Raw genomic sequence first — 72,089 nt, forward strand, 5'->3', positions numbered from 1 at the left:
CAGACAGCCCGACCTAACTATAGGTCACTAAACATAACCACATCTGATCTACCAGGATACTGATCCAACCGATCGTACTAGCATGTAACCATCCTATCTACCAGGATACCAAGCTATCATATCACAATAGTAACTATCCCAAATAACAAATCAAAGGGCCTGCCTTGGTGCCTTAGACCCTTGAGAATAGTGAGGATAACTCACCTTGAAATGCTGAACTGAAGAGGTAAGATGAAATCCTCTACTCACGACCACGAACTCCACCACCTAACACTTGATGAAACCATATCTGTAAGTGCCCAAATTACCAGAATACCATTGGAAGTCAAACTGGTCAACTCTTGGTCAAAGTCAAAGTCCTGGTCAAAGTCAACCTTTCTGGTTGACCCTACTCGCCGATTCAACCTAGTGACTCGCCAAGTTCATGAACTCGGAAACCCCACAATTCGCGACTCGACTCGCCGAGTCACCCCATGACTCGTCGAGCCCTTCAATCCGAGTCCTAGCCTGTCCAACTCACTGAGTTCACTCAACTCTCTGATCCGCATTATAACCAGATGGATTAGGTTTTGCGACCCAACTCGTCGAGTCCAAGAATAGACTCGCCGAGTTCATTTAAGTCATCCTCATTCAGACGATTTCAGTCCATTCCACTGCTTCCAACTCATAGATTTGGACTCCTAAGGCTAGTTTTACACGTAAAGTTTCCAACTTTACGTACATGCAAGGTGATTTTGGCTCAAAACAAGCTAGAGAGAAGGTTCAAGACAAGAATGCTCACAACAAGCTAAAGGGTTGATACTTTATGCTTCCATGGACTCAAACAAGTCTAGATCTGAAGTTGCAACCCCAGATCTAGACCCAAAACCCGAAATAGATTCCAATCATGCTAAATAGCCCCAAATCTCATTCATGAATAGATCTAGAAGAGAAAAGCTCAAGGTAGCAACTTGTTACCTCAGAAATGTGCCCAAGATGATATAGATTCTGGATCTACACGAACTCCTTGATGCTAGCCTCTTGATCTCCAAGTTTCCTTCACTATAATCCTCTTCCAAAGCTTCAAACCACTCAATAATGGAGGTTTACACGATTTAGGGTTTACTGACTCTCAAGGGGGTAACAAAGAGGCTAAGGTGAGAACATAAGATCCTTTAAATAGGGTGCAAACCCTAAAATTTAGGGTTTTCTCTTCCCAGCACTGACTCGTCGAGTCCCGCCACCGACTCGACGAGTCGGATCACTTAACACTTGCCCAACACCCGCTCCGACTCGACGAGTTAAGACACCTACTCGTCGAGTCTACTCCTATATTTACATATAGCACCCCGAACTTATATTCTTGAACTTGGGATGTTACAACCCACCTTCATGAAACTTAACATTTTTGGGCATAATGGGCCTAAAATAAATTTGTTTACCTTTAGTGGGCGTTATTGGGCCATAACTAATCCAATTAACCCTAGTAAGCCATAAATCCATTCTTTTATGCCATTTTGGGCCGTGAACTACCCTAAAGGCCCAATGGGCCGAAAAGTAGTTATTGGGCCTCATAATTTCGAACCAAGGCTAGAAATGGGCCAAGCTAATCTACCTCCCTTCTCTTTATCCCATTTTCGGCCCAAGTAAAAAAAAAAGAAAGAGATTAATGAAGGATTCTCTTAAACATGACACCTAAGTATTATATGAAGGTAATCTATGCATTACCTCTCATATCTTCATGCCAAACCCTTCATGTAATGACCAAGGATCCTACTTCTCCTATTCTTCTTAACTCTCGGTTATGAGATCCAAAAACCATCACCACACTCATTCTTGTATACAAAAATCTCTTAAATAAGCTCCCAAGAACTCCTACATTTTTCTCTAAATTTTCGAGAATTAGAGTATACTTCAAGAGGTTCTCATCTAGATCATCACTCTTTGGTAAGTTGTTATCATACTTAAGTCTTTGATTTTCATCCTTAAGCTAAGAAAACTCTCTTATGAAGCTTCATTTCGTGATCTAACACCTTAGAAACTTCATAAGCTCGAAAACTACTTCAAGGTGTTGCTAGGACCAAAAATCTCTTCATCTCTTCTTCAAAACCGAAACAGAAAAGCAAAGGTGAGTTCATACCCCCTTGTTTTTGGTTTTTACATGATTTTGGGGGAGAATACAAGTAAAATGTGTAGATCTATGTGTTATATGCATGTCTTGTGTGATTTCTTAGTTTATTTTGTAAAAATGTGTTAGATCTTAACAAATCTCGACATCATAAGTAACATGGAATTAAGATCTATGAACTAAGACACCTTACACATCATATTATCAAGTTAAAAGTGTTTATATGTTGAAGATATAAAAATTTAAGGCAAAAACCTTGTTAAGGGTCAAAGTTGTCAAGAAAACAAAAGATAAGGGCAAAAAGTGACATTTATGTTTTTATAAGGACCAAACAGGTCCTACTTGTATAAAAATGGATTTTTATGATAAACATGCTTTCCAAAGGGGCAAAAATGTAAATTTTAGCTTAATGGGCCAAACATTTGGGCCTCACGGTTTTGGGCCCAAATTTGCGAAAAAAATGAAAGTTTTGGGATTAAAAATGTTATTTGACCAAAGTTTGAGTCATAAATGTAAATAAACCAAATTTAGGGGTGAAAATAACATTTATTTCTAAATGGGACCAAAAATGTAACTTTTATCAAAATTGGGCCGAAAGTGTTAATTTTTACAAACAAGGGGCTGAAAATGCACTTTCCTGCAAAACTGGGCTATAAATGTCAAAATATAAAATTTGGACCAAAACCGTGAATTTCTAAACATTTGGGACGGAATTACAAATTTTTATAAGTTATGGACTAAAGTGTTATTTTTACAAAACTTTGGGCTTTGATTGAAAATTTGAGGCTTATTGGCCAAGAACGTCGTTTTTACAAAAAGATGACTTTTTATAATCAATTTGGCAAACTTTGAACTAAAACAAACAACGAAACAATAACGAATGAACGAAATACGTCGATAACAATTTTATTGGGCCGAATATCCACATTACATGGCCAATGGGCCTTAAGGGCCCATTCAAGTGTATATTGAGCCCAATATTTTCCATGACATGTTTATTGGGCCTTGCGACCCATTTACATGTTAATTTGGGCCTGAGTTATGGGTCACATGTTTGTTGGGCCTTGGTGGTCCAATTACATGCCTATTGGGCCCAAATTACTCTCTTACATGTTATTGGGCATTTGTGGTCCATTTACATGCTAATTGGGCTTGGACTGAAATTCACATGCTTAGTAGATCGTAACTATACCTTTACATAATTATTGAACTTCGTATACTTATATATGTACCTTTGGATTTGATAACATACAACATACACGTAAACATTAAACATAGTATGAAAGGTTGAGAATCTAGTGAGACGTGTCGGTTGGCACCTTTGAGTGTACAATCGTAGCCTATAGTTATAACCAGAGTTTCCTGGAGGGAGAGCGAGAGTTTGTGTATAGATCTATACGGGGTGACCCCCCACGCCTTAGCTGTTCGCTACAGCTAGACTAGGCCAGTCTAGGGCGACAAACCTTACCTACAACAAAATTGGCGCCTGAAAACGTCAAGACAGGCGAATTAGTCATTATCAAGCATGGTTGTAACGGCTCACTTAGAGACTAACTTCATCAAAGATTTCAGTATATTTATACAAATTTAGACGATACTAAAAACATACATACATCGATACTTGGTCATAGGATTTTATGATTACGATACTTTTATATGCAGAAAATATCGGATTTTATGGGATAAATACATTTATACATTACCTTCCACTTACAACAGAAAAATACAGGGTTTCTATTTGGATTACTCTTTTTGTTTATTTATACATTTTAAAAGTAGTAAACACACATGCATTAATACTTGATTTTGACACATTATTTTCAAACCACTTTACAGAAAATATCGGATTTTCTGGTGCTTTACGAACTATACAAAACTTTTCAATCAAACATGCTTATGAACTCACCAACATAATATATGTTGACGTTTTCAAAATAACTTGTATTCTCAGGGACTCGTTAGGCAGAAGAATCATCAAGAATATGGGATTTTGTTTTGTGTACTGTTAAACATCATTCGGTGAATGTTTTGGTCATGTAATTTAAAAGATTGTACTTGATGTAAACAATGGCAGTTGTATTAAATAATGCATGGTGATGATGATGTTATGTTTCATTTATATTCACTGTAATGATATTTCAAGATGAAGTCACGCACAAGCCCCCGGACGTTTCCGCCGTCTGGTTCGGGGGTGTGACAGAGGGATTTAAAAGAGATGTAGATCACTAGTGTAAATGAATGAAAGTTCTGTTTATGCTTATGTTTCTGTATTGACGATGACATCCCAAATGTTTTAAAATGGATAAAAATACATTTCTTCGGAAATGCTTTGATAACGTATTTATCATGTTTTTCTGGGAACAAATTCCGCAACTCTTTATTTAAAATGTTACTCTGATTTTTAAACAAAGCATAAACAAAATCGGTCTTTTCTGGCCATGAAAATGGGGATGTCACAGCCAAATTCAACAAGCTACAACAAGAGGTAATCTTCTAACTTACTTTTATGATTCATATGTAGGCTTTATGCTTTGGATAATTTTTGTTGCATTTATAACTAGAGAAAACTTAGATCCAAAGCTATTAGGGTTGTATGTGCACCATAGGAGTGTTATAGTACATAAAACCCAACAATCTGGCATAGAGAAACACACACACACACACACATAAAAAAGAGAGAGAGAGAGAGAGAGAGAGAGAGAGAGAGATAGGCCCCAAATTTTGTCTATGTTTTTCTTAAACTGGTTAAAACAAGTAAAGGGGACTAAATGGACAGGTCACTAAACAGTTTGTTCCCTGAAAATGCACGAAAAAAACTTTAAGGACCAAAAGGGGAAATTCAAAATACATAGTAGGGTTAATGTGTCATTTTTCCTTCCAAATATGTTTATTTCTGATCGGGATGTTAAGTTTGTGAATCACTTTTTCAGTTCAGCATCCTCACCATCCACAAATTTATGGTCAGACCAAAGTTGGCGACAATCCCAAACAATGGGATCTCACTCTTCGACATGTAGAATTTGTCTACAATCTTTTAATTAACCGTTCTACGGGAAAGGCTCATTTGAGATTATATATGACAAGAACCCAATCACCCCACTTGACATAGCTCATATAACTATTATTGATCAATTTAGTGGTGAATGTAACAAGCAGTAAAGTCATACTAAGTTGCTTTACCAATCGGTTCACATGCGAATTGAGAAGTATAATAAAAAGTATGTCGATCGTGTCAATAAATATTGCAATCTATTTTCTTATCATGAAGGTGATCTTATGTGGATTCATTTGAGGCAAAAGAGGTTTCACAACATATGATTTAGCTCTAACCAAAAGTTGATTGTCCTTTGGTGTTTTGAAGAAAATCAATGACAATGATTACAAGATCGAGTTGTTGGGTCCTTATAAAGTTTAATCTAGGTTTAGTGTTGCAGACTTGTCACCTTTCATTGGGGATTTTGATGATGAAGTAGACTCAGGGACGAGTTTTCAAGAAGGAGAGGACGATGCAATTGGTACAAGTGTTAATGAATGACTTTATAATGGCTGCACTACTAAGAATGGATGTGTGATTACATCGGCAACAAATATGTCGAAGTGATTTGGCATCTCGGAATACAATGAAATTCGTACACAACATGTAAAATGGGTCGATTAACAAAACCCATAGCTTCGTTAAGGTGTGGGGGTTTTTGTCGGCCATTTAGGGTTGTTTAGTTAAAACTCTATTATTCTTTTTTTTTTTTGAAAAGTTTATTTTTTTAAAGTTGATTTAATTAATTGATTAGTAATTTTATCCTAATCAATTCTGACATCTTAAGCTTAATTAAAGAATTTTATCTTTTCCTCCTTATATGTATTTTGTTTCCTTTGTTTTGGGGATAATTTTTCGATTATCAATTAAGAATCCATTTGAATTTATCTTTTTGAGATCTTGTTTAAGGGCATGAAAGATAACATAAACTTGAAATGCTTTGTAATCTTGGCCATTATTTTTTGCATTGATTTTTTAATTACAACTACAAGGCATCTCTCTGATTTTGAGGACTCTGTACGAAAAATGAAAATGGGCCCTTAAATATAAATTTTTCTATATATAAGCAAAACTCGTTAATATTACAATATGTCGAAAAATGTTAAAATAATCAAAACAAAATAACGATAATATGATATATAACTTACATAGTTACATAGACTGTAAGGCTCTCTTTACATTCTTAGAAGAATAGTTGGTCATCAACTCTTGGTAATCAATATTTTATAATATATTGTTCTCAATGACTACCATGATGTAATATTAACAACAATATGAAAATCATAAGCATTGTTTTGATCAAATAAGTAATTTCCATAGAATTGTAAAGGAAGTACAACAACTAAAAGGAACTATAAATTAGGGGAATTAGTCAAATCACTCAAAACAGAAATCAAATTTCGCAATGCACTAATATGAAGTCATAAATTCAGTCATTTAGAATACGTATATTGTAATGTGTGTTATGTTTTTTAATCAACGACAACAATCAAAATATAAAAACGAGAGGTAATCAGATTCAGATGTCAGGAAAAGTGGAATACTTATTTAATTATAGTATTCTAAATATAAAAACGAGAGGTAATCAGATTCAGATGTCAGGAAAAGTGGAATACTTATTAGTTATAGTCAACAATCAAAAGGAAAGTGGAAGTGTAATCAGAAATAAATAAGAGAGGCAGACAGAGTTCAGGGAAATCAAAAAACTAAGAACAAGAAACGTCGTTTGAGCTTTGCAGTTGTCGTAAATTTGTAGTTTTAGAATTGACACAAAAGGTGAGCTCTTGCTTGCCACAAAATTACATTAGCCCATTATTAGCCCAAATGGAAATTTTAATTTTAAGCCAAACTTTTAAAACGTGAGTTATTGCAATTTTTAGTTTTTGAGTGAGCTTTTGGAATTTGAACAAAACATGAGTTCTTGTCTTTGGATTACTGGATTGCCTTATAGTAGACTATCTAGTGAATCATACATAAAATTGGCCCCTCCAAGATATGGGCATGTGCAACGGCCCACGTCGCAGACCCTCAAAGATACTGGTGACTGCAGATACATATACATTCTATTCTACTTGTAAACTACACGTTCCCACACAAAAACTTGAATCCACAACCATAGCCATTAATTATCCATACATTCCGTCCACCAAGACTTGAATCCACAATCATAGCCATTAACTGTCCATTGATGATCAGAGTTCCCGTAGTTTGACTATGTATTTTTCTTCAGTTTTAAAATCCTCCCGCTATTCTATTGAAATATAGTTGAAAACTTGAAATAAATTATTAGCTTTTATTTAACAAAAAAGAAGGTAGCACGCATCAGAGTTGGGTGATAGAATTTTGAACATTAATGTCCTTAAACTACTATAAATTTAGCATTCTTGCGTTCCAAATTAAAAAAAATACAACACAAACTTAGAATGCCTCAATCAGAAACCTCTTTAACATTTGTAGTCCGGAGACATGTACCGGAACTGATTGCTCCGGCAGTATCCACTCCTCGAGAACTGAAGCCTCTCTCAGACATTGATGATAAGGAAGGGATGCGTCATCAAGTCTCGTCGATTGACATGTATGAAAGGGATCCGAAAATGGGACATATAAATCCGGCGACTATTATCAGGGATGCGTTGGCGAAGGTGCTTGTGTTCTATTACCCATTTGCTGGCCGCCTAAAAGAAGGTCCGACAAGGAAGCTAATGGTAGACTGCACCGGTGAAGGTGTGTTGTTTATTGAGGCGGAGGCAGATGTTACTTTGAAGCAGTTTGGGGAGGCTCTTCATCCGCCATTCCCTTGTTTAGAAGAGCTCCTTTATGATGTTCCTGGCTCCAGTGGCATCATTGACTCGCCATTGCTACTGATTCAGGTGAAGCTTTAAACATATTGCTTGGTTTTTAGTTTCTATATGAAAACAAGAAAGTGAAAACAAAACTAATATTAATAATAATAATAATAATAATAATAATAATAATAATAATAAATGACTCTTGTAGGAAAAGTCCATATTGTACCATGTCTATTAATCAGGTTACTGCATAACCTATATATAAATATTAATAGTGTATAAATATTTATAAACAGTTTAAATATTTATAAATGAGTTATATATATATATATATATATATATATATATATATATATATATATTAATTTGTTTAATCTATATATCTTTTATGATAAATATAGATGACATTGAGTCAGGTTGAGTTGGGTTTTCGGATTTGACATTTTTCACTAAAGGGGTTAATAATTTAAAACCCATATCTTTAATCGGGTTGAAATTTCTTAACTCAATCGAACCTAATAAATAACTTGTAGACATAAATTCGACATGTTTTATTTTAAAATATAAATATAAAAAAAATGCTTACTCAATAACTTGATTATAAACTCAAATAATTGTGCAAAGTAATTAACAGTTAATTGATCAAAATACATTAAAAATGTCTAACTTGTTAGCAAATCGATGATAATTTGGGGGTCATGACAATTAAATTCATATAGGAGAATTCAACAACAATTCAAATTTATTTAGTTAAACATGTTAAAAAAATTCACCCGTTTAATTAAAAAGAAACCTAAACTGTTAATTATGAGTTGAGATTGGGAATGATGGATGAGTAGGATCATCTTTTGCTTACAAGAAATTGAACCTATAGCCAAGACAAATTGATATACTCAACAATGACAAGTCCTCTTCTAGATTTCCTCTTTCATATATATTGTGATGAAGATAAAATGCTGATTAGTTGAGGTTTCAAATCCCATGTTGGGACAATGATGTATTTTACGAAGCTGGGGAGGGAGTAGGGGCTGCCGGGCTATAATGTTGATAAGATAAGCCCAGTGCCTGCTTAGCCCACATCTATTAATTGATAGTGATTTGAGCCCCTCCTATTATTAAAAAAAGAAAAAGAAAAAAAAAACAATTATTATTATATACATATAAATACATTGAGTCACTTATTTAAAACTTAGCCAATCAGTCACCATTGACTCACTTATGACAATTGAGAATTATGAAGCCCACTTCTATTCATAACCACCGCCTCCTCCCTATCTATTTTCTTTTAATCGGCTGATAATCAATATTCAGTCAATTTGAGTGTAGCAACTAGCAAGAATACCCCGTTTTAATTTTTTTTATTAATTGATGATAAGAGATGTGCAACTACTTTTATTCGTATGTTACTTTTCAATTAACAAATTGTTTTCGGCGAGACTTTTACATCAACGAGATTTCAATTTCTCTCATTAAAAAGGTAAATTTTAATTTTTATTGCATACTTTATTTACTGTTATTTATAAATAATAATTTAATTATGGTATTATAATTTAGTTTATTTTAATTATAAATTCGTAGGATAAATTATGAGTAAGAAAAAGATCATCAAATTGTGGCACACAATTACATTAAATTAGTGGTAATATTAAAGAAGATGTTTATAGTACACACCACAACCCGATAAAAACAATGACATTGAAGTGTCCAATAATATTAAACATGAAAACAATGATATGTCATATTTACAAGACATAATTAGATTACTTGTGATCTAGAAGAATGACCTATTACTTTATTTGGATATAACATTATATTTTAGTATTATATTACCATGTGAGATTATCAACCCTATTTGTTCTTAAATTCTAGTTCCACCCTTGTTTACGGATAGATTAATATAAATTTTTTTTATATTTTAAAAGTATTGAATATATTTTTAATAATTACTTTCGCACCCTCTGCATCTAAGAGGATTATATAATAAGGGCTAGTTTTAAAATGAGATTTTGATATAAAATTATTTAAGTTTGGCAAATTTTGTTGGTTTTACTTCTACGATGATTTAATGTTTTTTTATGTTTAAAACCAAAAGGTTATCTTTGACTTCAAAACTAAATGTTTGCTAATTACATGAAGGTTTGACCCCATGCAAGACTAATTATGTTATTTTTTTGTTTTGTTTTGTTGGTGTTTTGATTGAAAAAAAAAATTCGATTTTAGTTTTTGTTTTTACAGATGAAATGGTTATTTTATAGATTTTTAGATCTAACATAGTAAAAATCAGAAAGTTTGGGGTCTGTTTTTTGTAATTTTCCCATTTTTTTAATGTTTTTTAGTAAATTTTTTCTTTAAGTTTCAGTTATGTAAGAAAATTATGCATGTTATACTTCCAATATTGATGTACTGTGTCTCTTAATAAAGTTATAAAAAGTTATATTTGCATTATTATTATTTTATAAACACCATAATATTTATAAATTTCAATCAAACTTCTATAGATTTCGCTAAACTTATTTGAACCCGCGTAAATTACATGGGAGGATTTTTACTAGATTATATAAATTCAACAAATCCAAATATCTAGAACTATGTGTTTTGATTATATTAATAGTTTAATAGTAGGCCCATGTCCGCTACGAACGAAGTATTATATTATTTCCTTTGTCCCAAATTAATGGTCTATGTTTTATTTTTTGTTTGTCTCAAAATAATTGTCAACTTCTAAAAATAAATATCATTTTTACAAAAATATCATTCATTGTTAGTTAAACTACAATGAAGTTAAATGCAACTATCATAGAATTAAATGCAACAAAAAGGTATAATTATCATTTCATTTAATAAAATTAATGTTAATTAATGTTTTTTTAATCTGTGTGCTTTTTGTCTGTGGACAATAATTTTGGGACTGAGAGAGTAATAGTTTTATCGATCATATATAGTAGTAATAAATAATTAATTTTATCTAATAGATTTTAAAAGTTAAAAACAATTAAAGATGAAATCCATCTTATCTATACTTTAGGAAAATAAATACTCCATCCGTCCCAAAATTATAGTTCATCTTTCTTTTTTGGTTTGTCCCAAAATAATAGTCAATTTCTAAAAATAAATAACATTTTTACCAAAATATTTCATCATTATTACTTAACCAACTAAGTATTTAATAAAACATTAAATGCAAAGTAAGGACAAAACTATCATTTTATTATATAAAGTTAGTGGTAATTAATGTTTTCTCAATATGTATGTTTTTTGTCTATGGACAATAATTTTGGGACGAAGGGAGTATAGTGTAATGTTGTAAATAAAATACGTGTACAATGTAGAAAATGATTTAATAATATTTTTTACATATATAATATATTACGTCATTGTTGTATAACATTTTTTCGAGTTTAGTTCTCCGTTAAATTTATCATCTAAAAAAACTTACAACCAAATGGTAACTCTAACCATATTTCCCACTTTTTGTTAACTTTTGTCACTAAATATAACTTATCATTAGACCAGACGGAACTGGTACGGGAAGGAGGGGCGGGGCCTTTCCCGCTCCGATGAACACCGCATTGGGGGTGCAGGAAGTGTTGTGCGGGGAGGAGGTGGGGGGAGGGTTTGCTGCGTTCTATTTCCGATGGGGATTAAATATATTTTATTTTTTATTTTTTTTATTTTTATTTATTTATTTTTTTGAAAACAGCCGTTAAAAAACGGTAAAATTTGATTTTTTTTTCTTTTTTTTATTTCCAACGGCTATATGATTTAAAATGTAATTTTTTTTGCCCTCTACAATCTCTATAAATACCCATAATTATTTACCTTCAACCAAACCCCAACATCTATTTTCTTACCCCAACCTCCGATAGAAGGAAAAAAACTCATGTTTCGAGTTTAAGCACCCCTACTTGAAACATTTTTGCTATCGATTCATCATTGTTAGACGTCACTTATATGTATTTATATGGTCTTTGTATTTGTGTTATGCACAACCCAATGTATAGCAGCCCGTATTTGTATACCTAGCCCATTTGATGTACGTGTATGATTTGTATACCATTTAATGAAATCAGTGGTTTTGATGGGGAAAATATAGATTGTTACATGGTATCAGATACCCAAGCCGATCTTTTCTTCATCGTATTCTTCCTCTTCTCACACATCCTTCCAGCATCTTGTTCTTGATTCTTCTCTTTCCATACACGTACCATGCCTCCTAAAGAAGACTCCACCTCCACCAACCCTACTCCCACATATAAAATATACGGTATTACAAACATCCAATCATATGTGCCTTTCATCTTAGACATTAACAGACTCAATTATGATTCCTGGAAGGAACTTTTTAAGACATATTGCCTTGGTTATGTTGTGTTCGATCATCTTGAACCTTCTGACGATCTCACCAAAGATGCCTCATGGGACACAGTAGATAACGTGGTCAAACAGTGGTTGTATGCCACTCTCTTATAGACCGTTCTTCAGTCTATCATCAAACCAGATTCTACCGCTGCAGACATTTGGAGTGCTCTTGAAGACTGATTCCATGAAAATAAGGAATCCCAAGCCATTGAATTTGAAGATGAACTTCGAAATATGACTCTTGGTAACTTTACCATTCTCGAGTATTGTACCAAGATCAAGGCCATATCTGATCTCCTCTCTAACATCGGATCTCCTGTACCTGCTAGAAACCTCGTCTCGTATGCTCTAAATGGCCTGTCATCTAAGTATTCTCACATTATCCCTACGATTCGGTACTCCAAACCCTTCCCTACATTTTTGGAGATGCGTTCAATGTTGGCTCTTGAGGAACACAACATCTTGAAAGAAGAGAAACGGGTCCTTCAATCATCTCATGGCGACACCTCCTCATCACCTATTGTTCTTGCTACCGAGCATCAATCTAGGCCCACAAACAACACCACCAATCATTCTCGCAGCAATAGTGGCCCTCGTGGTGGCGGTCGTCAGAATCGTGGTAGTGGACGGGGAGGTCACGGTGGCAGAGGAGGTCGGGGTCGCTCATTCAACCATGGTAATGGCGCTGGTAATTTCTTCGGCGGCTTGGGAACTTCAGTTCCTTGGCATGTGTATTTCCCAGTCCAGCGAGGTCTTCTTCCCACTCCTACCTCCTTAGCTAACTGGCCAGCAGCCCATTGGACCAACCAGGCCAGTCCACATGCATCTCCTCCTCAGCTATCTTGGGCTCAGTCTCCGCCAGCCCCACAACAGGCCATGATATGCGCTGGACAACCTTTCACCAATACTTTTGCATGGCCCAATTAATCTTATGCTCTATCGGATCAGGCCACTAGTTTACCACAAGCGTTTTCAACAATGACTCTTCAAGATCTAGGCAACGCAGATTGGTACATGGACACCGGGGCCACTGCCCACCTTCATGCCGATCCAAGTATCCTCAAGTCTTTTAGTAATAATTTCAATAATTCTAATTTCTCTGTTTTAGTCAGTAATGGATCTCGCATTCCCGTTCTTAAAACGGGTCACACCACTTTTGGCTATAACCCGTTTTGCCCTCTTAACTTAAAACATGTTCTCATTACCCCCTAAATTATCAAAAACCTTATTTTTGTTCGCCAATTTACTCGTGATAATAAATGCTCTATTGAATTTGATGAATTTGGTTTTTCTGTGAAAGATTTTCTGACCAAACAAGTTCTCTTCCGATGTGACAGCACCGGTGATCTCTATCCCGTTACATGTCTAACTCCTCAAAGTTTTGTTAGTTTCAGGTCGTCCACATGGCACCAACGACTCGGTTATCCTAGGCAACAAGTTTTCAAGCATTTATTATATAAAAATTTCATTTCTTGTAATAAGAAGGATTTCCATTTACTTTGCCATGCTTGTCAACTTGGCAAGCACATTCGTCTGTTTTTTTCCTTATCTACAACTGAAGCTTTATTTCCCTTTCAAGTTGTTCATTCTGATGTTTGGACTTCCCCTTTGGAAAGTCATAGTGGTATTAAATATTATGTCATCTTTCTTGATCAATTTTCTCATTTTTTGTGGGTGTATCATTTACGTAACAAATCTGAAGACTTTTCCAAGTTTGTCATATTTCATGCTTATGTTAAAAATGAATTTAACTCTGATATACAAACTTTGCACAACTCATGGAATACACATGTGTTTCTCATGCCCTTACACTTCCCACCAAAACGGAAAATCCGAACGCATGCTCCGCACCATCAATAACACCATCCGCACTCTTCTTTTCCAAGCTCACATACCCCCTACCTATTGGGTTGAAGCTCTTCATATGGCTACTTACCTCCTCAATATTCTTCCATCCACCACACTTCAAAACGACTCCCCATACCACAAACTTTTCCAAAAATTTCCCAAATATAACCACATTTGTGTTTTCGGGTGTCTATGTTTCCCTCATACCAACAATACCAACAAACTCCAACCTCACTCCATTCCATGCATTTTTCTTGGTTACCCCACCAATCATAAAGGCTACTGTTGCCTTAATCTTCAAACAAATCAAATAATCATTTCCCGTCATGTAACCTTTGATAAAACCATCTTTCCTTTCGGTTCCATGACTCCAAATCAATCCCCCAATTATGATTTCCTTTACATTAATGGCACCCGTAACATGTTTAATCACCCTTCACATCGAGCTCAACCACTTGTTTCTCAACCTACCGTCAACTCCTCTTCCGCTACAACTACTTCCGTTCTCGGCTTTCATCACGCCGAGCAACAGTCCTCACCCTTGTCCATTGCTGATGATGGACCTCCTTCCCACTCTCTACATGTCTCTTCTCCTCCTCATGTCTCTGCCTCCTCTATGTCGGGTCCTCCTCGTAATACTGAAAATCCTTACATACAATCCACTCACTCTCGAATTCCTTCCTCTCGGTCTCGACCTCCGGTCAATCCCGCTCCTACAAGCACTCATTCTATGGTCACTCCTAAACGTCACGGTATTATCAAACCCATAAATAAACTCAACCTTCATGTCGAGTCATCCTCCTCACCCATACCGTGTTCTTATTCCGATGCTTTTCAAGATCCTAACTGGTTAAATGCTATGAAAGATGAATTTAATGCTCTTATTTCTAACAAGACTTGGGATCTTATGCCTCGGCCCCCTAATGCTAATGTGATTAATTGTATTTGGTTATTTAAGCAGAAGCATAATGCAGATGGATCTTTAGCAAGGTACAAGGCGTGACTTGTGGCGAATGGTCGTAGTCAACGACCTGGTATTGACTGTGATGAGACTTTTAGCCCGGTTGTTAAACCGGCTACCATATGCACTGTTCTTAGCTTGGCCATTTCTCATCATTGGCCGGTTCATCAGATGGATGTGAAGAATGATTTTCTTCACGGGCATCTTCATGAGACCGTTTACATGCATCAACCCTCAGGGTTTCGCGATCCATCTACTCCTAATCATGTCTGTTTACTGAAGAAGAACTTATATGGCCTCAAACAGGCCCCTCGCACGTGGTACCACCGGTTTGCTCAGTTTCTCACCGATCGTGGTTTTACTAAGAGTAAATCTGATACTTCTCTTTTTATTTACAGACAGGGTGACCATATAGCGTACTTGCTTATATATGTGGATGATATTGTCTTAACTGCTTCATCCACTGGTCTTCTTCAGCACCTTATTGCTTCTCTTCGTTCAGAGTTCTCCATAACATACTTAGGGGCTCTGAACTATTTTCTTGCTGTTTCGTTCACCCGTGAAAACCATGGCATGTTCTTATCTCAACAAAAATATGCCACATAGATTCTTGACCGAGCCGGTATGCTTCATTGCAAACCTGCCTGGACCCCGACGGATACATCCGCCAAGTTTGATGGTACTGGCCTCCCTGTTTCGGATCCGACTTTATATCGTAGTTTGGCTGGTGCGCTTCAGTACTTGATGTTTACTCGCCTAGATATTACTAATGTTGTTCAGCAGGTTTGTCTCTTTATGCATGATCCTCGGGAGCCTCACTTTGCGGCTCTTAAGCATATCTTACGATATCTTCAGGGCACATTGGATCACGGTCTTCAATTATAAGTTTCTCCATCTCGGGGTCTTATTACTTATTCTGATGCAGATTGGGCTGGTTTTCTGTATACACGACGCTCCACTTCCGGTTATTGTGTGTTTCTTGGTCAAAATTTTCTCTCATGATCGTCCAAACGATAAGGCACGATTTCTCGCTCTAGTGCCGAAGCCGAGTATCGGGGTGTTGCGAATGCTGTTGCCGAGACATGTTGGCTTCGCAATCTATTCCGCGAGTTACTTTATCCCCCTCTCACTGATACCTTAGTTTACTGTGATAATGTTAGTGCGGTTTACTTTTCCACGAACCCGGTTCAACATCAACGCACTAAACATATAAAGATTGATATTCATTTTCTTCGTGATCAGGTTGCTATGGGTCAGATTCGTGTTCTTCATATCCCATCCTCATCCCAATATGCTGACATTCTTACCAAAGGTTTACCATCTGCATTGTTTCTTGATTTCAGATCTAGTCTGAACGTCCGATCTCGCTCTCTCGTTCAGACTACGGGGGGATGTTAGATGTCACTTATATGTATTTATATGGTCTTTGTATTTGTGTTATGTACACCCCAATGTATAGCAGCCCGTATTTGTATACCTAGCCCATTTGATGTACGTGTATGATTTATATACCGTTTAATGAAATCAGTGGTTTTGATGGGGAAAATATAGATTGTTACAATCATCACAAGGAGTTTATCGTCCCCAACTTGATGCTCCCATTCAATCTCCACTACAATTTCAATACCAAAATGTTAGACAATATTACCGACTCCAAGTTCCAAATGTTACTCCGCAAATGTTTTCAAACTTTGTTGTTTTTCCCGATCAACATTCGCCAAATCAACCTCAAACCCAAACCCAACCTCAAACCCAAACCCAAACTCATACCCAAACCCAACAACAATTCCAACTTGTCGATGAGTTGGATGACTCGGAAGAAGAAGAGATGGTTCCCAAAACTCAACCCACACCACCCCCACAACGACGCAAAGGAAAACAACAAGCGCGCTAGGGTGTCGCATAACCAGGAAGACAAAAGCAGATACCATGGCTTCCACAAGAAGAGATAGTTTTGGTAAAAGCTTGGGTTGACATTTCTGAGGATTCGAAAACGGGAAATGCACAACCGGGAGATCATTTTTGGTTTTGCATTTTAGAACAGTTTCGGGAGGAGCTAGGAAAAAATGGCGACTACCATACGAAACACCAAATGAATTCGAAGTTTCGAGAAATAGCAAGGGGGGTTTCAAAAATAAACGGGTTGTACAACAACCTAAAAACCTAACGAATAAACGGCCAAGGCGACGGATAAATACTTCAAGAAGCTTTGCAATTTTACCTTGAGGAAGTCGGAAAATCATTCAAGTGGCACGATTGTTGGAAATTATTGGTTAAAAGTCCTAGGTGGAAAAAATACGAGCACGGTTTTATTTTTGGAGTACAACAATCAAAGCGAACGAAAACAGACTCTAGTGGTTACGCAACTTCCTCCGATGCTCGGGTCGGTCTAGATTTAAATCAGGAGGACGAACTCGAGCTAGAAGAAATTGTCCGACCGATGGGTAGGGACAAAGCAAAGAGGAATGAAAAGGGGACTTCTTTGGGTGCATCGGATTTCAGCATGGACCTTGACGAAATGCGGAAAACAACAGCGTCGTTTAATCGATATAATCTTAATTTCGCTGAATGTTTGGCGTTCGACAAAGAAAAAGAAGAAGCAAGGAAGAAGGAGCGCGCAGAGAGACAAGAAATGGAGGATATGAAGTTCTTGATGGAAAACACCGACAGTCTCTCGGGATCGGCTCTCGAGCTCGTGATGAAGAAGAGGGAAAAAATTATGAAAAAATATTTTTCATAGGTTGTTGTTTGTTTGTTTGATTTTTTGTTTGTGTTTTTTTTAATATTCTACTTTTTTAAATCTTAGGTTTATTGTAATTTTTATTTTAATTAATAAAATGCATTTTCTTTTTAATTAAAATTTTTGTTTATTATTAATTTAAAAATTATAAATCATAAAAATGAATTAATTTTATTTAAAAAAATAAAAAAAAACAAATAGTAAGGGAAGCTTCTCATCTTTAAGTGAGGGAAAAGAAAGTGAGAGAAAGAGTGTTGTGGCCCACAAAAAATGAGGGGAGTTTCTCACCCAGACCCTCCGATTTTAGTAAAACTTTTTGTATGCCTTATTTTTTATTATTAAAACATTGACAATAAATTGTTGGATTAGGTGTCTAAGCCCATAACTATAATTGGTATGTACTTGAATTGATAGCAGCACAGTCCTTTTGGGTTGCCCTCAACCTAGCAACTGGACAAAGAAATTATGAAAGGAGAGATATTAATTTATAAGATTAATAAATTAATATATATATAAATGATTTATTAATATGTTATTGGATTAATATATTAATTAGAAATCATTATGTTTAATTAATTGTTAGCCAGAAATTAATCAGAATTGATTTTGGGGTTAAAAGAATTAATTATAAGGTGCAGGGACTAGTTTGCAATTATCTAATAGTTGAGTGGAAGGCTCTAGAACCCCCTTGGAAGAGGGTGGACGAAATCTTTAGGGGAAACCCTAATAATTTCGTCCATAGGGGCTTGGATAAGGCCCTTGGGTTTGCTTAGGCCCTAAGCAAAGGATAACTAGGGTTTCCCTTAAACCCTAGATCCCTCAGCTATATAAGGAGCCTCCTGGTTCATGTTTTTGGTCACTCCTTCTTTTGAAGAAACCCTAAGGCCGAGATTTTGCATACTCCCTCTCCCATCTCTCTTCTACTTTCCTTCTTGCTAGTTTGGGTGTGATTCCATTAGAGGCATTACACTTGTGGTGCTAAAGCTTCCAAGAAGATCAAGATCAAGATCAAGAGGATTGTCAATTGTTTGCTATAACAATTGAAAGGTATGTAAACCCTAAACCCTAGTTTACTATTTTCGAAAATAGCCTCTCTCCTCTAGGGTTCTTGTTTTGCAATTCAAAGTTGTATGTTCAATAGTTAAAACATAGATCCAAAGTAGGTTGCATGTGAACTTAGGAATTGTTTCTAGTTTATTTGTTTTACCTAAAACCCATCAGTGGTATCAGAGCCATTGTTGTTTTAAATTGAATTGCTACAATTGTTGAATTGCAAATTAGGGTTTATAGCTATTAAACCCTAAAGGCCAATTTTTCGATTTCTAGGGTTTTGGATCAAAGGTTTTTTTTTCGAAAACCCTAGCCTCCAAAGAACCCTAATCGAAATTAGGGTTAGGGTTTTGAAAACCCTAGCCTCCTCCCTTATGAATTTCGAAATATGCTAAGAGGATAACTAGGGTTTCTTGTTTTTGGATAATTGTTACTTAATTAGATTAATTGGATAATTATCCTTACCCTATTTTTCGAAATTAGAGGGATAAGGATTAGGATTAAATTAATTGATTAATTTAATTAGATAATCCTTACAAGATTTAATAATTTGATTAATAGTTAATTAATAGATAAATATTAAATCTAGTTAATTGGTTTATTTAAATTTGAATTTAATAGCTTAAATTTTGAAATTTATATAAACCCTTGAAGTTTTAAAAAATTTTTAAAACACACCTTATATATATATATTATAATTAAAGGTTTAATATTATATGTATAAGAATATGGTCAGTCAAATCGCTAGTATGCCTCATTCACGAAGCTAATCTATAAGGGGGGTATAAGGAAACTGCCTATAAAATGGTAGTTGAATGGGTGTCCACTCTCACCCACCGCTTCCTTGATTAGTGGAGGGTCGTTAGCAGAACGGATTTGATAGGACAACTACTTCTCATTAAAAGTATAATGATATTAAAAGTACTAGAACATTATTTTCAAAATCCCAACTCTAGTTACTTTAGGAAAAATGTGAAAAGTATGCTAATCCATGAAATTGCACATTATGCTTTATTGGTCGTTAGTGGAGCGTGTGTGGTTAACCAGCACACTAAAAGGCACCAATAAAGAGTAGTAATGGGTATCTCATAATTGTCATTTTGATGGAGCGTGTGTGGTTTACCAGCACATCAATAGTTAATGATAAAGACAATGAGGTTACCAAGCACATTTGCATGGTTATTCACATCTTGTTTGTGATCCTAGGCATCCCAGTCACAAATAGAAGAGCATAATCTGAGATTAAAACATGTCATTGAATAGTTTCAATGTATCTCAAAAGAATTAGGAATTTCACTTCGTTTGTTTCGTCTAATGGTGGAATTGGTGAATCGTCATTCGCCTACCTTTATGAAATTTGCACTTGGATCTCGGCATCCCATTTCTGAGTTGTGAATCTTCATAGTTGGATCCTAACCTTGATATTATATCTTTGGGTTATTCTATTAAGGTATCTTGAAATCTAACTAAAACTTTCTTTCTTTTCAGATGTCTACTCCTGGAAACACTTCTACTTCATCCTCCTCCAACCAGAACTTCTCCTTGCTCAATATATGCTCCAAAGTCGTTATGGATGGCTCAAACTATAACGATTGGATGCGCAACATCAAGATGGCTCTTCGTTTCGAGGACAAAGAATATGTTCTTGAAAAGGAGCTCAAAGAGCTTGATGAGAATGAAGCTCCTCCTGAAGATCTTGCTGCCTACAAGAAACACTACGATGATGCTACCAAAGTGGCATGCATCATGGTGGCAACTATGTCCCCAGAACTGCAGAGGTACTATGAGGACTACTGGCCTTTCGAGATGAACAAGGACCTTATGGAAAAGTACCATAAGCGAGCTCGTCAAGAAAAGTTCGAAGTAGTCAAGTCACTCATGGCTTGCAAGATGAAAGATGGGGAGTCGGTTGTGTCACATGTGTAAAGAATGCAACGCTACATAGAGCGTTTGGTCAAGCTCAATATTCACTTTGATGAGGAATTGGCCATTGACATGGTCTTGAACTCACTTCCTGAATGTTATGGTCAGTTTATTCTAACTTACCATTTGAACAATACTGAGCAGACCTTGGCCCAATTGCACAACTTGTTGCAGACAGCTGAGGCAGGGATGAAGGGTAAAAGTATACCCTCCACACCTACGAGTGCCCCTGTTTTGACTATTGGACAGGGAAAGGGGAAAAAGAGGAAAGGTCCTCCCAAGCAAAACTGGAAGAGCAAGGCTCAAGCTGGGTCATATAGTAATGGCCCAAAGGCTAAGCCCAATGGTTCCACTCCCCATGTTTCTGATCCAAAAGAGGCAGTTTGCTTTTACTGCAACCAAAAGGGGCATTGGAAGAGATCTTGCCCACAATATCTGCAAGATATCAAGGATGGCAAAGTGAAGCCATCTTCGGCAGGTATTTACACTATTTCTGCTAATAACTCATTATCTTCTCGTTCATGGGTCCTTGATACAGGATGTGGTTTTCATATCTGTTCTGATTTGCAGGGTCTAAAGGAAAGTGAGGAGATAGAGCGAGGAAGGATAAACCTGATCATGGGAAACAGAAAGTCTTCACCAGTAACCAAGATCGGAGTTTATCAGCTTCTGCTTAGTAATGATGTTAGATTAGATTTAATAAATTGTTGCTATTCGTCTGAGATGACGAGAAACATTATTTCATTTCATGCATTGTTCAGACAAGGTTTTACATATTCTTTTAATGATTTGAATGGTTCAATTTCTGTTTATAAGAATGGTGTTTTTATGTTTGAAGCTTTGCCTTGTAATGGTGTGTATGAAACAGTGACTTGTGTTGATAGCCTAGGAAATAGTGTACTTAATATTGACTTGTCTAATAGTGTAGACAAGGCATGCTTGTGGCATTGTCGTCTTGGACATATTAACAAGAAACGCATAGCCCAACTCCAAAAGGATGGAGTGTTGGAATCATTTGACCTAAAGTCAGATGATATGTGTGAATCTTGTCTTTTGGGAAAGATGATAAAATCACCATTCACAGGGTCTTGTGAAAGAGGTGAAGGTCTGTTGGATCTCATACACACGGATGTGTGTGGGCCCTTCAGATCAACTACAAGAGATGCTAATCGATTCTATGTGACTTTCACTGACGATTATAGCAGATATGGATATATCTACTTGATCAAGCATAAGTCAGAAACTTTTGAAAAGTTCAAAGAGTTTAAGCATGAAGTCGAAAATCAATTAGGCAGAAAGATAAAGATACTTAGATCCGATAGAGGCGGGGAGTATCTTAGTATCGAGTTTAACGACTATCTGAAAGAATGTGGGATAGTCTCACAATTGACTCCTCCTAGGACACCACAGTTAAATGGTGTAGCTGAGAGGCGCAATCGAACCTTGTTAGTCATGGTTCGTTCTATGATGAGTCGGGCTTCGCTTCCCATTCACTTCTGGGGGTATGCTTTAGAGACAGCCGCCCACATCCTCAATCTTGTCCCTACAAAGAAGGTTGCCAAAACACCTCACGAAATGTGGACAGGGAAAGTTCCCTCGTTAGCACATATTAAAGTCTGGGGTTGTGAAGCTTTCGTAAGACGAGAGACTCACGACAAGCTAGCAGCTAGAAGTGAGAAATGTGTTTTCATTGGTTACCCAAAGCAGTCTTTTGGATATTTGTTCTACAGGCCTAGTGAGAACGTGGTCTTTGTAGCACGAAGAGGAGTCTTTCTTGAAAGAGAGCTCATATTCAAAGAGGACAGTGGGAGCACTATTGACCTTGAAGAAATTCAAGAGTCAGCCAATGAAGGAACCTTATATGACACTAGCACTCAACCAGAGGAAACAGTTCCTGTTGAACCAATCGATAACTCATTACCTCTTAGAAGATCCACTAGGGTAAGTGTGCCACCTGAGTTGTATGGTTTTCATATTACTTCAGATGGTGACACATTCATAAGTGACAGAACACTGGTAAACTTAGATGAACCAGTCACTTATAAGGAAGCAATGGCAGGCCCAGAGGCTTCCAAGTGGAAAGAGGCAATGGACAGCGAGATTAAGTCCATGTATGACAACCAATTTTGGAATTTGGTTGACAGTGTACCAGGTCGTAAGACAGTTGGGTGCAAATGGATCTTCAAGAAGAAGACAGACATGGATGGAAATGTGCACACATTCAAGGCTCGACTGGTTGCAAAAGGTTTCACTCAAACCCCAGGGGTTGACTATGATGAGACCTTCTCGCCAGTGGCTAAGATTAAATCTATTAGGATATTGCTCGCCATAGCTGCCTTTCATGATTATGAAATCTGGAAGATGGATGTCAAAACTGCTTTCCTTAATGGGAAGTTGGCTGAAGATGTTTACATGAGTCAGCCAGAGGGTTTTGTTGATGCAAAGTTCCCCAATAGAGTGTGCAAGCTTGAGAAATCCATTTATGGATTGAAACAAGCATCTCGCAGTTGGAATCTTTGCTTCCATGAGAAAGTCAAAGAGTTTGGTTTCTCTAGAAGTGAAGATGAGTTCTGTGTGTATATCAAGGCTAGTGGGAGTATAGTAACTTTTCTGGTGTTGTATGTCGATGACATATTACTCATTGGTAACGACGTTCCAACCTTGAAAGAAGTTAAGTCTTGGCTTGGAAAGTGTTTTGCCATGAAAGACCTTGGAGAAGCTGCCTATATTCTTGGGATTAGAATATTGAGAGATAGAAAGAAGAGACTAATTGGACTTAGTCAGAGCACATACTTGGATAAGGTACTAAAGAGGTTTAGTATGGAAAATTCCAAGAAGGGAGAGCTACCTATCCAGAGCAATACCAAATTGAGTAAGACTCAATGCCCGAGTACAAATGTTGAAATAGATGACATGAGTCGTGTACCTTATGCTTCCGCTGTCGGATCGATCATGTACGCTATGACATGTACTCGCCCTGATGTGGCATTTGCTTTGAGCATGGTCAGTCGCTATCAGGGAAACCCAGGTAGAGCTCATTGAATAGCAGTTAAGAATATACTCAAGTATTTGCGAAGGACAAAGGACTGGGTTCTTGTGCTTGGTGGCAGTGATACTTTGAGAGTAGATGGTTACAGTGATGCCAGCTTTCAGACGGATAGAGATAACTTCCGTTCTCAGTCGGGTTGGGTATTTTTACTGAATGGAGGAGCAGTTACTTGGAAGAGTTCCAAGCAAAATACGGTGGCTGATTCTACTTGTGAATCAGAGTACATAGCAGCAAGTGAAGCGTCGAAAGAAGTAGCTTGGTTGAGGAACTTCATCGGGGATCTCGGAATTGTTCCAACCATCCAGGAGCCTATGGAACTGTTCTGCGATAATGAAGGAGTGGTTGCCTTGACAAAGGAACCGAGAGATCATGGTAAGACCAGACATATCGACAGAAAGTACCATTTCATCAGACATAGAGTAGAAGAAGGCCATCTTATAGTAAAGAGGGTGTCATCTGAAGATAACCCATCAGATCCTCTCACAAAGGGTCTGAGTAGGGCTAAGCATATTCAGCATGCTCGAAGCATAGGACTGAAAGATGATATTAGTTTTAGTAGTTAGATTAGTTTTTGAAACTTGTAACAAAGTAAATGTAATTGACTTTTGGTGATTAAATAATAAAGTATTATTTATAAGTTTGGCTACTACCTTTTGTCAATTGTTTATCATTGTGTTTCATTTTTGCATGTTTTACTTCCTGAATAATGAGATTATTCAAACTCCACAGTCGCTCGTACTCTTGGAAGTAAGTAGTGAATTAAGACTGTCATGAATTGGATTGCAGATTGTCTAAGGATAGACATGGCAATAGAATTGCTGCAATGTTCATGAGTACTCAGAAATTGAGATTTGAGTATTGGATAAACCCTCGCTCAGAGTATCACTTCATGGAATTCATCACGAGTAATACTGAGACGATAATATCTTATAATCTTGAAACGAAGATATATGAGTTGTAATTTACAAAGTCGGTAATACATTGGTGATACGAAACCGCATCAGTAACTTGGTGTTATAAAACGTATTGTCATGTATAATTTGATGAGTAAAAGATACAAGCATATGAGTCAACGTTTATTCGTTCCTTTTGCCCTAACAGGAAAAGCGATATATGTGGGCCCCTCGATGATTTGGTGTTGACTTATGTGCTGGGCCCAGCCAGGACTAAATTGATGTGTTCGATTAGAAGTCCTACATCATCACAAATCAGGAATTGGGAAACATAGATTCTGGACAAACAGATTGATTACATTCCATGTCTTTTGTCTGGGGATATCAAGCAGAACGAAGGATTATATGATCACTTATCTTAGGACACGTAACTGACTGGGTCAGAGTTCGGCATCAGCTTTTGGAAGCTACAATTTGCTGGTCAAATTTAGAAGGCATACTAGCAATTATAGTTACAGACTTATCCAAGTGGGAGACTGTTGGATTAGGTGTCTAAGCCCATAACTATAATTGGTATGTACTTGAATTGATAGCAGCACAGTCCTTTTGGGTTGCCCTCAACCTAGCAACTGGACAAGGAAATTATGAAAAGAGAGATATTAATTTATAAGATTAATAAATTAATATATATATAAATGATTTATTAATATGTTATTGGATTAATATATTAATTAGAAATCATTATGTTTAATTAATTGTTAGCCAGAAATTAATCAGAATTGATTTTGGGGTTAAAAGAATTAATTATAAGGTGCAGGGACTAGTTTGCAATTATCTAATAGTTGAGTGGAAGGCTCTAGAACCCCCTTGGAAGAGGGTGGACGAAATCTTTAGGGGAAACCCTAATAATTTCGTCCATAGGGGCTTGGATAAGGCCCTTGGGTTTGCTTAGGCCCTAAGCAAAGGATAACTAGGGTTTCCCTTAAACCCTATATCCCTCAGCTATATAAGGAGCCTCCTGGTTCATGTTTTTGGTCACTCCTTCTTTTGAAGAAACCCTAAGGCCGAGATTTTGCATACTCCCTCTCCCATCTCTCTTCTACTTTCCTTCTTGCTAGTTTGGGTGTGATTCCATTAGAGGCATTACACTTGTGGTGCTAAAGCTTCCAAGAAGATCAAGATCAAGATCAAGAGGATTGTCAATTGTTTGCTATAACAATTGAAAGGTATGTAAACCCTAAACCCTAGTTTACTATTTTCGAAAATAGCCTCTCTCCTCTAGGGTTCTTGTTTTGCAATTCAAAGTTGTATGTTCAATAGTTAAAACATAGATCCAAAGTAGGTTGCATGTGAACTTAGGAATTGTTTCTAGTTTATTTGTTTTACCTAAAACCCATCATAAATTTGGTTATTCTTTATAAACACATTGATTATAATCCAAAATTTTAAAACATGTCATTTTTGTTATTCACCGAATTTTCATCATTAGTATTTTTTTTTTCATAACACTTTTCATTTTATGATTGACTCTATCGAAGAATATTATGCTAATCAATAAGTTTTACTATATATACTAGTTAGTATCAGTGGCGAATCTAGAACAAAAAACAACGTGGTTCCTTATTTAAATGAAACTGAAAAAACTTTGAAAGTGTAGGTATTTTAGCAAAAATAAGGTAGGTCCTGAATTTTTTTTATATATATTTGTTTTATTGAAAAATAAAAAATGTAGGTCCTAGGACCTACCTTGTGAATGCTTAGCTACGCCCCTGATTAGTATAAAGATTCCTCATTGATTCTATCGAAATATATTATGCTAATCAATAAGTTTTACTATATATACTAGTATAAAGATTCCTCCCGGTGACACCAAAAAATCATGGCCATAGACAACTAATGACAATTATTTCTTTTATTGAAAGCGGTTAAAATAAGTGGCGTGATTATTGATAAGTTATGTCGATGTTTAATTGTGATGACTATAACCTATGAAAAGCGAGTGATGTAGATAAAAACCATCACTATATGTTGGGATATTTGGAGTAGTATCAATATTATTTTGATAATTATCACCATAATATACTTAAAATCACTCTTTATTTAATTTATTATAACTATATTGTATACTTTTTATCATTGATACAAAATTAAAATGAAACCAAAAAATTATTGTATCCTCTCGTTTAACCTTTTTTTTTGTGTCGATTATTAGTATTAAATATACATCCAAATTAAAACATCACCATAAAATAATTTTAGTCATGAGTGTAATCTTATATTAAACTATTGTTTATATTTAGCCACATACAAACAATTAAACGGTGATCATAAAATAACTATAATCATGTGTTACTTATTTTATTATAACTATTAAGAACTTCTATTAATATGTTTAATATTTTATCAATGATTATTGTTACGTTTAGAAATAAATCACAAATTTAATAGTCACAATAAAATAGTTATTGTTTATATTTAGTCACCCACTAAAAATAGTCACCATTAAATAATTTGTCACAAGTATATTCTTATAGCAAGACTATTGTGTATATTTAGTCACTCTCAAACAATTTAAGGATGAATATATATATATATATATATATATATATATATATATATATATATATATATATATATATATATCAGTGTTGCAGAAATCGGTCTTGGCGGCCGATTAATCGGCGATTAATCGCTTGACGGCCTTAAACCGATTACGATTAGGGTGCTTGGCGGAAATTGGTCAAAATCGGCAATGGCGGTCCTTGGCGGCCCTTGGCGGTCTCGGCGGTCATAGGCGAGAATTTTTAAAAAAATTCAAAAAATTTTAATTTTCAAATATTACACCAAAATTTTAAATTTTCAAAATTTTAAGCTTTCAAATTTTAAAATATTAAACAAAATTTTTCAAAATTTTAAAATTTTAAATTTTCAAATACTTAGTTTTTTAGGGAATATTTATTTTTTAAATAATTTTATTAATAGTTAAGGGTCCCTGATTAATCTCCGATTAATCACCGTCTAGTCCGATTAATCGCTTATCGTCAGTCGACCGCCGAGCTACCACCGAACGATTTTTACAACCTTGATATATATATATATATATATATATATATATATATATATATATATATATATATATATATATATATATATATATATATATATATATCACGTGTTATTTCATCTGCTAACAAATTATGGACAACTGAATCACCCAATATATATGACGAGTATGATAGATAACGTCACATGTAATCCTTCAAAATCATATAGTAATGCCATAAGGAACTATAGAAAAGGTTTTTATGATCCCTCCCAATGTATGAGCCGAACAATTTTAGTTATGTAGATTATGGACATGCCAAAACTGATGTTATAAATTAGACACGACATAAAATCATAAAAGAAGTTTTAAACACTCAATTCATTCTATTCAAGGGCGCAAATGTCACTTTCTAACCAATAGGACGTAATTAGAAGAAAAAAAAAGATAAATAAGTAATTTGCCAAGGTTTATTGGAGATAATCAACATTAGGTACAAATGCAACAAAATAATTTTGAAGGGGCCACAAGACTTAAAATTTTTTAATTGGGATGAAATCTGCATATTTAACCAAACCACATGCTTGATTTTTCTAATTTACTTTATTTATATTGAATCACATGATATTTTACTTTTGTTTATTAAGAAAAATGCTAATTAATAAGGTGATAGAGAGAAAAGTTATATCATTCTAAATTTCCACCTTTAACATGAAAAGGGAGATCTCATTTGATAGAGCCATCATATATTGTTTCCTTTAATTAATTTTTCTAATGTTACCATGAAAAGGGTAAATCATTATTCGGTAAGTACTGATATCTATGTGTAACTAACTTTTATTGATAGGTAACACGTCTATTATGTGGAGGTTTTATCATTGCTTCACGATTCAACCACACCATGTGCGATGGAGAAGGATTCCTGCAGTTCTTCACAGCATTGGGTGAAATGGCACAGGGTGAATCTATCCCGTCAACGTTTCCTGTGTGGCAAAGGGAGTTGCTTTCTGCAAGGAATCCACCACGAGTCACGTTTACTCATCATGAATACGAAAAACCAAAAAACACCAAGGGCAACGTCTTGACCATGCATGAGATGGATACAAAATCATTTTTCTTCGGCTCTACTGAGTTGTCAGCCATTCGTGGGTTTGTTCCAGAAAACCTAAAAAACATCTCAACCTTTGAGATGATAGCAGCTACTATTTGGCGTTGTCGTACTATCGCTTTACAGCCTGATCCTGAAGCGGAGATGCGTTTCATGTTCCCTGTTAATGCACGAACCAAGTTCAACCCTGCTCTTCCTGTTGGATATTATGGAAATTGCTTCGTCCAAGCATGTGCAATTTCAACAGCCAAAGATCTTTCCCATAAACCATTATGCTACGCATTAGAGCTTGTGATGAAGGCCAAAGCTCTTGTTTCTGAAGAGTATTTGAGATCAATGATCGACCTAATGGTTTTGAGAGGACGACCTATGGTTAATCTTGATCATGCCTATATGATGTCTGGCATAAGTAAGTCTAAATTCGACGACATAGATTTTGGGTGGGGGAAAGCATCCTATAGAGGAATTGCCAAAGAAGGACTAGATTTCTTACCAGGGGTCTTTAATTACTATATACCTTTCAAAAACAACAAAGGTGAATATGAAATTATGGTTCCTATAAGCTTACCAAGCGCAGCAATGGATATATTTGTTAAAGATCTTAATGACATTTTGATGTGGAATAATGATAAGAAAACTCTTAAAAAACAAAAGCTACTCGTTCCTGGTTGCTCTTCTAAACTTTAACATCCATACTTTGATTACTAGAGTGACTTCGAAAATTATGTATAATTCAGGTAGTTGTGTGACCATATATCTTGCTATTGTATCGTCTTCTGTATTATAATTAATCAATAATGTTTTTCCTTGAGTAACCTGTTTTTTCTAAATAATGGCATATGCACGTTACCAAGTCCATGAACTATAATTAGTAAGCTTAAGGCCATATGATTGCACCACTTTTTATTCAGAAATTTTGATATGGTTCAGTACTAAATTAGACAAAATTACATAAATAATCCATGTAGTTAACTAAAAGTTACAAAATTAATATCTTGCTAATTTTTTTTGACAAACATGATACATATGGTTTTTAAAACTTACATGATTGGTTCTTGAGCCACATAATAAAATGACTTTTTTGTCCTTTTCAATTTTTTTTATATTCCTTTTAACTAATTTTAAACAAAAAAAGGTTGACCCACCAATCCCTCCCTATATAATATTAGAGATGTCAACGGGACCAAAAGAGGCTGAAATAACTACCTCTACCCCCCGCCGTCGAATTCATCTTTTTCCCCTGACCTCGTGACCAGGATCCCGACCCCAAATTCCCCCATTTCTCGGCTCCTGAATTTAAAGACCGCCCCCGATCCCGCCCTGTTCCTTGTTTCCCTGAATCCAGTGTTAACTCTGTTTGGCTCGAAATTCCCCGTTTAACCTTATTTACAATATGTTTTAGCTTGTTTATTTCTTTTAGCTTTACATATTATATTAATTGTTCAAACACAAAGCATATATTACACATTACCTGAGTTTAATATTTATTTTTATAAATAAAATAGTTAAATATAGGACAATTATTTTGTGGCCTCGAGGGGTATTCGGAATGGAACTTCCTGCACTCGCCCCCTCTAAAAACTAAGGGAGTGTTTGGATAGGGAAAAAAGAGAGTGCTTATTGCTTATTCCCACCACAATAAGCTAAGTTTAAGTGTTTGGATAGGAATCCTTAAAAATCAGCTTATTGTGGTAGGGATAAGCTAAATAAGCTGATTTTAATAAGCGTCTCCCCCTTTGCTTATTGCTTATTGCTTATTCCCACCGCAAATAAGCTAATAAGCTATAAGCTATAATCTAATTTATCCGAACACCCCCTAAACAAGGAAACAGTTCCGAAATCTTTGAAGTTGAATTGAGGTTCCACAGGATTACATCACTACTCCCTATACCTAAACCCTAGCCATCGTTTTCTTCCTTTCTATCTCTCTTTAGTACTCACCATATTGACACAGAAAAGATGATGGGTAGAATTAGGGCATCTCCAACCCATCCCCAAACTCCATATCTTCCCCCATTTCTTCCCCCATTCTTTTCCAACCCTACCCCATTTTCACCTCTATTTTTGGAGATATGAAAAGTATTCCCCCATATATGGGGGAATACTATTCATATCTCAAAAAATGGTTTTTGGAGGTGAAGTTTGGTTGCCAATTTTAGTCTCTCTCATTTTTATTTTATACATTTCTAGTTTATTTTATCTACTAATTATACTTTAAATGCAATATTTAATATTTATAATATCATGTTATATACTAATTTATATTAATTAATCATAAATATAGAGTTTAATTAGTAGAGAGGTCTATTTGACAATATATATAAGTTATAAAAATGGAATATTCTAGGAATATACTTTTCGGGGTAAAAAATGGGGTAGAAAATGAAGTAGGGTTGGAGATGAAACACTATTTACTCCATTTTTTATTCTATTTATGGGGGAAAATGAAGATGGATTGGAAATGGTCTCTATAAAGTTTAATACCTCTCTGACTCTATTGTACGAACCAATTAATGGAAACTAAAAGAACTCTTTTTTATTTGGCTGCAATTATCCTATGTCTCTTTCCTGAAATAAAGGTCAACCAACAAGAGATTAACAATTCTATACCTTTCATGTAGGTAGACCAAACTACCCCTGTCTCTCTTTGCAAGCAATCCAACCTAATTAACTTGTTCATCATTTCACATACTAGCTCAAGAAAAAACCTGCAACCTTTTCTTCCTTTGACTAAATAACCAGGCTGGTAAGAGAATAGATTGCATACATCCTTTTCGAAACATGACAGAAATAGCCCTGCATTTAGTCTTTTACATGAAGTAATTGGTTAAATCAACAACCCATACATCCATACAATGCTCTGGTCAGCTTGAAAAGAATTTGGTTGTGATTGAAGAAGATAACTTAGAAGCACTCTTTTATTCATGGGATCGGACTTGTTTTTGTTAAAAGAGGACATTTGAACTTTACGTAACAGCCATACATAGTCTTTTTTAACTTTATTCTACTTTTGAGCATATTTCTTGACACTTTCTTTGAGAGACCATGCACCATCTTTTCTTTTGTAATTTATTTCCCCGATGTGACCAAAATGCCCATATGCACACTATTTACCATGAGACTTATGACAACTGTTCCTTTTCTTTACCCACTGTTCCATGTATGTGATGCACTCAAATACCCTTCATCAGCTTATGTTCAAACGATCGTGAAGGATTAATCAGCGAGAGAAACATTTGAATGTTGTTTGATGACAAGAGGCTGGAGATTTGAGACTGAATCTGAGTCTTAAAGCTAAGATTTTCTTGAGGCTGGAACTATATAAAGAAGCTAGGTAACAGAGCTAGAAGGAGATGCTGATAGATGTGAAGTTGAAGTCAGCAAGACTTAATTTGAGTAAATCAGCCAGCGTGAATTCTCCTTTTACTTTTTGCTTTTACGAGTTGGTCCATGTAGTCTTTGTAGTCACGTGATCAATTCAAAAGTGCACCAAAATCGTCATGCATTGAACTTGACATCTGACCATATAAAGGACAAATGTCATCTGATTATTATCCTTCTACAAGTGCCAACTTGACGAAAAATACCCTTGGAGGTCTAATGTGAATTGTATAGGCAACAGCGTGACCATCTCTTTTCAACAACTTCATTATTTTAATCCTTATGATAGCTTTGACAGTGGATTTGTTCTGGCTTTTGAACACACATGGCTTTCTTGAAAACTGCTCTTTTTTATATTAGAGCTAACAATGGGTCGATCTGGGTTGGGTTCGGGTTCGGGTTCGGGTTCGGGTTCAACCCATTTATTAATTGGGTTGAAAATATCAACCCAACCCAACCTGTTTATTTAAATGGGTTCATATTTCCAACCCAACCCAACCTTATAAATAAATGGATTGTCACCGGGTTGACCCATTTATGTAGTTCTCGATCCAAATTATTAAATAAATGAGTTGAACTTATGTTACTTATTTAAAATAAAAAAAATTAAATACATTAACTAAAGATTATACTATATAAATCAGTTTCAAACATAATATAACAAAAGCACAATCACAATTTACAAATTTGAATAAATTGATCAAATAACATTAAAAATATTTAATTTCAAATGGATTTTGGAAAGTGACTAGTATTTTCGGATATAAGAGAAAACATGGTAATTAAGATTACATTTTTTAAAACACAAATAATAATACAACATTTTAATTTATAAATTAATACTTCGATTAATACATGATACTATTCAAATAAATATTAAATTAAACATGTATTAAAGAATAATTATGCTCTCTTACACAGTTAAAGTAACTAGTTTTAATTACTTTATCTAAGATATGATTAATCCCAGCTCTAATTATTTAATGATCATAAACAATTAGGTGACAAATTCATGCAATTAAAATACTCAACTATCATACAAAATCTGATTTATAAGTAACACAAACTAGAACTTGAACATGCTAGGGTTTAATTATCAAACACAAGTAAAATCAATAATAAGCATCCATAAATCGAAATCAACACTTCACCAAACAGAAGTATAAGGTTTTTAGTCTCTCATAGTAGCAGAAAAACACAAAAAAATCATGCAAACTAGATTAGACATGAGTATAATTAGCAAACTGAATGGATCTAGGTAGAGATCTTAATAATCTTCTTTAACTCTTAGTACCAATTGATTCTCGATCTTCTTCTGAGTTTCCAAGGGCTTTTGGTCGCAATTCTCTTCAGAAAATCAGCTAGAATTCTCCCTATTCGACCTAATGATCGAATATTTATAGTTTCCATATAATGGATCACCACGTCGTGGTCTTCGTGTATATCTCGTATTCTCCAAGTCAGTTTAATGGTCGAGAATCTTTCATTTAACACGTCATGTTTGAGGATCATCACGACGTGGTCTTCTGTTTTGAAGTCTTCTTTTTCTTCTTCTTGTCCTAGCCCACATTTTCCTGCTTCCAGCTCCTTATTTGCTCCCTTTTCGTCCCGAGCATGTCTTCGCTGCTATAAAATATATTTAAAACATAATAAGTACCTTTTGTCAAAAACTAAGCATGATTGTAGCTAAAAGTATTAGAAATATGCTTGAATTACATGATTAAATATGCACATATCAAAATACCCCACACTTGGCTTTTTCATGCCCTCAAGCAAAACTGATTTTATTATTATTATATCATCACATTAAAACCCTAGCTACCAACATCGCATAAGACAATCCATTTTGAGCCTCTCTATTACATCAACACCGCAACACATGTATTTGTGTCTAAATTTTCCTAAGAACTTCTCGTATCCTAAATACTCACAATCTTCATAAACACTTCCCCACTTCCTTTGAACAACATTCGTTTTATGCATCCCTCCGAATATATCCCCAGAAATCTTTCTTAACCTCAAGGTATTTTTGGTGAAGCTCACAATCATACATACGGAAAAATAACCTAGAAAGAAAATTACAATAAATAATAACTTAGCAAATTGCCTTATTCTTGAGTCTTTGATTTTTGGATTTCTTGAACTTTTCTACATATTTCTTGATCTTCATAGCTTTGTAGACTCTTATTCTCTCAAACTTTTGCAACTTTTTTTTTTCTATTTTTTTTCACTCAAAACTAAAAATCCTAAAAAAAACATATGCTTAAGCAAGGGAACTTAACTTCAATCCTTATTGGTTAAAAGTATTAGTCTTAGGTGCAATGACTACAAAAGCTCTCCTTGATGCATTTTTGGTACACGATGCTAAACATATTATGTCCCTCAAACTAAGCAAGGTCATGTTTTTGTCCCATGATTTCACCAGGATAGGGAAGCCACAGATACACTATAATATATATAGAACCACAAAGTCAACCGGAAAAACAAATGTCCCCACTTTCACCAACAAATCTCCAATGATTCCACGTGGGTTAGTGATCAAGTGATCGGCCATTCAAAGTATCATCTGTGTATTTTGGAGCCTTGGTAAACCAATATTCTTGTAGAAAGAATATGGCATAAGATTGATGCATTCCCCCGAATCGGCTAAAGCATTTATGGAAGTAGAATTGCCAAACTCACAAGGTAAAGTTAGTTGGCCCATATCTCCCATTTGGATTGGTAACCCATTTACGAATGCAACTGAACATAACTCATTTAACAAGATGGTTGATGTTTTTTCCAACTCCTCGTGATTAGTTATCACATCCTTGGAAAACTTAGGAAGCTTAGCCATGCATTGGAGGAATGGAGCATTAATTAAGAGGGATAACACTTGTTCCATGAACTTCTTTTGTTCCGACTCTAGATTATGCTTAAGGGTTGGAGATGGAAATGGTAAAAGAGGCTGATACGAATTTAGGGTAGAAGAATTTTGGTTCGCCAATGACCATGACATGCTAAGATTACCACGACGTGGTGAATCATCAGAACATGACTCACATTTTGCCTTTTTAACTTTGGTATTCATGTCTTCCAAATATGAATCGGGATGTATAGTAGTTGTTTCATGGATCATAAATGGCTCATAATGAACTTCTTCTTCAATGAAGATAGCCATTACATGAGGTTGTGATTTTGGGTCGGGATTTCTAGGTGGTAACCTCTTGTTAAGAAGTATTGTTAATTGCCTAAGTTGAGTCTCTACGTTCTTGATGGAAGCTTGATGACTTCTCACATAAGCATCAGTAGTATTATGTCTTTTCTGAGGCTTTCATAAATTGATTAAGTATTGACTCTAAATCCAACTTTTTCTCGGGTGGTGGTTGCTCTTTTTGGTAAAAACCTCGACCAGTTTGTCTAAATTTTTCATCATTTTGCTTCTTCTACTCTTCATAAGGCAACCACTCTTTTTGGGATTTCTCCAATCTTCATCAAATCGATCACCACTGGAGTAGAAAACTTGTTCATTTTGGTTACCATTCTCATCTAAATCATAATCCTTCATTAAATGTGGCCCGCTACAATTATCACACCCGACTCTTATTTCATGGATAGATTGATCCATCTTTTTCATCCTCTTTTACATATTTTCCAATTGTTCCAAAACCGCAGCTATGTTCTCGTTCCCTCCATTTCCTTTACCTCTAGTAACATCTTCTCGTGGGTTATGATATTTGCGTGAGTGCTTTGCCAATTCTTCAATCAAATCCTTAATGGTTGTTGGTTCCTTCTTTGTCATTGTTCCTTGAGAGTCAAAAAGTTGTCTGGTTGTAACATTCACTCCATCATAGAAAATTGATACTTCTTGTTGGACATTGAGATCATGTTGAGGACAACTCCTAAGTAAGCCCTTGTACCTTTTCCATGCTTCATATAAGGACTCTCCGACTTCTTGTTGAAAAATAGCAATCTTTTTCTTTAGCTTTGAGATCTTCGAAGGTGGACTGAATTGCTCAATGAAAGTGTCACGAAGATTTGCCCAAATAGTAATGGATATGGGCGCGAGTGATTTCAACCAAACTTTAGCTTCATCGGTAAATGTCACCGGAACCATCCTAAGTAACACGGATTCTCGTGGCACATTTGGAACATTGAAGTAGTTTGCAATGTCCTTTACTTCACCGGTGTGCTTGAATGCGTCTTCGTATTCTTTTCCAGAAAAAGGTATGTCTTTGAGCATCGATAGAATGTGCCCCTTGAGCTCAAAACTTCTTTCGGATGGAATCTTGGGCAGTACAAGCCCTGGTCCATTATCCTCACATATCCTTTTCTTGTAATCTCCCATAGTCATTCTCATGATGTCAGCCATCTCTTACACCTTAATTTTTATCTCTTCGTCTTCTAAACTTTCTTCGGTAGTTGTGTTTGGCTCGTATCCAATTCCTTTCTGGTCAGGTGTCCTCTAGAAAATTTTAAATCCCTTGTCTGATTAAAAACTGCTACTTGACTCCTCAACCTTCTTGTTCTTCTTTTTGTGAAAAGTTGATTATGTATCTTGAAGTGGTGGAACTATTGGAGTTATAGATCACCGGTTCATAAATCACTTAAACAAACACAAAAAAAAAAACAAAAACTGTTAAAACGAATAAAAATTACCAAACTAAAAATTTAATGAGACGTAACCGCAACGTGGCCAGAACAACCAAGATGTGGTGCAGCTCAGAGAGGAAAAATAAATGTAGAAAAATAACTTTTTGCAGTTTTTACCCCACAAAAAGGATCAAATAACTAAAAGAAAATAAACTATAACTCAAATAAGTCGTTCCCCAACAACGGCGCCAAAAACTTGATGTACACAAAAGTACATACTTGTTTTAAAATTTTAAATTAACTGAGTTAACTAAATTATGCAGCTATATGTAGTGTACCTATTCGGATTATAGAATATCTTGGGTAAGTTGGGTGTCGAACACAGGGAACGAAATTTAATTAATTAATCTAACTACTTCTAATTAAACTAAGATACAAACTTAAAGTGGGGGGTTTTTACTGATTTTGCAAGATCATAAGAACTTAGTTCAAATTACTATCAACTAAACAATTAAGCAAACAAAGAAAACGAATTTACTTCAAGATTAAAAGAGTACTTCTGCTTAGATCCAAATTCACCTTCTCCTATGGTTGATTTCTAATGGATGGATTATATTGATTACCAATTCGTTAACTAACTATTATGATCAAATATCTAGACTTACCAATTTATGAATTACCATGCAATGATCAAGCACAAGTTAAACACCAAATTGATATTGGACACAAATTGGACTATGAATGATAATAGTTACTTTCCTATGATCAAGTTAAGCAACCAAGCACAAATTAAGACTAATTATGCTCTCTAACACAGTTAAAGTTCCTAGCTTTAATTACTTTATCTAAGATATGATTAATCCTAGCTCTAATTATTTAATGATCATAAACAATTAGGTGACAAATTCATGCAATTAGAATGATCAACTATCACACGAAATCTGATTTATAAGTAATACAAACTAGAACTTGAACATGCTCGGGTTTAATTACCAGACACAAGTAAAATCAATAATAAGCATCCATAAATCGAAATCAACACTATCTGATCAAATTCATCTTCACCAAATAGAAGTATAAGGTTTTTAGGCTCTCATAGTAGCAGAAAAACACACAAAATCCATGCCAACTAGATTAGACATGAGTATAATTAGCAAACCGAATGGATCTAGGTAGAATTCGTCGAAATCTTCTTTAACACTTAGTTCCAATTGATTCTCGATCTTCTTCTGAGTTTCCAATGGTTTTTGGTCGCAATTCTCTTTACAAAATCGGTTAGAAGTCTCCCCATTCGACCTAATGATCGGATATTTATAGTTTCCATATAACAATCACCACATCGTGGTTGAGAGTCACCACATCGTGGTCTTCATGTATATCCCGTATTCTCTAAGACATCTTATTGGTCGAGAATCTTCTGTTTACCACATCGTGTTGGAGGATCACCACAACGTGGTCTTCTGTCTTTAAGTCTTCTTTTTCTTCTTCTTGTCCCAACCCACATTTTCCTGCTTCCAGCTCCTTATTTGCTCCTTTTTCATCCCGAGAATGTCTTCGCTACTATAAAATAGATTTCAAACATAATAAGTACCTTTTGTCCAAAACTAAGCATGATTGTAGCTAAAAGTATTCTAAATATACATGAATTACATGATTAAATATGCACATATCAGTACTCTGATATAAATTAAGAAATAAAAATAAACAAATTTGGGTTAAAAATCAGGACGTTACAGAAGCCTTTGGTGTGGTGATTTACCTTGCAAGCATCATCTTCATCCTTTAGCATATCTTCTGGACCTTGGTGAGTATCCAAGAATCAAACTTTTCCTTGCTAAGTTGCTATATCTATAGTTTTTTCCATTATTATTCATGTCTTAATGGGTTGGGGTGGTGAGATCTTATAAAGTTTGCACCTTTATGAATCTGCAGGCCATTTGGGGTGTTTGGTGTTTTGGATCTGAAATAGGAATGAACTTTGGTGTTTTGGATCAGAAATAGAATCAACTTTTTTTAGGCACCTTAGATGTCTTAATCTTAACACATAAGAGGAAAAAAAATCTCATCTTGACTACATAAGCCTCTTGCATAGTTCACACCATACCTGAAAATGGCTTTTATAACTGCCCGGCCAAGGACCAACATTTAACCATATGTAAGCACAGTACTCCCAACACTTAAGTCCCACTATGTATCTCAGGTGTTAAGGATACAAAGATAGTACCTTTTAATCAAGTATCATTCATGATAGCGATCCATGAGATGATCTTGATGCGAGTCAGTTCAGTACTAGTTCTCTAACAAGTACCTATGAAACTTGGTTACAACCCATTGCCTACCTTCATCTGATGAAAGTCAACCAATCCAATTCATATTAGTCTTACTTCATAATTGATCTCATAGTTATAACCGACTATGAACTTTTAGAATAATAAGATTATACATGTATTAAACATGTTAATATAGAACACAAAAAGTATTGATGTTATGATCCTATCCCAATATATCGAAACATTATATTATAGTTGTTGTTACAATATTCGAATATCCAAATACTAGATCCAAATCAAAATCCCAATTCTAGAACAATAAATTCTTATAGTTGAAGTGTGACCATTCATATCTAGCCTAGAAGAAGGACTTTATTAATGGGTTTGACTAAACTTAATTTATATGAATTCTACGAATACTATCATCTCCATATTTGACTTTACTCTAAGTATAGTTAAATATTTTTTGAGTATATGATTAGTATTCTATCATGACATAGGGTCTCTTAGCTTGATTAAGTATACTCTCAAAGTCACAAAGATTTATATGTGATCCTTAAATGGCAGAAATCAACATAGTTTTTCAATGAACTCATTCATCCAATCATATTATACTTCAACTTCTAAAGCATTGTATTCTTATTTTGTAGTATATTGTGTCATTTTGTTTTGGTTGGACCTCATTCCAACTAAACTTACTTTTCATCCCATAATGAAGTCGTAATCCAATTATAATTTATAATTATATATATTTGCTTAGAAATCAGAATCTTATGTAGCTCTTTACATGAAGATTTTGTTATAAACTAATTGTCTCATATACATTCTCTTAGTTCTTATAAAGTACTCTTAGAATGTTCCTATAGTCATCATGTGACTTAACCATGTATATGATTGGTATTATGTCGTGACATAGAGTCTCTTAGCTTGATTAAGTATACTCCCAAAGTCACAAAGATTTCTATGTGATCCTTGAATGGCAGAAATCAACATAGCTTTTTAATGAACTCATTTATCCAATCATATTAGATTTCAACTTCTAAAGCGTTGTATTCTTATTTTGTAGTATATTGTTTCATTTTGTTTTGGTTGGACCTCATTCCAACTAAACTTACTCTTCATCCCACAATGAACTCATAATCTAATTATAATTCATAATTATATATATTTGCTTAGAAATCAGAATCTTATGTAGCTCTTTACATAAAGATTTTATTCTAAACTAATTGTCTCATATACATTCTCTTAGTTCTTCTAAAGTACTATTAGAGTGTTCCTATAGTCATCCTATGACTTAACCATGTATTCAATTGTTATATTATGATATGCTCATAGCATGATCATATACCAAGTCTTATGCATAATATGGCATAAATGATGGATTCATTTTCCAAGCAAATCAGTTCTTCTAAAGTACTCTTAGAATGTTCCTATAGTCATCCTATGACTTAACCATGTATTCAATTGTTATATTATGATATGCTCATAGCATGATCATATACCAAGTTTTATATCTTGATCCCTTTCAAGATATTGTCCATATACGCATAAATATATAAAACTTTTAACATTTATTTTATCTATCTCTATAGATTTTACATTCCAAGAATGTATGTTGTTATTCCTAAGTCTTTCATTTTATAAACACATTCCGAGTCATGGCGAAAAAGCATGGTATGGTCAGAATGTAATTTATTATGGTTAAGTATGTCTCATTCATACAAAATTAGGAATGTCATTATGCCCCCACTAGTTCTTAGTAAACACACATGTTCAATTCATTTTGATATAAAATCATACCTTATGGTTTCATATTAAAATGATGATTACAATATTGAGATGTTTGCTTTATATTCACTAGTGGATCTCAAGCTTTACACATTTTGTTAGGATAACATGGATTAATAAAACCTCCAGGCTAATCTATATAGATATCTTCTAGTAGATGTTTATTAATAAAAGCGGTCTTTCTTGAAATCTATTTTCTATATTTCATATTAAGAATATGAATTTATAGTAAACAATATCCTTGTTGATCTAATCATGGCTACTTGTGAAAAAGGTTTGATCATAGTCAATGTCATGAGTATGATAAGGACCATATTCAATGACATGAGTATGAGAAAATCCTTTTATAACAAGTCTTGCTTTAAATGTGTATGGTTGTCCATGTAATGTATTCTTTATAGAAGAATCATTTACTCCTTCTAGCCTGACTATGGGGAGGAGGGTTAATCAATACCATACTTGATTATTACACGTGGATTACTTCTCATGTTCATGACTCTAAGTCATTAATCATATTCGAGATCTGACATAGCATCTTGGTATCTGATGGATTTGCCAGAAACCATCAATAAAAGCTCATAAATGAGAGATTCCATATTTCTCAAGTCATAGATGATTTTTACCAATAATGTGAACAATTGTGTTTGTGAATAGCTATTATTCAAGTTTAACAATCACTGTTAAAACTAGTGCCAACTATTACTACATCGGGTTATTGTTCTTGAGCTGCTTCAAGTTCTATGTACCTCCCACTTGCTTTGTCATTATAAACTTGCTTTCTGCTAACTGAGCTATCATGGGAATAAGAAAGCTTATTATTAGTAGGTTTATATACAATCTAAGCCACATTTAGAGTGTTATATAATATGTATTTAGTAGATTTTGGGTTTATAAGCTTTAGTCCAACATAGGCTTTAAATCCACAAAACATTTAATATATAGAGATGAAGTCTTTCCATACAAAATCTTATGAATAAAATGTTATATCTACTTATTAGTAGGCGTTCGTACTCAATGTACAATTGATAGTGTTCTAGGTGTTATCCCAAGGAAATAAAAGGAGGACATTTCTATCGATTAGAAAGTAAATCATATCAAGTAAGATTTAATTCATCATTTATTATCATTAAGGATTTAGATAGTTCTTACCAGTTTGTATCTTAAATTTATATTTGAAAACTTAAACAAAGGTTTCACAATTATGATTTACCATGTAAAATATAATTATAACTACTATAGTTGTTAATAAAGTTGATTTGGTATCTTGTGCTAAATCCTAGACATTCATTAAAAAGGAAGTCATACACCATAGTGTATGGTTCCTTAATAATTATTTTCTCTATTACTTAGTGAAAATATTATTAGGAATCTTTTATATATAAATAAGATTTACATATGCCAAATAAACTACATTATTTTCCTTCAAATATATATTTATTGAAGTTGGAATATGTGATTGTTATTTGTATAATAAAGATAACAATGTCAAAGATGAGTTTGATTTAAAACAAGTTTAAGTCAAAAGTATTTTGCATATAGAACTTGTTATTTATAAAATATTGATATTTACTTCATAGTTCTTATTAAGAGATCCAATCTCATAAAAAGAATTTTAATCAATTCTGAATATGAAGGTGATCGTTATGAAAAACGATTTAAGTAAATAGTTGATTATTCATAAATTAAACTGAGATATAGATTTAGACAAGCTAAATTAAAATATATTTTGTTCCAAAATAAACATTGTTCTAAATTACAAGTACATTATGTTCCTAACATAATAAACTAAACTCCGAGAGTGTAGTTCCAACTTGATTGTGCTCAGCTGGTTACTCTTCTGTAAATATCTGCAAGCCAATTACAAATATTAGATTAACATTTAAGTACCAAAGACCTAAGTGTTATATGAAAAGTATGAGTTCTATCTAGTAGATACCTGAAGTACTAGTCTCTTCCAGACTTTCTTTCCAGATAAGAGGAGCATACCCTCTCCCACTATCCAGTTTCTCCATAAAAGAAACAAGATCCATATATGTGGGCCTTACTAGATTTCTTGGGCTTAAAGGTGTCCATTCCATAAAACATGGGCCTCCTGGATCATACAAGGTGACTCTTTTGGGCCTTATACTATTCCTAGTTTGATGTTAGAAACATCTGTAGAATCACAGTGCTCAAAGCAAATAGTTTAGGACTAGGACCTTTAAGTCTATACAATTTTATATCTCTCATGATATTGTATCTTAAGACATGAATCCATTCATTGAAGTTGTATCTAGTGAATGTTATTGTTTCATTAAGTCATTAAAGAAAATGACAATTCATGGTAGTGAGAATGGATTATTTAACTACAAAAGTTTAACAAAATTCATTTAGTATTTTCAATATTTAAACTCTTTAATAATTAATACCCCTTTAGTTTCTAAAAAAATTAATTATCAAAGTCTAGGATCCAAGTTGCACAAGCAATAAATGGTTGGGTGACCTTTATCCCATTTATTTGAATCCAACCCGGTAGATATCAATTATCAATTATATCTTACTATATAATTCCTAGATTTATGGGATCGTTAATAACAAATTTAATTATATATGTTTGATATCATCTATGCCTCAGAACTCTCTTTCTTATGTGACCTTTATCACAAAACATTTTCGATGAAATCATCCAATTTGAAAAACATGTGTAATCGGCCTATAATTTGGTTATAGAAATCACGAAGACACCCTGGCCATCAAAAGATAACACTAAGCAGTTAGTTGACCTTTATCCCACTTATTGCATACCCATTTTCAAAAAAGAAAATCACTTTTAAAGGTTCTATATAAAAAGGCTAGTTTTTATATAATTTGACACAATTCAATTTTAATAATCGGTATTAAATTTGAGTGCATTTGAACCTTTTATATCTTTAATAAAACTTCCTTTTATTAATTATATATTTAGAGTTTGCATAAGTTACAAAATCACCATTTTAAAACTTATAATTGAATATTTCAAAATTTGACGTTATTAACGTTTTATATAAAATCAGATTTTATTTTACAACAATAACTTGTTATATCTCATGATTATAAATTTTAAAAACCAAACTTCATGTGATGTTTATTTTGTCCAATAATTATTTTATCATGTGAAAAACTAATTTATCAACCACACATAATAATTACATAAAATAAACAACACAAACATGCATAAAAATAAATGTGCATAAGCATAACCAACTAATAATATTTTTGTGAGCCAACACAAAAATGTCAAGCCCATTCCTAAATTGACATTTTAAGGGACCAAAAATCTTCTTGTAATGTTGTTGTAGAAGCTACCACTTGAGAAAACACTCATTGCTTGCAAAAGATTAGAAAAGCTTCTTGAAAGCAATGTTTCAGCAACTGTCGCTAAAAGTCCAACAGCCCTTAAGAAACAACATTAGTGACACTTTTCAGAAACTTTCAGCAGGTTCCTAATCTCGAAAATTGCTCTTTGGTCTTTAAAAAATGGCTCCAACTTCATTTTGTTGTTATATTTTTATAAAAATAAATTATTTCTAACAACTAATCTATTACTTACAAAAATAAACCAATAAAATTAATTTATTTAATTTATTACATACCATATGAATAAATAAATTATTACAATCATTTTTATAATAAAAAAACCAAACACAACAACACAACAAACACTATGATCATTGGCTAGTTTATGCACATCATACATATTAACATACTCACTAAACAACCTTTGTTTTTTTAAGACAACTTTAAATGACAAACGATGCATGAAACTTTTGTCACATAAAAAAATAACAATTATATAGTTGTCATAGAAAATATGTGTGAACTTGTTTCATACAAAACCAAGTTGTCCATATTCTCCAAAAACTAAGATTTTCAAAAAATCAAAAAATCTAACCAAACTGACAAGGTGGATTTGATACCAATTGTTGGGTTTTAGTTCAAAATTAGTTTCATAAAACTCAAAAATATGGCAAACGGAAGTCTTTAAATTTCGAAGTTAATTAATTATTTGCAACCCACTAAGGATCATCTTGCAAGTTATGGAAAGATTAAAACACCAACCAAAGAAGAGATGAAGAAATAACAACCTTTGTAGTTCTTTGGATCCTCTTGGGAGGCTTGGAAGTTGATGTAGAATGATGAACTTTAGAGACACCAACAATGATTCAACTTGGTGTAGATGCTAGTCCACAACTCTTAACTCTTAAACTTGAAGTTCATAACCAATATGAACTTCAAGATAGCATAAACAGGTAGCAATTTCTTCAAGTGTTCGAAGAAAAAGAAGAGAAGATGAGAGAGGCTAGAGAGTTATGGTTTTGGTGTCCAAGTGACAACCAAAATGGAAAGCCTCAAGTCTTGTATTGTAACACCCGGAATCCAGAAGACCAAGAAAGGAAAGAAAAACCCTAATTGAGAGGGCTACTCGTCGAATCCAAGGGGATAACTCAACAAGTAAAGGCGGATTTTGGGTTCTTGATCGGAAAGTTTCAGGTAATGAGGAGTTGTTAGAAGCGTAGGGTTTCTCGCCACATTTTCGTGGATATAAAGTTCGTCGGAATCGGACTAAGAACGAAGAAGTTATAGCACTTTGAAGTTATTGACAATATTGGTCCCTAATGGAAATGTTTGGCAAGTAAGTACCATGCATGCAAGGTGGTAAGCGAGAAGTACGCCCATCGTAAGTTGGGTTACGCCCAGCGTATAAGGCCGTATGGACACGGGTGTGGAGAGGCGTACGCCCAGCGTACGCTCAGAGTCCCTAAACCCTAATTTCTAGGGTATGTCACTATATAAAGAACATAATACCCTAGATATCAGCCCCCCTCTCATCCTTAGACAGCCACCACGAAACCCTAAACCTCTTTTTAGTGTCCTTGCAGCTTTGGAGGCCACTAAAGAGCATTTTGGTGTTGTGAAACTATCTTCCAAGCAAGTGAAGAGCATAACATGGTGGTGGATCAAAGGAGAAGCAGTAGATCCGAGATTGTGGTTCCATTTCAGATCATATTGAGGTATAAAGCTTTGAACTTTCCTCAAGTATGCTTAGATCTAGTGTTGTATGGTTTTGGGAGTCTTTTTGGTCCCAAGAATAGAGCTTTATGGTTCAAATCCGATTCCTAGGCTTAAAGTTGCCACTCTCTACGCTAAATGAGTCCCTAAGGCAGAAAGTTGCCATCTTGAATGTCTTAATGGGTTCGTGCATGAGATCTAGCCATTTCCATGGAAGTTTGTTGTAACATTTCAAGTTTGGGCTCATTTGGTGGGTTGCAAGCCACCAAGTAATCGACTTTATGGATTAAGACGTTGAAAAGGACTTGGATCTGTGATTGTAGCTTCTGGATTAGAGTATTAAGCACTTAATGGGAAAAGTGACTTAACAGAGAAGTACGTTGGGCGTACATGCTGGTACGCGCAGCGTACACATCATTCAGCCAGTACGCTTAGCGTACAGAGGAGTACGCCCCGCATACTCATCAGATGTGGGCTTTGCATGTTTTGGGCCTCGGTTTGGGCTATACATTGGACTCATTTTCTTTGGGCCTTAGTGGGCCATCAGAAGTCAGATATTTTGGTCTAAGAATATGTTTGGGCTTTACGGTAAGGAACATTAGAGGGGTTGGGCCCAATTTAGAAAATTGGGCCATTAGTAGGCCACTAGTGGACTAGGGAAGCCTACCTAGTGTTGGGCCTTTTATATTATGGTTTTGGGCCTTATATATGGACCAAGTTGGACTAGGGGTAAAATGGTCATTTTACCCTAAGGAGGATTATTGGTTTTTGGGCTAAGTGTTATTTTGGTACTGATAGCTCGAGGAGCCGAAGGAGCAGCAGTTCAGGGAATTGCCAGTTAGCAGCCAGAGGTTTATCTGCGGGATTTCAGCAGTGCGAGGTGAGTTTCCTCATTGTGTGCATGGGTCTACGGCCCAGAGACAGGCGGGGCCTAAGAGAAATAGATATGTACACCGAGCGGGGCTCGATGCTAGGCGGGGCCTGATGTCGGGCGGGGCCCGATGCCGGAGCGAGTCCGATGTCAGGTAAGTCCCGATGCTGCGGGAGGGGGACCAATATGTGATTATATGTATGGTATGTGGTATATTGGGGGACTCACTAAGCTTCGTGCTTCCGGTTTTTAGTTTTGGTTTCAGGTACTTCCGGTAGCGGAGGGAAGAGCTCAAGATGACTGCATTGCACACACCATGATGTTTTAGCCTGGGATGTTTTACTCTGATAAAATGAACAAGTGTTTTGAAATGATACTCTGATTTGGTACAATGATTTGTATTTTAGTTAAATGGTATTGATAATTATGGTTTATTAATGATTTAAAAACGAAATTATTGGTCATGATTTTTGGGATGTTTCAAGTTGGTATCAGAGCCTTGGTTTGAGGTATTTGGGCACACTCTCGGGTGTGTCTGAACTCAAACTAAGGAATTGGTATGAAAAGTTTTCAAAAGAAAATCATTTTTATAGAAAGAAAATTTAAAAAGAGAAAAGGACTTTGAAAAGATAAAAGAACTTTGAAGAAGATAAAAGGGTGTGGTGCATGCAATCAGCCAAGCTCAAGTAAGTTCTCCCAAATTACCCATACCTGTTTGTTTAGATATGATATGCTTATGAGAACTGCATGCTAGATTAGGGCTAAGGATCTAAAAGGATGCCTTATGCGCATGTTATATGTGTATGAGCTTAGAATCGCATGCTAGTACAGATTTCTGATGCATGGCAAGAATTGCGTGATTATGTTTCTGGTTAGATTTTTCCGTTTGTCTGAATGTTGCTTGCTTTGTGCTTTGTGGGACTTTGAGTGATGGGAGTTAGTTACTGGGTGAATACGTTAAGTCACATTGTAACATCCGGATTTCCAGGGACATTATCGTGTATGTTAATCTTGAGATTTAAGGAGGGACTCGACGAGTTGAGGGACCAACTCGCCGAGTCGAGTCGAGTTGATCGCGTGAATTTAATGAATGGACTCGACGAGTCAGAGGAGGGACTCGCCGAGTAGGTGCTGGGCAGAGAAACCCTAATTTCCCGGGTTTGAGACCTATTTAAAGGAACTTATAGCCTCATTTGCGGCTACCCTTCCTTGAGAGCAAACCCTAAACGTGTATGGAGAGCCATGAGAGTCTTAGAAGCTAAAACTTGGAGTAAACTAGTGCATCTCTTGAGGAGAAGAGGAGATCACCCATCAAGGGAGCTAGAGAATCAGTGGATCTGGTGTAACTTCGTGCAAGGGCTTGAGTAAGAGGTAAAAGCTTGCACCTTTCTTGTTATTTTGCTTAGATCTTGTAGATATGGAAGATTAGGGTTTCTTCCACCATTGTTGGGACTTTGTATGCATAAGGTCTCTCATGAGGCCTAGACTTCAGATCTGGACCTTGTGAGGTCTAGAGAGTCCAAAGATTATAGCTTTAGTTAACCATAGAAGAGTTATTGTGGTTAATCATCCTTGTTAGAGTTATATTGGCATTATGAGCTTTATATGCCATGTTTAAACGTAAAGCTTGCAGCTTTACGTGACAATCAACCCTCAGGATGGTAGATCTAGTGTTTGGGGTGATGGATCTGCCTTAAATCGTCTGAATGAACATTTGGTCTGAATGAACTCGCCGAGTCGATGAGCCGACTCGACAAGCTGGTTAGGGTTTGTCCCGAGGAACCGAATCAGGCGATAACTCGACGAGTTGGGGGTCAACTCGACAAGCTGAGCTGGACTGTCACGAGATTTCTGAGGAAAGTAAGTGGACTCGACGAGTCGCAAGGGTGCACTCGGCGAGTCGGGTCAAACATGGACTGTTGACTCGAGTTTGACTTCTGTTGACTTTGGGGCTTTGATCAACATAAGTAGTAGAGACCATGGAGGGGTAAAATGGTCTTTTATCCACTTCAAAGAGTTAAAGAGAGGAAGAATAGCCTTCGGTCATTAGAGTTGTGATTAGAGTATCACTTAGAGATATTCATCCCTTGTGTTAGGTGGAGGCTAGTTCGAGATCCGGGAGCGGGGTCTTTACTTGCTGCTGGTCAGGTGAGTCTTCTCACTATACCTTACCTTGAGTGGTAAGAAGAGTTATGTGACAGAGTATCTTGTAGGCTATGTATGTGATGTGTTGCACTGCATTATTTTTATGTGATTTATGTTGTGTGTATTCCAGAGTTTACAGAGTTAGGACTAGAGGGTCCACAGAGTTAGGAACAGAGGGTCCACAGAGTTAGGGCCAGTGGGCCCACAGAGTTATAGCCTCGAGTGGCTAATATGTGTTATATGTGGTATTTTGGGGAACTCACTAAGCTTCGTGCTTACCGTGTTATGTGTTATGTGTTTCAGGTATCTCAGAGGATCGCGAGAAGGCACCGGCTTGATTGTACACACCAGAGAAAGAGTCACGTTTTGAGGATCCTGGCTTATTAATGGAGTTGTGTTTTATAATTTGAATAAACGAGATTTCTATACAATATGTTACGAAAAGTATGCGATTTTAAAATGAAAATTTTGTTTGAAAATATACGGTGTTACACACATGTGATCAGGGTTGAATAATCTTAGAGTGTTGGATTTGACCCTACTGCGCAGATCTTGTCTGAGTCCAACCATTATAGGGATGAGTCCTTTACTCGAAGGATTATCCAAGCCTCATTACATGTGATGATATTCACGTAGTGGTTAATTGGCATTATGAAGAGTCTTTCAGCAGCTGAGGACTGGGTTGGGTTATAGATTTCCCTAGGGTAATCCTAGGATGAGATTAGTGCTGGGAGCAATAGTAGTAGTGCAAGGGACTTGGTGGAGTCAAGGAAATCTTTTAGGAAAGTACGGATAGCTGTGGAAAATAGTAGGGGCCCATACTACTGAAAGTAGAGGATTAGTACTCGAATCAAGGAGGGCTGAGATAAAACCAGGAAACTTGTAGTGTGCGTATGTGATCCCTCAGTAGTAATGAGTATGCTGATGGTTATTATGTTGCATGGCAGAATGGTGACGCTACGGGGTAGACCGGTTGGCGGTTCAGGCGCCGGTGAGGGATCGGGCTCGGGTTCAGGAGCCGGGCAACTCGAGGAGCAGATAAGAGAGTGTAACATTCCGTTTTAAATAGAATAATTAAATAATAAATCTAGAAACCCGAGAAGTAATTTTTTTTTTATTTTATATTATTATAGCCCAAAATAAAATAATAATTATCGGGATGTTAGTTTCGGGGGTTAAAGTGTAATTTCGGGACTTCTTTTGAAAAGGTTTTGTAGAGGAGGGGCTATTTGGTATCATTTGGGCTTAATATAAAAAAATTTATGGAAGCAGGAGTTAAAGAGTAAATATCGGACTTAATTTGAAAGGATTTTGGAGGGCTGGGGTTAAAAGGGTAAATTGTAGATTTGTTTTGAAAGAAATTGGAGAAGGAGAGGCCATTTATGTCATTATGGGTTGAAGTTGTATGAGAGTCGGGTATATAACCCTGTCCAAACCCTAACCCTAGGAGACCCCTCTCCAGCCGCCACCTTATGCCTCCGGATCCGCCCAGTCGCCACCTTCACTTCCTCTTATCTCCGGTGCCGTTGCCCTATCACCTCTCCAACTGTTAGCCGCCATCTGCACCTCATAATCGACATCGTGAGCCTCCATCTGAGCCACGCTTTACCGACGTTGTTAGTTGCCATCGAAGCGGTGAACCTCAGGGACTGGCGAACTCCGTTGCCCCATTAACCGGCGCAACAACAACACTCTTCTCCACCTTCTTCTGCCGCTGAACGGTCGCCGTCGGCCATTCCGGGCGGCTGTTGCGGCTGACGCTCCTTCCCGACACATAGTTGATGTCGTCGTGCTACTGCCGCCAGTCATAGCGCCACTGTTGCTGTCGAGTCGTACGCCAGAGGTGTGATTGGGTTCATTTCGCGAGCAAAAGACAGATCCGTGTGTGCTTCTTCCGCTGCTGCGTATATCATGCGTTGGGTGTGTTTGTTGGCCGATAACCGCAAATAACCACCATGGTTGCCAGCCATGGTGGCTACCGCTTATGTCACTTCGTTTGCCGCCACCGGCCACCGTGGGGGTGGCTATGTGCGTTTTATGGTGTTTGTGTACGTGTGTTGCGATGGTTTAGGGTTACAGTAGTGTTTCTTGGCCGGAGATCCGAAGGAAGACCCCACCGCCTCCACCGTGAGGTGGTGGCTGCCACTCTCTACCGCCGCCTGCAGCCACAAGGTGGTTGTGCGTGTGTATTTTATTTAGTGTGTGTGTGTATGTGCGTATTTTTGGGTTAACACATTGTAAATTGTAATTAGCGAATAGTATAATAAAGAAAACTCAAAACCACCACCGTGAGGTGGTGGCTGCCACCTCTTGCCGCCACCAGCCGCCGTGTTGGGTAGCGGTGTGCCTTGTTTGCGTTTTGACTCGTTTGGGATGCTTGGACAAAATAGGCCCAATAAAACCCTAATGGTCCCAATGAAGCCCAAATTGACCTAGAAGCCCAACCATTTGACTAATGGGCTAGTATGTAGGTTGGAAACCCTAATTAGGGTTTGGAAAACCCTTATGTCTTGAAACCCTAATTTTGGGAATTTGATCGGGACCCGCACTTGAACTATTCACTAAACTTAAAATATTAATTAATAATCATTTGCAATTAACCTAAGTCAATATTGGACTTAATGGATCAAGTCCTTAATGGGTTAAGTAGGAAAACTTAACCCTAATCGTCATTTCATGTGAAAACCCTAATTTCACTTGGGCCTTGAGTTGGGATTTTCTATTGGACTTTGGTGATTGGGTTATTGATGGGCCATCCAAGAACAAGCATATGAATTAGAATATTTAGATGGGCTTTAGGATAAGGCCCATTGGAAAGGCATGGGCCTAATTTGGAAAATTGGGCCATAGGTGGGCCATAATTGGGCCTTGATGATTATGAGATATTGGGCTACTGGTATGCCAAGTGTTTGGACCCGAATAGGTGGTTGGGCCTTAAGGTAAGGCCCATGTGAAGGGTTGGGCCCAATTTGGAAAATTAGGCCATATGTTGGGCTTTGGCCCATTACTTGACTTTTGGGCCTTTAGAGTGTGATTTGGACCTTGGGCTTGGAACCTAATTATTAATTGGCTGTTGTTTGATGTTGACAGCTCGGGAATCTGTCAACCAGCAGCTGGAGTTTTATTCGCGGGACTTCAGCAGTGTCAGGTGAGTTTTCCTCACTATACCTAAGGGTATAAGGCACCAAGGCCGGCCCTTTTGGATTGCTATCCTGATATGTTATATGCCCGAGTATTGTATGATCCGTTAGATCAGTATCCTGGTAGATAGGATGTTATATGTTGTTATGATCCGTTAGATCAGTATCATGGTAGATAGGATGTTATATGTTGCTATGATCTGTTAGATCAGTATCCTGGTAGATAGGATGTTACTATGCTTTTATGATCTGTTAGATCGGTTTGTCTGTCTATAGACTGTTATGTGATTAACTGATATATGTGCACATGTTTGATTAGTGGTTAGGCTTATCTGCTTCGTGCGAGAGCCAACAGACCTGGGCATTCCAACCCGATGGTTGTGGGCCGTGAGTATTCCATCCCAAGGATGATTGGACTCGTAGTATGTGGGCATTCCAACCCGATGGTTGTGGGCCGAGGGTATTCCATCCCGAGGATGACTGGACCCGTTATATATATATATATATATATATATATATATATATATATATATATATATATATATATATATATATATATATATATATACATACGTATATATATATATATATATATATATATATATATATTGGCATTCCAACCTGGGGTATTCCATCCTGATGGATGACTGGACCCGGAGGTTCATTGGGCCTGGGGTATTCCAACCCGATGGTTGATTGGACCCGACACATTTGTCATTGTATACGGTGAGACTGGGCTGCTTCGTGCGTCAGTCAACAGGCCAGGGGTATTCCATCCCGATGGATTATTGGACCTATTGTATGTTGGCATTCCAACCCGATGGTTGAGGCCTGGGGTATTCCAACTTGATGGTTGATTGGACCCATAGTATGTTTTTCGTGATTATATGTATATTGTTGTGTGTATGGGTATTTTGGGGGAACTCACAAAGCTTTGTGCTTACGATTTTAGTTTATTGTTTCAGGTGTTTCAGATGTCTCGGCAAGGCGAAGGCGTGATCATACACATCCTCGCGTTTTGGACTTATGGTTTCTGGGATACTCTGATATGAAACTATTTTGAAAACATTTTGTAATAACTAATGGCTTTTGGATATTTGAAAAAGTTTTAAATTGGCTTGATTTTTATAGGTGTTACAAGTTGGTATCAGACCCTTGGTTTGAGTGAATTGGAGGAACACTCGTGTGAATCCAGTCTCAAATAAAGGAAAGATTTTCAAATCATTTTTAAATGGTTTTCAAAATAAGTAAAGGAGGATGCAGAGTGTACGATCAGCCGGAGCCAGTAAGTAGACCCTAAAATACCATGCAGTTATTTGATTATGTGATATGTTAGAACAGTATAGTAATACTAGGCTAGGGATCTTCGGGAATTGCATGATAGAATTGTCTGATTGTATGATGCCTGATAGCCTAGGGTTTTCCTTATATGAAATTGACATATTACTGTAGTTGCTTAGTTTATGCATCACAGTCGTACATAATTAAGATCTTATTGCCTGAAAATGTTTGGTTTGGCCTTATTTCCTATTCTTGTTTGATGAAGGGCTTAGGGTAGGATCAGGTATTCGAAAGTCTATAGGGTCCAGCGTTATGTATGACTAGCATACACTAGTGCTGCAGGGTTGGTGGAAGTTTCATGGATAGGTGGGTTGTACGAGGCCGGTAGGCCAGTTATGAGATATTTAGCATTCCTCTAGGAGTGAGGATTGAGCGCTTGTCATGTTATGTATACAGTCAGGGCGTTGTGATGATACTTGAGATAAATATGGGTAGGTGTGGAAGGTAGTATGGGCCCGTACTACTGAAAGCACAGGACCCATACGCGTAGCAAGGAAGTCACAACCCCTAGAGTTTAGTTGGGAGTTGGTTCCCTGTTATTATATGGATTATCTGAGACCTATCTGGTGTATTATCAGAATGGTAGTTACGAGACATTTTGAGACCGGATCCGGATCAGGATCGGGAGCTGGCAGCCAGGATAGGCTAGTATTGTCAAAGGATCGTGTCAGTGAGATCATACGGGAGGAGGTGATCGAGATTGTCCGGGGACAGTTGCCGGAGATGTCTGGGTCTATTAAGACCGCCATGGTTGAGTATTTCGATGAGCATTATACATCCCTTGCTGAGACGGCTGCCGCAGCAGCTACAACAGCTGTAACGACGGCAGGGGGAGGAGGTGGTCGAGCTTTCCAGTACCGGGACTTGCTACTGGGACATTTTCTGATGAGCAGAGGGTTGCAGTTACTTGGGATCAGGGAGATGTTCTGTACTCGTTACATTCCGCGGGTTGAGCGGGAAATGCTTATTGGATTAGTGTCTAAGCCCATAACTATAATTGGTATGTACTTGACCCGACTTGGCATGGTCCATTTGGGTTGCACTTCACCGGAACAATTTATATAGATAGTCTTTTGAGAATAGTATGTTTATGATTTATATTAATATATTATAAGTTCTAATATATTAATATGGAATCATATTATTTAATTAGTACTGATCAAGATTTAATTTAGTGATAAAAAAGGAACTAATTAAATATGGACTCTTTTATATATATATATATATATATATATATATATATATATATATATATATATATATATATATATATATGGAATGGGCAGAGTTCATTTAGGTTGGGCTAAGATTGCATGGATAGTCCATGCAGTTTTTAACCCTTGGATCCTATGGAAATGAAAGGTCATGGGTATTAGGGTTTACATGAATGTAACCCTAATCCTCCATATTATATAAAGAGGTCTTTGGCACATGAAATGACACTAGTGTGTGAGTAAACAAGAGTGGACCAATTTCTAGTGTGCTTACGATTCTCTCAAGTTTTCCAAGATGTTTTTGGTGATTTGTGATTCCACTTGAGGCTTCCACACTATTGGGGCTAAGCTCTTAAAGGTTCAAGACTTCAAGCTTCATCAAAAGGTATGTCATTCTACTAGATTCTTGTAGTATAGTTACTTCTTATTATGCTAGTTAGGATGAAACCTTGGAATATTGAATATTTGTATGTATAATGTGACAACCCGAAATTTTTTTGCCTTGAAAGCTCAGTCAGTCAACTCAACTGAGTGTCAGACTCATTGGTAATGAGTTCTAGCCTGGTTAAAGGTCATTCTAAGGAGTTTTAAGCCTAGTACACTTAAGGAATAAGTGTTAGAATGTACCTGCTAGAGACACTGTGCAACATTCGGGCCTTAATCCTCATCAAAAGGAGTTCACGGCCACAACACTTGAGTTTACGGCCGTAAACTCAAGGTGGGCCGTAAACTCCCTCCTTATAGGCTCATATCCTTCAACTTTCTTCATTCTTTCATTTCCAACTCAAGAACACTCCATTTCTCTCTCAACTATCATCCCGATTTTCATCCTAGATCTTCAAAAGTTGTAAGTGTTCTTCCTTAGTTTGATGTTAATCCTTCTTAGCTAGATTCATATAATGATTTCATCCATGGAAATCATCTTTTCTTAGATCTTCAAGAAACACCAAGAACACACACTAGTGTTCTTGGACCTTAATCACCATTTCAAGCCTCTAGGTCGTAAGTACTCTTCCCTATACTTGATATCTAGTTAAGACTCATGCTTAGAACCTTGAGAACATCAAGAATGCAAGACCAAAAGGAGTTTACGGCCAAGCTCCCTTGGCCGTAAACCCATGGCAGTAAACTCATGGTAGTGCCATTCCCGTTTCCTTTGATGAATCACATGTGATTCCAACACTTGGTCAAAGTGTTTCCTAGTCTCGTGAGGTGTTTCCTTGCATTGGGTTGTTTCCAAACACTATATTTATGTCAGTATATGCCAATATATGTCATTTAGGACTTGTTGTATCTCGGGACTTCATTCGTGGAACTTCTCATCCTTACGCGCGTATTCGTTTGAATCACCCACATCATGTGAGTTCATACCCCGTAATGAATCTTTTAACTGTTTTAAATGCTTATAAGGGGGGGGGGAATACAAGTTGAACACAATGATAATTGTATAATTGTTTGTTATAAACATCTTTCAAAAGATTGTTTATTACTTTTATAAGTGATCAAAACATTTCAAAAACTCTTTTAAAGTTATGTTACTTTATAGTTTTACGAAACTCCGTTTTTAAAGTACAAGCATAACTTAGTAGATAAATGAGTCCTTTCAATAACAGTTCAAGTAAAACATCAGTAAACTATAATAGGTATAGTTTAGGAAGACACTACTCATTACTTCTAATACAATGAAGCATTCAAAGAGTCAGTTCATACATGAGTCAGAACACACTATTATGAGAAACAATGCACACTACACACTATACAAGAGAATATACTATACACTAGTACAGAAAGAACATTACTACGCTATGACTTACTATACAAACACGGATATACGCTAAACTAATGTGACATACTATTTAAGGATACAACAATATAGTGTTGTATCATATTGTAACCAGAGTCTCCTGGAGGGAGAGCGGGCATCTTGTGTATAGATCTATACGGGACAGACACTCCCACACCCCGACTGCTAGCTACAGTCCCAGCCGATAAGGCCAAGGGGTGACAAATGTCACCTCACTACATATGACACCGGAGGTGTTGGATTAATGTCTAAGTCCATAACTATATTTGGTATGTACTTGACCCGACCCGGCATGGTCCATTTGGGTTGCACTTCACCGACACAATTTATATGGATAGTCTTTTGAGAATAGTATATTTATGATTTATATTAACATATTATAAGTTCTAATATATTAATATATAATCATATTATTTAATTAGTATTGATCAAGAATTAATTTATAATTAATTAAGTGATCAAAAGGAACTAATTAAATATGGACTCTTAGATATATATGTGTAGTGGGCCAAGTTCATTTAGGTTGGGCTAAGTCTTCATGAATAGTCCATGGAGCTTTAACCCATGGATCCTAGGAAATGAAAGGTCATGGGTATTAGGGTTTAACCCTAATCCTCCACACTATATAAAGGGTCTTATGGTTCATGAAATTAGGCTAGTGGCTAGTGTGGATACACTAAAGAGGGCAATAACCGATTTCATAAGTGTGAGCCAAGTATCCATATTCTCTAAAGTCTTCCAAGGTGTTTTGGTGATTTGTGATTCCACTTGAGGCTTCCACACTATTGGGGCTAAGATCTTAAAGTTCAAGACTTCAAGCTTCATTAAAAGGTATGTATTCTAACTTGTTATACTACCCAAGTATCAAGGATTGTATGCTAGATAGGGTAATACCTTGGAATATTCATATTTGCATGTATAATAGAGAAAACATAGATCCAAGGTATTTAGGGTTGCATATACACTTAGGAGTGTTAGAATGCTCAAAACCCAACAGTGGTATCAGAGCCATGGGTTGTTTTCTGTTATATTGATGCAAATGTTTTATTTTCAAGTTGAAAAAAAAAGGAAAAAAAACATGACGTTTGTCAAATTTTAAGATAATTACTTGTTTTTGTGAAAAACTAATTATTTGTAAAATTTGAATCATTTGCTATATGAGTTGAATTAGGTCAAATTTAGTAAAAGATAAAATGATATGATTATTTTATTAGTTTTAAAAGTTTGATCTAAAGAGTTTTTTGAAACCTCCATAAGTTATGGATATGAAAAGGTTTTTAAAAAAATTGATTCAAAGTTTTTTATGGAGTTACAAAACTTGGTCTTAATGTTTTAAAGAATTCCATAACTTGTTCTTAAGTTATGGAACATGAAAAGTTTCATCATAAAACAAGTATTTAACTCCATAAGTTATGGAATCCAAAAGTTTTATGTTTCCTTGATTTATGAGTTAGTTTAGATTAATGAAAAAAAAATTGTGTTTTAGTTATTTTCAATCCTAATTAATCTAGAGGAAGTTCATAAAATGTGTTTTTGTAACTTGTCCTCAAGTTACATAAAAGGTCACATTTATGAATCTTAAAACTCATAAAAGTGTCATAGGTTACATAAAAAAATGAAGAGTCTTTTTCATTAAATAGTATTATGACTCCATAACTTGTCCTCAAGTTATGGATGTTTAAGAGTCACTTCTTTAAAAGTGTTATTAAAGAATAAGAGGTTACATAAAAAATGAAGAGTCTTCATTTTAATGAACCATTAAACTCATAAGTTATGAAATGAAAAGTTTTGAATAGTTTCAAAAACTTGCCCTCAAGTTTTGGAATTTGTAAAGTTTTCACTTATGAATACTTTAATTCCAAGTTAAGCCCTTAGAATTTTAAAAGTTAAAATTCAACCCTTATACTTTATAATATTATAAGTTAATAATATTTATATATATATATCTATAAGAGTAAAGTCGTCTTACCATTAGTAGGCCTCATTCACGAAGCCGGTCTATAAGGGGGGTATAAGGTTACTGCCTATAAAATGACACTTTAATGGGTGTCCACTCTCACCCACCGCTTCCTTGACCGGTGGAGGGTCGTTAGCCGAACGGGTAGGACAAGGACTATAATTCTCCCTTCATTAAAAGTATTAATGATAAATAATAAGTAACTAAACTCTTATTAATACCTAATCTTAGTTACTTAGGAAAATGTGAATTTGGTGCTAACCCATGAAATTACACTTTGCACTTTGCTTAAGTCAGTCAGTGGAGCGTGTGTGGTTAACCAGCACACTAGCTTGATTTAACAAGGTAGGCAAAGGGTAACTTAATGTTTATCATAGTATCGGTGGAGCGTGTGTGGTTAACCGGCACATCGATTGAGGGGTAAATATTAAAGGTACCAAGTATATTTGCATGGTTATTCACACCTTGTTTTGTGATCCTCGGCATCCCAGTCACAAAACCTGAAGGGCACACTCGAGATTGAAACATGCCTTTGAAAAGTTCAATGAATCTCAAAAGAATCTAGGAGTTTCAAAACCAATTAAAACCTAATAATACATTTCGTTTATCTTGGTGGAAATTGGTGAATCGTCATTCACCTACCTTCAAATATTTTATAGCTTGGATTACGGCATCCCTCTTCCAAGTTATAAAATAGTTTGTTGGGTCCTAGCCTTAATATATCATATTGGGTGTTATATTAAGGACTTAAATCAACTTTACGTGAATTTCTCCCATTGTTGATGTCTGGTTTAGACAACAATGATCTTCCCAAACCAAGCTTTCCTAATGAATATGACTTCCCGAGTTTGGCTCATGGAAGTCATACTTCTCTTCCTCCACCTCCTCCAATTACATGATGTGACTGGGTCACATGTTGATGTTTTAAGAATCAAAGAATAGAGAGAAATCTTAAAGGAAGTATATGCTGATTCTGATCACGAAGGTGGATTTCGATTGCATCAGAATTTTGAGCAGTTGCTTAAGAAGTTATGATATATTGCTAAGGAATAGATAACAACAATTTTCCATGTGGATTGTAAGGATAAGTTTTTCCGCAAAGTTTTAAAATAAAAGAAAATTGTTTAATTTTATTTATTTGAAGTATCCTTACAATGGCATTTGTGGAAAATTGTTGCTTATATGATTCCACTGACAGCAATATTGGAAAATGGATTTGATTCTTTCATTTGTGGTAGTGTCTAAATTTACCAAATCAGGAAAGTTCCTCATCGCCCAAGTTTCAATTGGACCAAAACTTGGAATCATGCAAGTTGAATAGTATGATGAATGAGAACTTTCAAGCATTGGAAAATCAAGACTAATTACTTGTTCACATGGATGTGTGAGTCAAGTGAAGGACTAAAGGGATCGAGTACACATTCTTGTGCACTGGTCATGTCCACCACAAAGCTCGTTAAGAATATTTGATTTACTAAAGTTTAGTAAATATGGTTATACTTACAAGTTTAAGTATAATTCTGAAACATTGGAAAAGTCTCAATGTATGGCAGAACGAATGGGAAGAATCAAATTAGGCAGAAAGATAAAAGTTTCTCAAATCTGAAAAGATGGGAGAGTACTTTAGTATCATGTTTGTGATCATCTTAATGATTTAGAAATCATATCACAATTAGTCCTCTAAAGGTCATCTTAGTGCATTCTTATGACTAAGAAGAGGAGTCATGAATTGTTGAAATGGTTAGATCAGGAAGATGAGTCATACTTCGTTCCAAAACAATTCTTAGAGTCTTACTCCAAGATTGTAACTTGAGTGACATATCTTAAAGAAAGGTTTAAAACACTTGTCAAATGTAAGAGTAAAAGTGTCCTACTCTTGTACATTTGAAATTGGTAAGTTGTGATGTTTTGGATAAAACAAAGACCAACTAAGACCAATTGTGTGAAGTGTTTATCTTGATAAAGAATCCGCACTATCTCTTGAATATTTGGCAAGATAGTCTTATATGTCAAGAGGATAGTGGGAGTCTTAAAGATCCTAAAAAGAATTTCAAGAACTAATCAAGAATAAAACCTGAGGTTCTTCACTAGCACACAACTTGAGGTTTATAACCTATCGTGTTGACATATTCTGTGCCCATTCCAGTTAAAGTTGGCTTTGCATAGGAGTTCTGAAAGTTCTCAATTGGTTGCATAACAACTTGGAAGCAATGGCAGGCCCTGTACTGCCAGGTGGCAAGAAGTTAAGATTGCATAAGTTCAGTCCATATAAGTTTGGATTTGTCATTATCCTTGTCTTGTGACTATGGTTTTGACGATTCACATGGATAAGAACACATACACCATAAAATCTAAGGGTCATAAGGTTTCTCTCCGATTCATGAAAATGATGGTGATGAAACACTTCCACCAAGTAGATTTGAAGCAGATGGCAAAAGGTCTAAACAATTGAGACTATGATTACGGCATCCCTTTTCATAGTTCTGAAATTGTTTAGACACACATGCATGCTATCTAAGGAAAAGTTTATGATTTTGATAAAGTTTTATCAAAGCATCTCGTATCAGAAATCTGAACTTTGGTAAGAAAGTCAATAAAGTATTGATTTCTAGAAGTCCAACTGATTTCTGAGTACATGTCAAAGCTAGTGGGAGCATAAGTGTTATGCTAATAATCATCATGTTAGTGGGAGCATGATAATTATTGTTAGTGTTGCAAGTTAGCAATGTTAATTATAGAAAACAAAAGTTTCAATTCGTGAGGCTGCAGGGATTGAAAAAGTTGTTTTGCTATAATTAAGGGAGAGAATATACTTCATTTCAGTTCTAAAGGCTTAGATTGAGACCTTAATCATCTTTAGTCAAGAATATATATATGAATTTCATGTTGGATTGGTTCAACTTAAGGAAATTCTATATATTGCGTTCTCAAAATTCGATTATGATTACGGCATCCCTCTTCATAGTCAAATTTTGAAAACATGGCAAATAAAAATATTGTAGCAAAAGACTGGTCTAGAATCATGTCTTTATGTGAGACATCATGAATCGTGTACCATTTGCTTTGGGTACAGGATCGATTGCATGTGCTATAATATTTGTGATTTCTAAATTTTTCCAAATGCCCAGAGGCATTAAGAAGGGAAAAGGTCTAGAATTGGATATGACTAAAATGATTAAGCAATTGTCGAGGAAAATCTGAGGTTTACCAAAGATTGGTTGCTCAGGGACAGTTGGAAGTATAGTGCTAATTTTGGAAGGACCATATTGACATATTCTGAAAAGAGGCATCTCTTATTCAGAAGTGATAATCAAAATGAGAATATGGAGTTGTCTCCATAGGTGGAAGTTATCTGTGTAAGATTAGAAAACTTAATGCAAGAAGCATGTCCAAAGCAATGTACTTTGAATATGAGACTTAGTTTCCATGGAGTTGATCTCCATTGGAATACCTTGTAATGACTGTTGACAAGTCTTTGTGACTTTGTACATATTCATTACAGGAAGGTCAGTGCATATAAGTTTAAAATCTAAACAGATTTCGATGAATGATAGGAATTTGAAATTCTCACATTTTTCGATAAGGATTTGGGAGTGTGAAATTAGAATCATTGAAATTATGTTCAATTGGTTTATTTCACAAAGTAAGGATCATAGACAAACATAGAGTGCATACTTGGTGTATGGCAAAGCTATTGTTTAAGAAAAACATAGTGTACATGCTTGGAGCATGGGACAACTAGTGTTTTTAATTCAAGTATAAAGTTGATAAAACCGAAACAATGAATAATGAGTAATCAGTATGGTGATAAATAAAAGTGTTTATTTATATTCATAGGGTTTGATACCATATTTGATTCATTTATTCTTGTGTTTCACTTTGCATGTTTTGACTTCCAGAATAACTAATTCGCTCTTCCTGAATGATTAAGTTATTCAAACCATCCACAGTCGGCCATATGTTGGAAGTAGATATGAATCAAGACTGTCATGGGTTGGTTTGTAGAGGTCCAAGTTGGTGGACAAAGTTGTGCTACAACACTCATGAGTGCTCATAAGTTCTGAGTATTGGATTCAACCCGCGCTCATTTGAATCACTTCATGGATTTTATCATGAGTGATCATGAGACAATAATATCTTATATTCTTCAAACCTAGAGATATGAGTTGTTACTATGAGTTGGTTGTACATTGATTGCACGAAACCGCATTGGTAACTCGATGTTATAAAACGTGCCTTTGTGTATGATTCAACAAGTAGTAGAACAAGCCATATGAGTCGAAGTTTATCCATTCCTTTTACCTTCGGGATAAAAGCGATATTTGTGGGCCCCTCGATGATTTAATGATGACACATGTGAGTGCTTGGCCAAGCCAAGCCAGGACTGATTTGATTTGTTCAATCAGTCAGTCATCATAAATCGAAAATCGGGAAACAACAAATGGACAGAGAGAATGATTATAATCCACGTCTCAGTCCATATGATATCTAGAATGGAGGAATATATGATCACTTATCTAATGGACAAGTCATTAACAAAGGTCATAGTTCGTTGACAAGCTCAGAGTTCGACAGCGGCTTTAAGAGCTACGATTTCCAGTTGGTTTTTGAAGTCATACTCAATAATAGTTTTAGACTTATCCAAGTGGGAGACTGTTGGATTAATGTCTAAGTCCATAACTATATTTGGTATGTACTTGACCCGACCCGGCATGGTCCATTTGGGTTGCACTTCACCGACACAATTTATATGGATAGTCTTTTGAGAATAGTATATTTATGATTTATATTAATATATTATAAGTTCTAATATATTAATATATAATCATATTATTTAATTAGTATTGATCAAGAATTAATTTATAATTAATTAAGTGATCAAAAGGAACTAATTAAATATGGACTCTTAGATATATATGTGTAGTGGGCCAAGTTCATTTAGGTTGGGCTAAGTCTTCATGAATAATCCATGGAGCTTTAACCCATGGATCCTAGGAAATGAAAGGTCATGGGTATTAGGGTTTAACCCTAATCCTCCACACTATATAAAGGGTCTTATGGTTCATGAAATTAGGCTAGTGGCTAGTGTGGATACACTAAAGAGGGCAATAACCAATTTCATAAGTGTGAGCCAAGTATCCATATTCTCTAAAGTCCTCCAAGGTGTTTTGGTGATTTGTGATTCCACTTGAGGCTTCCACACTATTGGGGCTAAGCTCTTAAAGTTCAAGACTTCAAGCTTCATTAAAAGGTATGTATTCTAACTTGTTATATTACCAAAGTATCAAGGATTGTATACTAGATAGGGTAATACCTTGGAATATTCATATTTGCATGTATAATAGAGAAAATATAGATCCAAGGTATTTAGGGTTGCATATACACTTAGGAGTGTTAGAATGCTCAAAACCCAACAGGAGGGTCATCATTTATTCAGCCGTCGATCAGCATGGTTACATACGAGTTCACATTTAAACCTTTAATTAACCGACTAACGATTAAAGGCAAAAAGACTCCCCGAGGTGTATTGTACATTTAATACTACCTGGAGTCTGTATTTTATCACTTTATAGCCAGCAGTGTCACTGCTGAGGAAAAACATTATTTTCCCTATTACATTTACTTTGTGATCTTCTCACATATTCATTAATGTATAAACTATATTTAGTTAAATATAGTCTCACTTGGGAAAATACACACTCATACAAGAAACAAACATACATAACATTTGATGCCTTGGTAGAAGGCTACGTTTAGTAGAGAGGACCATAATGCTAACCTTATGATTCTTTAATGTATACATCAAAGGATATATATATATATATATATATATATATATATATATATATATATATATATATATCAATAGGATCCGACAGGTAATAGGATGTGTGCTCTCCGCTTCATTTCCTATTCCTTGTTTGGTTGTGGGATTGGAACAGATTCACCCAGTCTATTATCTATTCGATTCTAGATATATATATGTTCAGTATACATTAAGTCATCATAAGGGTACCAGGTATGGGTCAAGTCATAGGACACAAAGTCAATGCACAGTTTTCTAGTACAAAACATACTTTCCAAATCAGAACTTTTGGTATACAAAACTAGAAACTTATCAGTTAAGGGTTTAATCCATTTTATTAAACCAGTATAAACTTAAAGGACCTTAGGTGATTAACTCTATAATACTTTAGTTTATACATCATGGTTATATATCATTAATACCCAATAGGTAGTTGGATGTGTGCTTTCCGCCTTACTTCCTGTTCCTTGTTTGGTTTGGGCTTAGGGCAGATTCACCCAATTAACTATCTATTCGATATTAGATCATATATAGCCAGTATAAACTAAGTGATTATAGAAGTAATCACTGTGGTCACCATTTTATTATAAGGAATAAGGGTTTTCTTAAAGAATCTTTTCATTAAATGTAAAGGAACCATTACAATTAACTCCATGAGTAACAAGTGAATACGCCAGAGTTATATACAACAATGATCTAACAAACAATGGGATGTGTGCTATCCGCCTTACTTCCTGTTCCTTGTTTGGTTGTGAGCTTAGGGCAGATGCGCACAGTCGATTGTTTGTTTACTCTGAGTTTTATATCACTTGTATCTATTTAGTACTCATAGAAAGGATTGTAGAATCATTTTTACGTATCTTTCATCAAAGTAGGAAATATAGGATTTTCTAAGAGGAACAGGCGAACTTTTCTAAACAGAACTTACAACTTACTACATTTTTCAACTACATTTTTCAACTACATTTTCAACAACATTTTACAACAACTTTCTACAACTTACTACATCACTAAAATCTTATGAACTCACCAGCTTAATTGCTGATCAACTCTTTTAAATAACTTGTTTTCTCAGGAGCCTAGTAGACAGGTACTCGTGCTGGGATTCAGAAGATGGAGCAGTATAGCTTCAAGTCTTGTTTGTTATTTGCTTATCTATTCTATGTTTTGTGAACACACACTTTGTAAACACTTTCTTTCTAATGAAATGGTTGTTCATTACTTTGATTACTATGATGCATGTCTTGTGATATTAAACATGACGTCCTCCACCCCCGAACGTTTCCGCCGTTCCGGTTTTGGGGTGTGACAGATTGGTATCAGAGCATTGTTTATAGTGAACTAACTATATCAACCGATAAAAGATATACAACTATAAATACAATGGGGCTTAAGTGCTCTGGATAATGATATATTTTAAGAGTATAACGATAAGTTATAAAATATACCTACTTGCTTATACATGTGCATACTAGACCAAGTATCACAAGAAGAACAGAACTAAAGTATTTAAAGGTTGAGCACTGTCGTCAAACCTGAACAGTTATGTAATCATAGCTAGGATCAATATAGCCTGAACAACTATATTCATTCGAAATGTGACCGACATGTGTTTGGGAGTGATATGGTGTTGCAACAGTCTTAAAACTTACCTAACACCAGTCAAGAGAATACTAGATCAAGTACATTAGAGTTAGAATACTATAGGAGTATTCTATGATACTATAACACGATAACAAGTTTAAAACATACCAAGTAGATTACATTAAAATACTATAGGAGTATTTTAGGTACTATATAAACAACTTACATGATAACTTAAAGGACCCTTACGGATAGGTCTATAATCTTACAATGTATACTCCCAAGGTTTTATATAATTGAGATCTTATAGACTTAGAATTTGTGATCTACGCTTCACTACCCATTCCTTATTTGGTTGTGGTTTTGGAGTAGGATCACTTATTCGAAGGTCTATTTAATCTTGAATTATAAACAACTTGTATACATTGTGCAATTATAGGAGGACTCTGTAAGGATCACCCCATAATGTTTCACTTAAATCTCATAGATTCTTTAGTCACTTCCATTCTCGCACGACGGGCCCAGATAGATGTAACCACTTCCTCATAGTAGACAACAGAAGAGTCAGGAGGAAACGAGAGCAAGATCATGAGGAGCTTTCAAAGAACTATCAACCGAAGTAACCAAAACGTCTTATGCGTCACACTAATAAATAATAATCTTGTTTAACTTAATGAGCGAGTGGAAACACTACTCACATTATGTGTTAGGATTATTTTCTTACATGCAGGTGGTAACAGTTATTCAGGTAACAGATATTCATTCGAGGATAGCCATTTCAAATTCATAGAGTTTATTAGGTATAGACTCTTTTATGAATTGTTTCTAGAACCCTGTGGAAGTCAGGACCCGATACACCCAGAACTAGGATAACCTCGTCTTTTCAGCTTTCGGCTTGTGTCCATTGCTTTAGACTTATTCCGTCTCATCTTTGTATTCTTTTAGCAAAGATGCCTCCTCACAGATCAAACAGATGCACTACTCCGATAACTCCAACTCAACCACCACTACCCCCGCCACAGTTTGACTTAGCTGCTTTTCAGGCAGCAGTAACAGCAGCAACGACAGCCGCCCTAACCCAAATTCGTGCAAGTGGTATCAGTGGATCTGGTAGCGGTGCTCACCTAAACAACCACGGAGATACCCACGAACACCCAAGGGAATGTTCGTATAAAGACTTCATGAACTGCAAACCCAATTCCTTTGACGGAAATGGTGGAGTCATCGCTCTGATGCGATGGTTCGAGAAAACAGATTCGGTCTTCGAAATCTGTTCATGCCCAGAAAGGAGCAAAGTCAAGTTTGTTGCCTGCACCTTCTCCGGAAGATCCCTAACATGGTGGAATGGCAATTTTAAGTCATTGACTCTAACAGTGGCAAACTCTATGGGATGGGAAAACTTGAAGGAAATGATGATGGGAGAGTACTGCCAAAGGGGCAAAGTACAAAAGATGGAACAAGAGCTATGGGAATTCAAGATGGTTGGCTCAGACATAGTGGCCTACACTGACAGGTTTAGCGACTTGGCAGCACTATGCCCCGGGATGGTTACCCCGGAGAGCAAGAAGATAGAAAGGTACATCTGGGGTCTGACTGCCCTGACCCAAGGAGATGTGTTGTCTTCTAATCCAACCACATTCGATAGTGTCAAACACCTGGCCCAGTGACTCATCGACCATGAAGTCCACCATGGCGTAGAAGTCTCGGTTCCCGAACCATCGAGGGAAGAGGACTATGGACAGAAGTCGGGGAACAAGAGGAAGAAGAAGCGAACAACACAGGACACCCCGCAGGAGGAATGAACGAGTACTGTGTACACCGCCACAACACCTGCTACTCCAGCACCTGCCGGCCGATATGCTGGAACCCTTCCGAAGTGTGAGAAGTGCAACTATCACCACACCGGAGTATGCCGGAAAATGCAGTGTCTGAACTGCCACAGAAAACGACACACAGTCCGTTTCTGTAGGGCACCGGCTCAACCGATCTCCCAAGTCCCCGGAGTTGAAGAAAACCAAGCCTGCTATGGCTGTGGTGATACTGGACACTACCAGAGGAACTGCCCGATAACAAAGAACTCAGGCGCGGATGGAAGAATTCTGATGGTCACCGCAGGAGAATCGACCTCGGAGTCGCCATCGAGCAGCGGTACGTTTCGATGTAGTAATTGCTTTGAAAATTAATTTATATTTATATAAGATTAAAACTTGGGGATAACACTTAAAAGTAATTATAATAACTCACTCATAGGAACGAGTCACAGTATTCAAGAGAACTAAAGGATCCGTTTAGACAAGCTATGATGGCTGAACATATACATGAGGGTTGTGCATAACTAAGATGTTGCAGACTTAGAGTGAGTAATTCCGCCTTAATTCATGTTCCTTGTTTGGTTGTGGATTTGAGGCAGAGTTACTCAGTCGACCGTCTTATTCATCTTAAATATTCATAACTTGTATATGACAGGCGATCGTAGTGGTACCGAGGAGGATCATGATATAAAGTATCATCACCAGTTATCAAAACACTTTCATTTGTATGTACTCGCTCATCGCGGTACGATACGTAGAAGTGTCAACATCAAAGGGAAAACAGAAAGCACAAGAACATTCACAAAGAGTACATTGTCGAGCACACTAAGAGTACATTGTCGAACACACTAGGAGTACATTATCGAACACGCTAGGGATACATCATCGAATAACATACATTTCTTTCCAATCGTCCAAACTTTGTTCAGTAAAGAGTCTGTTGCTATCTTTCGTCATGAGTTGGCGTGGTCCTCACCATACTAATTTCATATGATTCTATCGCCTCGATCGTCAAGTTCACGAAACCTTCGTCATTCGTATCGACAGTCCGACCTAAACCTCAGTTTTATCTTTCGTATTCTAAACCCCGAAGTACTCGTGCGAAGAGTACTTTGTCCTCCGAAGCCTTATCGTCGGATGTCTGCAGACCGTCACAAAATACCACTCGTCCAACAGACCAAGTTCGAGCACAGAGGCTATGGACGAATACAGCCCACCTATCACTATTCAGTGTATACGCGAGGGTGGTATATGATTATGATTACGCAAATTTAGTATGTGTGTTTCCGCCCTACCTCCTGTTCCTTGTTTGGTTGTGGACATGGGGTAGAGTCGCACATCCGACCGTCTTACTAATCCTAATTATATACGACTTGTATACACGAGGTAATGATAGATGGACCAAGTATAAATCCTATCATGAATGCCAGGGCAAAGTTGTCAGGTCTACGAGTAGGTATTCTGCCAATCAGAGGAGCGCAACCCCAGTAGTACTGCTAAGAAAGCTAATTTCGGGACGAAATTCCATCTAACGGGGGGATGATGTGACAACCCGAAATTTTTTGCCTTGAAAGCTCAGTCAGTCAACTCAACTAAGTGTCAGACTCATTGGTAATGAGTTCTAGCCTGGTTAAAGGTCATTCTAAGGAGTTTTAAGCCTAGTACACTTAAGGAATAAGTGTTAGAATGTACCTGCTAGAGACACTGTGCAACATTCGGGCCTTAATCCTCATCAAAAGGAGTTCACGGCCACAACACTTGATTTTACGGCCGTAAACTCAAGGTGGGCCGTAAACTCCCTCCTTATAGGCTCATATCCTTCAACTTTCTTCATTCTTTCATTTCCAACTCAAGAACACTCCATTTCTCTCTCAACTATCATCCTGATTTTCATCCTAGATCTTCAAAAGTTGTAAGTGTTCTTCCTTAGTTTGATGTTAATCCTTCTTAGCTAGATTCATATAATGATTTCATCCATGGAAATCATCTTTTCTTAGATCTTCAAGAAACACCAAGAACACACACTAGTGTTCTTGGACCTTAATCACCATTTCAAGCCTCTAGATCGTAAGTACTCTTCCCTATACTTGATATCTAGTTAAGACTCATGCTTAGAACCTTGAGAACATCAAGAATGCAAGACCAAAAGGAGTTTACGGCCAAGCTCCCTTGGCCGTAAACCCATGGCAGTAAACTCATGGTAGTGCCATTCCAGTTTCCTTTGATGAATCACATGTGATTCCAACACTTGGTCAAAGTGTTTCCTAGTCTCGTGAGGTGTTTCCTTGCAATGGGTTGTTTCCAAACACTATATTTATGTCAGTATATGCCAATATATGTCATTTAGGACTTGTTGTATCTCGGGACTTCATTCGTGGAACTTCTCATCCTTACGCGCGTATTCGTTTGAATCACCCACATCAGGTGAGTTCATACCCCGTAATGAATCTTTTAACTGTTTTAAATGCTTATAAGGGGGGGGGGGGGAATACAAGTTGAACACAATGATAATTGTATAATTGTTTGTTATAAACATCTTTCAAAAGATTGTTTATGTCTTTTATAAGTGATCAAAACATTTCAAAAACTCTTTTAAAGTTATGTTACTTTATAGTTTTACGAAACTCCGTTTTTAAAGTACAATCATAACTTAGTAGATAAATGAGTCCTTTCAATAACAGTTCAAGTAAAACATCAGTAAACTATAATAGGTATAGTTTAGGAAGACACTACTCATTACCTCTAGTACAATGAAGCATTCAAAGAGTCAGTTCATACATGAGTCAGAACACACTATTATGAGAAACAATGCACACTACACACTATACAAGAGAATATACTATACACTAGTACAGAAAGAACATTACTACGCTATGACTTACTATACAAACACGGATATACGATAATTTAATGTGACATACTATTTAAGGATACAACAATATAGTTTTGTATCATATTGTAACCAAAGTCTCCTGGAGAGAGAGCGGGCATCTTGTGTATAGATCTATACAGGACAGACACTCCTACACCCCGACTGCTAGCTACAGTCCCAGTCGATAAGGCCAAGGGGTGACAAATGTCACCTCACTACATATGACACCGGAGGGTCATCATTTATTCAGTCGTCGATCAGCATGGTTACATACGAGTTCACATTTAAACCTTTAATTAACCGACTAACGATTAAAGGCAAAAAGACTCCCCGAGGTGTATTGTACATTTAATACTACCTGGAGTCTGTATTTTATCACTTTATAGCCAGCAGTGTCACTGCTGAGGAAAAACATTATTTTCCCTATTACATTTACTTTGTGATCTTCTCACATATTCATTAATGTATAAACTATATTTAGTTAAAGATAGTCTCACTTGGGAAAATACACACTCATACAAGAAACAAACATACATAACATTTGATGCCTTGGTAGAAGGCTACGTTTAGTAGAGAGGACCATAATGCTAACCTTATGATTCCTTAATGTATACATCAAAGGATATATATATATATATATCAATAGGATCCGACAGGTAATAGGATGTGTGCTCTCCGCTTCATTTCCTATTCCTTGTTTGGTTGTGGGATTGGAACGGATTCACCCAGTCTATTATCTATTCGATTCTAGATATATATATATGTTCAGTATACATTAAGTCATCATAAGGGTACCAGGTATGGGTCAAGTCATAGGACACAAAGTCAATGCACAGTTTTCTAGTACAAAACATACTTTCCAAATCAGAACTTTTGGTATACAAAACTAGAAACTTATCAGTTAAGGGTTTAATCCATTTTATTAAACCAGTATAAACTTAAAGGACCTTAGGTGATTAACTCTATAATACTTTAGTTTATACATCATGGTTATATATCATTAATACCCAATAGGTAGTTGGATGTGTGCTTTCCGCCTTACTTCCTATTCCTTGTTTGGTTTGGGCTTAGGGCAGATTCACCCAATTAACTATCTATTCGATATTAGATCATATATAGCCAGTATAAACTAAGTGATTATAGAAGTAATCACTGTGGTCACCATTTTATTATAAGGAATAAGGGTTTTCTTAAAGAATCTTTTCATTAAATATAAAGGAACCATTACAATTAACTCCATGAGTAACAAGTGAATACGCCAGAGTTATATACAACAATGATCTAACAAACAATGGGATGTGTGCTATCCGCCTTACTTCCTGTTCCTTGTTTGGTTGTGAGCTTAGGGCAGATGCGCACAGTCGATTGTTTGTTTACTCTGAGTTTTATATCACTTGTATCTATTTAGTACTCATAGAAAGGATTGTAGAATCATTTTTACGTATCTTTCATCAAAGTAGGAAATATAGGATTTTCTAAGAGGAACAGGCGAACTTTTCTAAACAGAACTTACAACTTACTACATTTTTCAACTACATTTTTCAACTACATTTTCAACAACATTTTACAACAACTTTCTACAACTTACTACATCACTAAAA

The 72,089-nt window shown here is 36.0% G+C and overlaps 1 protein-coding gene and 1 non-coding gene across 2 annotated transcripts; both read left to right on the forward strand.

The window, feature by feature from the left end:
• Positions 1 to 7,484: 7,484 nt before the first annotated feature.
• On the forward strand, positions 7,485 to 29,649 carry LOC145154203 (benzyl alcohol O-benzoyltransferase-like). Its single transcript, XM_079075524.1, has 2 exons — positions 7,485 to 8,011; positions 28,644 to 29,649. Exons 1-2 carry the CDS (start codon positions 7,565 to 7,567, stop codon positions 29,589 to 29,591), a joined length of 1,395 nt encoding a protein of 464 aa, XP_078931650.1. The 5' UTR covers positions 7,485 to 7,564; the 3' UTR covers positions 29,592 to 29,649.
• A 6,496-nt stretch (positions 29,650 to 36,145) lies between these two features.
• On the forward strand, positions 36,146 to 36,252 carry LOC145151618 (small nucleolar RNA R71). The gene has a single exon (XR_013732183.1). It is a non-coding gene; the product is annotated as a small nucleolar RNA R71 (small nucleolar RNA).
• Positions 36,253 to 72,089: the final 35,837 nt, after the last annotated feature.

The sequence above is a fragment of the Lactuca virosa genome, chromosome 1 (genome assembly GCF_052849685.1).
Source record: "Lactuca virosa cultivar CGN04683 chromosome 1, Lactuca_virosa_CGN04683_v6, whole genome shotgun sequence".
Taxonomy (NCBI): domain Eukaryota; kingdom Viridiplantae; phylum Streptophyta; class Magnoliopsida; order Asterales; family Asteraceae; genus Lactuca; species Lactuca virosa.

Excerpts from the sequence above, each read along its gene's own strand:
- LOC145154203 (XM_079075524.1), top strand. The coding sequence starts at position 7,565 with ATGCCTCAATCAGAAACCTCTTTAACATTTGTAGTCCGGAGACATGTA. Across the intron at positions 8,012-28,643 it reads CGCCATTGCTACTGATTCAG|GTAACACGTCTATTATGTGG; the intron begins GTGAAGCTTTAA and ends TTTTATTGATAG.